Source organism: Centroberyx gerrardi, chromosome 20 (assembly GCF_048128805.1).
Source record: "Centroberyx gerrardi isolate f3 chromosome 20, fCenGer3.hap1.cur.20231027, whole genome shotgun sequence".
Lineage (NCBI taxonomy): Eukaryota > Metazoa > Chordata > Actinopteri > Beryciformes > Berycidae > Centroberyx > Centroberyx gerrardi.
In genome coordinates, this window is record NC_136016.1 from 10,764,712 (window position 1) to 10,836,800 (window position 72,089).

General features: G+C 44.9%; 1 protein-coding gene across 1 annotated transcript; it reads left to right on the top strand.

Annotated features, from left to right (window-relative positions):
• The first annotated feature begins 6,339 nt into the window (after positions 1-6,339).
• Positions 6,340-34,868, top strand: LOC139913745 (heparan sulfate glucosamine 3-O-sulfotransferase 3A1-like). Its single transcript, XM_071901871.2, has 2 exons — positions 6,340-7,228; positions 33,032-34,868. The coding sequence occupies exons 1-2, from the start codon at positions 6,630-6,632 to the stop codon at positions 33,651-33,653; spliced, it is 1,221 nt and encodes a 406-aa protein (XP_071757972.1). The 5' UTR covers positions 6,340-6,629; the 3' UTR covers positions 33,654-34,868.
• The last annotated feature ends 37,221 nt before the right edge of the window (positions 34,869-72,089 follow it).

The following is a 72,089-nucleotide window of genomic DNA, read 5'->3' on the forward strand; positions in this document are numbered from 1 at the left end:
GGGCCAGACGCTGACATTAACAAATAGTGTTCATTACATATTTTCCATCTGACCTGGCCAGATCTTCTCTGATGTAAATATTGTGAGTGCGGGCTGAGAGGTTAGCTCCTCACCTAAACATGAAAGATGGCAAAGGCAGCCTTATCGCCAGTGAGAGATGGCGAGTTTATTGTCCAATTGACGATGAAAAATCACCTCGGAACATCATTTCCTTCTCATCAGCCCTATTCAATAATGTAATTTGGAAAGAGAGAGGCAGGTCTGCGGTTACACAACCGCACTGTTTTGACATACTTGCCTCCCTCAAGTTATTTAATCAGATAATGCAAATTAATTCAATAAGGTTATTTCATCCACAACACTCGCGTTGGATGGAAGCCAAACTATAATTAGCCAGTGAAAAGATATTGAGTGAAGACACACACATACACACACACACACATACACACACACACACACACACACACACAGGTCAACTTTTAGGGCAACGGTGCTAAAGTAGTTGCCTCAGCGTTATTGTTTTAATCACATCACATCATTTTACACAAAAACTTTTGCATTGATTTTTTACCCTGGTCCTCACGTTGTTGCCTGTTGCTTGGAGTGTTAGTTATCAACATTGCCAAAAAAATTGCCTAGTGTATCCCCAGTCTGTCTCATGCCCTCCACATCGTCTGGTGGTGACACCGCATGTAACGTGATCCCTTCAGACATCACCCCAAACACACACACAGACACACTCTCGCTGCCAATCACACCGGTTCTCATGACCTCAGTGTGCGTTTCCACAGGGAGAGCCAAACTCAGGTGTTTTCAGAGTGTGTGGTTTCTAGCTCAGGGTCTCCTCTGGATGGACCCGAGAGCAAAAAAAAAAAATGCTAAATCTCACAGCCATGACTGTTTTGAGGCAATATCACATCACACCTCCTAGATGGTCCAGGAGAAGCGAGGAATGTCTGTGGGGTAAAATGTGACCTGATCACATCGCTAAGGAGATCAATCTCTCTCCATTCACTTCAGCCTGACTATACCATCCATTTGTCATTAGCAATGGAGCCCTCTCCAGAGGTAAGGCAATATCCGCCACATCCAGCACCGGAGCCTTGTCTATCGCTGCATCTCTGCTCATATACCCTTTAGGGAGTTCATTAAGGGGGAGGATGGTGGGCTGGAATTGGGGGGTTGGGGGTGGGGGTCTGCAAAAATAGCAGCCTCTCCCCATACATCATGCTGGACACCGTCAGGTTTCCCAACTCTGACAGCAGCTACCCCCGTCACCCTCAGCTTTGCTTTCACTAAGAATTATTCTTACTATGCACAATAATCACACAGACCGAGAGTCTTGTTTGTCTTGGAGCGGGTCCGGACTCTCACATGTCCATCAATATAGAGGCTGGGGCTGACTTGCACCTCGCTGTGGGCTGAAGACCACACAGAGCCAAACTGTTTTTAGGCAGAGTTTTGGGTGTCACGCTTGGGATTGATATCACTTTCAAAGAAAACAGGTAAGCGGGAACAGAGAGCAGGCACAACATGATATTGCTGGTGTGTGGTGTGTGCAACTGTGCAACTTCACCACATTCTGAGGCGTTGTCGTAATGGGTCTGATCACTATGATATCATCAAAGCAGTGATTAAAGTCCCTGTTGTGGTTGAGCAACATGTCTTAAAATCACAGCATCACATATTCAATGCTACATCTTGTATAATTTCCATATGTTCTATGATACTGTATTCCATCAGTTATTTGACATGAAACATGGTCATTTGCCAAAGTAAAGACTGTTGCTGTACTGCATGTTAAACACCAGGCCAAGGCTGTTCAACCTAACACAGGGACCAGAGAAACGTCATCCCGTTATTTCAGCCAGGCAGAAAAACACCTGATTCAACAAATGATTGCCTTAATCGATGCTGCTTGGGCCCTATCATCGCATTATGACAGAAAACAGCATGGATATATCCTGGCCAGATTGCAGCCCCTAACCCTCTATCCCGCACAATTTCAGGCTCAGTTAGCAACATGGCTAATTCAAACTCACAGTTGGGGGATCTGCGCTGTGTGATTACCTCGCCCTGCGGTAGCTAAAACAACCCACAGACTAGCTGTCTTCTTTGGATGTACGAGCAGATACTTATCTGCAGGAAATGGCGGATCAGCCCTCCACATATTGCTTTTTAATGAACACAGCACGCTGCTGTCCAACGGCCCTCTAATGGGCTCACATGTGACGCATCATCTGCGCTGGTCATTTGGACGCCAATATCAATCCCATATCTCCCACCACCATCTCCACATTTTGGCCCCGTCCCAGGCAGAGAGTGGGGTCAAAAGGTCAGCATGGGGTGCTTTTGTTCCTGGAGTTTCGGTCTTTCTATGTAACGATGCTATCATCTCTTTCTCTAGCCCAGTTATAGGGGGCCTGCTGGGGGCTGACTCTTTACAAAAAGGTCAGAGGTGCATCCAGTATCTCTTATATTTCAATAATAAGTAATGAAGCCGAAACGATGATTTCCCGATGCTTCAAGTCTAAAAATATTCAGTGATACAAAGTTGAATACGTATTCACGATGTAACAATCCAGATTTTCCCTGGAAAAAATGTCCCATGCGGGGCATATTAAGATTATGTTTCACACTTTGCTTAAACAATGAACTCAAAGTCACCGTGACATTATTTTCCTCCTGCCAAGTGCATTTGGAGATTGGTTTGGACGATCGTTCTCCTGTTCTGATACGATGTAGCCGGCCATATGTGTCGTAAACCTTGTTGTACCCAAACCAGCTTGTCTTCAAACCATGTCCTGCTTACTGGAAACAAAAGGGGCCATGGAGATGGAAACACAGCCACAACTCTCCCACACCAACACCCCTCTCCCTCTCCCTCTCCCCCTCTGCCTCTCTCAATCAGCTGCATCCTGCTGCCTCTCAGAGGAAGGAATGTGACACAAATTGTAACACACCACACACACGCTGCCGTGAGACACAATTCAAACACAACAGCACAAGCTACGCCATCACACATTATTGTTGACATACAAGGAGATTGTTCAATCTTCACTGCATTTATTTGCATTCATCAGATACCGTGCATCATCCATACATTAATTTTGCTGTTATTCTGAAGCATAACCAATGGCACCATTGTTATTGTAAGATAGTATAACAGGGGGTTTCAGGGTAAATAGCTTTCCTCATAAAATATTTATTTTGGTTCCTCGGGGCATAAGTGCTATCTGGGAAGCAGGTCACATGTACAATAAACTTCCCAGATTTTTATCAGTTTTCCTTTGATATGCATGGGTTTACAAATGTTGTGTATTAATAAACTACATCATCGCATCCTCCCATTCTAAAAAAAGAAAGAAAAAAATCCTGAAATCCTTTTCTGCCTATGGCAAACATCAGCAAACCCAAGTTTAAAGATAAAGCATTGATGAATGGAGCGGTTTGTGTGTTTTATTCAAATTGGTTGTATGTTGACATTTTGAGAGTATTTAGAGAAACAGCCCACTTCAGATGAGCATTAATCTGATTAAGAGGATGATTTATTTGAGTTTCCGTGCTCAATAGAAACCCTTCCTGTTCAGCGCGGGGCAAGCCAACGAAGCTGAGGAACCCGGCCTCGATGAATGGCCAACAGCTGTGTATATAGAACCAAATACATTTCCTCTCGCAGCAAAAAAAAAAAAATCCCTGTTTGAGTGAAACACTGACAGTATCCTGCAAAATGCAACCATGCAATGCTGCTTGAACACCAGGATATAGGTACAGTGTACAGTGTGTTATAGGCTTGCGTGATATAATGTCATAAACATGTTGCGTACTGAGAGATGCATTTCATCACTCCCTCATAACTGCTGTATGTATTATGCACAATATATTATGCAGAAAACATAAAAATTTCCCTTCCTGGATATACAATAGGGTTGAATGATATCATAGCCAACTGGGTGGCAGGTCTATTTTAGGTTCCTTTAAGTTCTTAACTTCTTACTAACAGGATTAATTGAGCTTTTAAGTGGGCAATGCCACTTCAATTTCAGTCAAAGTGAGATGGTTTTAAGGCATGAAGGTCTGAAGCCAAGGAGCTGAGCTTATGTGGAAATTTGTGATGTTGATCATAATTCAGGCGAGGAACTTGTCATAAATTATATCCGTGCTACGTCCACATGTAAATCTTTTTTTAATAGTAGCATCTGTTTCTAACCATGTTTGTCCCATGGGGCATTATACTGTTTCTATATCCTGCACAAATTCTGCAGCAACTTATGAAATCCATATACCATCAGAAGAGGCTGCTTGTCCAAAACTGAAGATGAATTTTGCCCCAAATAGCAAAAAAAAAAAAAAAATGCAGAATTTTATCGCCACGGATTTCAGGTCGAGAAACGTAAAGCCATAATATTGGCAGTAAAGATGTCTCCTCCACACTGACAGCTCCCAAACCTCAGTTCATAAACCTGTCTGGAGATTATGTGCATGGCTGAGACACAGAGTCTAACTACTTGGCCAGCTCAGCAATGGAAACAGTTTCCGCATGACCAAATTCTCACTGTTGATAGTACATTTGAGAGAGCTAACACACACGTCTAGGTATGTTTTATACATTTCTGTGAAAAAACAATCAGACACAGATAATTCAATCGTTTGTTATTTGGCTTCGCCTCGCTCCGTGTTTGCTTTCCCATGGCATGCCCCGAGAATTTATTCAATATGCAAAGTAAAATGTAAGACTATATTCAAGGGATAATAAACAGTTTGTGTTTGTACTCCTTTTAAACTTAAAACCCCAACTCCGCATCCAAGATTCCAAAAAGGCTGCGTCAATGTAACCATAGTGCAGTAATTTGGATAAACGGTGAAGATGAAAGCCGTATTTCGTTTTTACATGCCTTCTAGACTGCTTGCACATTTTTCTAAAAGCACCAAAGTCTGGGTGTGTAATTACACACTAAATGCTGTTTTTTTGTTTGAAGGAAGTATGTGTCCCTGCACAAACATTAAACCCTCCCAAAAATGGCTGCATTGCACAAGGCACGCCCCAGATTTAGATCACACGGTCCCTAATGCTACTCAGACGCCACTGAGCGAACCAGGTCTATTACACTAATCAAAAGTCAGCTGAGTGTGCTGTAAGATTGTCCGGAACATATTTGCATTTGTCATGACCAAAAATAGGAATCAAACGTGTGGCAGAAACAGTTTGAAAAGTCATCATTTTAACTTGTCATACTGGAAAGTTTAAAAAACGATCAGTATTCCTCCGTCATGAGTCAGATAGAGAGGATGTGAAGCCATTTGACCCCATGTGAGGGAATGCTGGGTGGCGTGGGGGGGGGGGGCATGAGCATCTCTCCTGTGTCAGGCAGATAGAGAAAAGACAAGGGGTGTGATTTGTTAAATGCGGGGCGCCCCCTTGTATTGTCTCCACAACACGGGGGACATCTGGCACAGGCAATACAGCCCAGTGTCTGAGGTCTCCATCCTCTTTCTCAAGCAGTGAGCTGTGCAGCATTGAAGCACTGCCCGGACATTCTCATGCTAATACCCAAAAGGCAAGAGCAGATGTGAAACATTTGGTTCTGTTCTTGTTCACTTGTAAAGAAATAATGTGCCCCGTTATCATTATTTCACTTTTTTTGTTTCTTCTATGTATCATAAAAAAGGGAGAGAGAGAGGGTTCACAGCGGAGGCCGTCTTCCTTGGTGGCCTGACCAAGCCGCAGTTTACGTATGCGGCTGCCGCGAGGAAGAGCTCAGCGGTGGAGAAATGGTCCCTTCTGTGTTTTGAAGATTTGAGGAATAATTTTGGCATATCAAAACATGTTGGGAAAATGGAAACATTCGTGGATGATACACTAAACAAGTACACAGTTTATTTCTAAAATTACCTCCTGTGTGTGTGTGTGTGTTTGTGTGGGTGTTTTAGCATGTGTGTTTTATCGTGTGTGTGTGTGTTTGTACGTGTCTCTCTCTCTCTGTGTGTCTGTGTGTGTGTGTGTGTGTGTAGAGGGAGGGTGGGGTCAAGGGCTGCATCCTCAATTTACTCCTTGCACTTGCACACACTGCAGGTTTATCATTACTTCAGATTGTACATGTGATTAGGATTCCCTCTAATTTCCCCAGTAGAGGCCAAGACAGGATGTATTTATGTTCCCGCCCACCCGCAATTTCATTGGCTCCTACCGCGTCTCTGTCGCCCTCTCTCTTCTTCTCATTGGCCACCGAGGTGCCCGTCACCTAATCTGACGTCCGACACAAGTTTACAACTCTACACACGTGCGGCTGGTACATCAGGGCTCGTGGCAGCATCTCACACAGTGCGAGGATAGACACTTTCACCTGAGTGTTCAAACTGGTTGTGCATTGATGTCCTTAGCTTAACTATACGCGTCTAAAGTCACCTAACATTTTACTAGCTTGACTGTTTTGGGAGAGGGGGGCTTTTCACTTCCATACCTTTAAGCAGCAGGTACCTCATTTGTTATTTTGAAGGAGACAGCGAGGTGTTATCCACAGCCCACCGTGGATATACAGACTCAGTCCTCGGTTTCTTCATGGCAAGTAGACTCAACAATGTGTGCCTAGCATGGCTGTGGCTCCCGAACCGACCACCCAGGGACCGGTATGGCTTTTAGCCGCTTCTGTAAATTGGACCCCCCGTCCCGAGGCATCTTTAGGAAACCGGCGGTCATGCTGTGCTCCCTCCTCACCTCTCTCTTCCTCCTGCACTGCCTCACCGACCGCTGCAGCACCACCATGCCCTCCCCGGTGAAAGCCTCCAGCCGAGTTGTGGGGTTTTTCGCCGCCGACCTGCACGACTTGAGGTCGCCGAGGAGGAAAAGACTAGTGTACCAATGGACCGCCGGGTCGGACGGGATGAGCTACGGTGCCGCCACGCGCTACTCGCGGGTCACCGGAGATGAGGACGCGGGTCAGGGTTTGGACGGACCCCGGGAGCTGGACAGCGGGCTGCCGGAGGAGTCTCTCCTCCTGCCGCCTCTGGATTTAGTTCCCGCGAGGAGAGTGTCGCCGAGGTTCGCAGGTAAACTCAGTCCGCTAGGGGAGGGGACCAAGAAGCTGCCGCAGGCGCTCATCATCGGAGTGAAGAAAGGAGGGACCCGGGCTCTGCTGGAGTTTCTCCGGGTTCATCCCGACATCAGAGCCGTGGGAGCGGAGCCGCACTTCTTCGACCGCAACTATGAGAATGGACTGGAGTGGTACAGGTGAATATTAAGTAAATTATGTATGGAGGGTAAGCCCGCCGAAACTCAGTTTACTCACCTTTTATTTGCGGAATAGAGTTCACTCACCTTTTTAGACCGACATAAATTTTACTATAAAATTCATAGTCACAATAGTATCGAAATGAAGTAAGTTCTATGAATATTTTCAAGGAAAATTATTAAATTAATGTTCCTCTGAAAATCTAATTGATTTGTTTTGATACTGATATCCAACTTTTTATTTCCACTACATCAATGATAATGATGATTAGGCTACTTCAAAATATTTATTTAAGATTATGTGGGTCTATAGGAGTAGCCTAATTGTGCCTGCTATTTGAATAGGCAATGTGGACAGCCTGTTGATTTATTACGCTCCATTAGGCCTACTTTCATTAGATGTTATCGGGTTGTTTATTTTGTTGCAGGATTTTAGTTTGTCTGCTATTAAGTTGAAACTACTTTAGCTGTTCCATGTTCAGCGCCTCTCTGGAAGCTTGGTTTCCACCTTGGTTAGGCTACTTGTGGAATAAGACAAAGATAAATCAAACGTTTCCGTGATCTGTAACCCAAATTAAATAGGCCAGCCTATAGAGCCATCATTTAAAATACGCTGCAATTAAATTTTCCTCGAGGTTGATTCCTCCCTAATACCACGCCTACTTGCGCCTGTACGCCTACAAAAAAGTTTCAGCAAAATTTTCTTGTCACATTTTTGATTAATTGTGTTTATTTCACTGTAAGTACAGTGATATTGGCCTATGAGAATCACTTGTCCATAATATGCGGTAGACATTCATTTTCAAAAGAACTTTTTGGTTTTATCAAGGGTTCCAAATTATTATATTTTTGCTCTTGTTAATCATTTGATTTATTTCATTTTCCAACTAAAGCCATTAATAACCGAACTTTCTAAAGTTACCCACTAATTTATTAAATCCTTATTAGAATTTGCAACATTTGACACATAACTACCCCACTGCAACTCATCACTAATTGCATAGACATTTAATTAAGAGTTATTAGAGCTTATAATCTAAATAATGAAACAAACAATGTTCACTATAATGAGTTAATAACTTACTAAAAAAAACGTACTAAAACTAAAAAAAAAAGTATTGAAACAAGTTTGATAGGATATTTTACCACATGATTGTGAGAGGTTTTAAGACATCTAAGTAATTTTAGCGTAATTATATCTATTAAATTAAAATTACACTGAAATCTTAATTTAGTATATAAAATTGTATTGGTAGTAGGCCTCCTTTCTTACTTTTTACTTCTTCAAAACATGTTTTATAGACATTTAAGATAGGAAAAAACAAGTTTACAGTCTTGCAAACTGAATTTAAACTGAATTTGCTCCCACACAATCCAGGTCAAACCTGCCTGACAAAAAAGATACTTTGGTGAAACTCTTATCCCACAAAAACATACATTTATTCTCCCTCAGTGTCTTCATCTCCTCAAGGAGGAGTTAACCTTTTATATCGTGCATTCTCCTTGCTCAAGTCGGATTTGTGATTGATTTCGTCTGTCAGAGTGTGTGTGAGCGAGTGTGTGTTTGTATGTGTGTGTGTGTGTGTGTGTGTGTTCACATTTCCACGGGCCTATGGGGAATAATGGCTCTCCCTCTCAGTGGTTCTCTGTCTAATGGGGCATTGCCGACATTGCAGCTCTGTTATTAAGAAGGATTAGGGCTATAATGAAAGGTTACCTGAGTGTCTCAGGAGGTATAATTCACCTTTTGATTGAGTTAACACTACACACAGCACCCTCTAAAAGCCTGGAGACAAAACTTTTACTCTCACCCACGACAACTCCCCCCCTCACCCCCCTCACCCCCCCCACCAAACACCCCGGCTCTCTCCCATCTCCCACTCACACACCTCCCTCTTTGTGCCTCTCTGAGAGTGAACATTCTCTTTTCGCCATCACTCTTTCACACCCTTCTGTTTACCTATTCATCCATTGTGGGGTTTTATATCCATGAGGGTCCCATCTATCCCGAGGAGTTGCCAAGATTCTCTGGAATTTGGACCGTGCCTCCGAGGACAGACCTTAGTGCCGGTTACCCTTAATGCTGTCCATTTAAAACAGAAGGACCCTTGAATTGAAAAGAGGAATAAATAACTGTTACAACAGCGCGGCCCGCTCTGCAGGAGTGCATCTGTTCTATGGTGGAACACTCTTGTCAGCTCCCTTCGACAACGCCTGAGAGGGTTCCTGTTGATAGCCTTTGTGTGTGTGTGGAAGCTTTTGATAGAGTCACATTCATTTAAACTTGTTTGCTCGGGGTCAAGGAAGTGTTTTTGTTGGTCTAAGTGCCCGTCAAAAGCAGGAAATAAGTCCTATTGCGTCGCTGAACGTCACTGTCCACTAGTCAAACTGCCAATGTACCGTCCATACAGCTGGTTTCAGGTTTAAAGGTTATGAGGTTTTTCGACACACATGACAATATGAAAGAATTGTGCCAATGGCTAAGCAACAAAAACCCCCAAAACTAAGAAGAATCTCCACACTATTACAATACATGTCGAATACCCAAATTATCTTACTTTCGTACATTTTCTGCCTAATGGCTGACTAATTTCAACCTGTTTTGGGAAAAAAAACAAAAACAAACTCTGTTGGTGGTTGTATGAAACAAGGCCAGATTTTCCGTGACTAATCACCGTGTCCAATTTGCTGGAATTATGTGATTCTTTTCATTAGCAACTGTGAATACTTAAAACGTAGAGGCCATCTCAGGGGACTTGGGCTCTTTGTTTATTGTAAAGGCTGATATGTGTCCTCAGCATGAATCACTCGGGCCGGTCCCTATGGGAATGTGTGGAACATACTTTAGCACCTCAGAGCGCTTAATGTGACGTGGCAGCATCTCCAGCCTGCGTACAGCTTTCCCAGAATTATACTTGTCTGGGTTGTTATGGGAATTTCCATCAACTGCCTAAAAGTCAGTTGCACACCCACAGCTATGATGCAAAAATATGTAATTTATTGAGAAGGTTAAAAGTTACCATGTCGAAACATTGATGGCTTTTAACTTTCTTAATAAATTATATTTTTGCACAGGATGCAGGGTGTGTGACCAACTTTTTTGCTTTTTTGCGGTTTTGTTTTTCATCAGCCTTCAATGTTGGTGTGTGTTCCTGTCTAATTTCTGGGCTTCCAACTACTGCCAATAGTTGTGTAGAGCTCTGCCTCATCCATCCTCATTTATTCAGATCTTGGTAACCACTTTATTTCATTTTTTTCAAGGTTCGCGTGTAGCTTTCTGGGTGTTCCCAGCCAGTGTATCCAGCATGTTGACCTTACTCTGACCAAAGTGAAATGTAATCAACTTGAGGTTTTGCTAATGCGCTTCAAACAAAAACACTCATATTTTTAGCTTTGCCGAATAAAATGTCTTACTCTGTTTTCATGCGCTTTTATCCAGAGGCATATTTTATATGTGCCAGTCAGTCATGCACTCCCGGTGATTTCAGGCCTATTGTTAAACAGGAAACCAACACCAGGTCCAATTGTTCAGTCCGTCAGTGTTACATTACACTACACATTTCTCTATGGTGTAGCCAGATAATCACACACAACCTGTCAGGCTTTTGTTGTGGAAATGAGCACTCAGAGTGAACAAGGAGGTCAAGCACAAACACTGTGAAGTAAGAGAGAGGTCCCTGCTAAGAGTAGTCAGTATTATGTTTGCGGCCTACTAGGGTTTCTCCTCGCCCAGCGTTCACCTGTCTAGACCAGGGGGGGAGTCCCTGTTTGATGTCGGCAGACTGGTTGGATTAGGCCTCACCAGATCCCCTAATGGGTTAATTACCCTTCATAAAAACATGCGTGACCTCTAAAAGCCTGGGGCACCGTGCTGCCTCTGCCACCACACACATGCATATATAGATATACATACACAAACATCCACATACAGGCGCACGCATACACACATTCTTTCTTCTTCTCTCGTATACATACACACACACACACACACGCTCATCCTGTCCCCTCAGCTCAGACAGGCCTAACACATAACAAGACTGTGTAAAAGAAACTAATACCCAGGATATAAATGGGTGCATGGCGGCTTATGTGTCAGCAAGTCCTTTGTGTAGAGTTGATCAAAGTTTGAATTTGTTCTTGTGCCTTTATTTGAGGCTATGCTTGTCTGGGCTTTACTGGGCACAGTATTTTGCAAAAGTGTGTCCACTTGCTACGGCTGCTTTTTTAACGTATTTCCTAAGGTATGTAATAGTTGAAACCATGAGAGAGCAAATGAAAAGAGTATGCTCAATAAGAAAAATTGAATAATTGTATTAAATTAGGGGTTTCCCTGTTCATGAAATTGGCTTTATTTGAAAGGAAGTTCTGTAATGGCAGTAAAAAGTGGTCTTAATAATAAAAGCAGTGACCCAGTGGGGACTCGTATAGAAAGCAGGACTGTTCTGCTGCCTGATCTATGCCTCTGGATCGCACAGTGGCCTGTGGCGAGAGACCTTCAGATGTGGATATGCAGAGAACAAATCAAACTATAAGTTTTTTTTCCTGTAACTCAAATGCCATACAAGATCCAGATGTAAAATGTGTGGAATAATATTACATGCCTCGTCCATGTTTAAATTCCATGAATGCCAATTTCCTCTCTTTTGTGATTAGCATTCTTTCCTACATTAGTCTAGCCAAATGGGTTTGTTGACATGACTCAATTTTTGAAAAATTGTTCAAAGAAAATATACTTGCATATATTTGTCATGTGCTGCTGGTGAAAAGCCGTTGAATTCCCAGCATTTGCAGTGAGACCCTCTTCCAAGTTGTTCCTATCTTGGCTGTGTTTACAGTAGGTGTCAATTAAATGGGTGGCAGAGTTTAAACTCTGGCCTTTTTTGTTGCCGTCTGACATGTCACTTGTCATTCTGACAGTGCAGCGGTTTGGAGGACCGGTGGAAAGGCTGACATCACTCTAAATGGGAGAGGTTGGGATTTTAATAGTGAAGAAAATACTGCAGACCTTTTTAGTTCTGTGCGTTTGAGCAATGAGGAATTATATAATTGGGTAAATACAAGAAGTAGCTACAGTCGTTTGAAAGCAACCAGTCTTCTGCACCTCTAAACCCTGAAGCCTTATAACTTTCATTCACAAACACATAGAAAATTGGTCTAAAACGTTGTTATCTGCATGAGCTCTATCACAGTCTATCATGACCTTTCACATTACCTAATGTAAACCACTGTGAAGCAGATAGACTTATCTCAAGAGACTGGTGCTCTAACCCCTTACTATCATGGGTGGCTACATGTTTACTGAGTGCCTGAAGCAGGTTGTCATGCAAAAGCCACACACCAGCTGGAACATGAGGCCATGATCTAACAATGAGACCCCTGTGTGTGTGTGTGTGTGTGTGTGTGTGCGTGTATGTGTGTGTGTGTGTGTGTGTGTGTGTGTGTGTGTCTTTGTGTGCGAGCTGTAAGCACCTCCAGTGTACTTTTGGCGCTTGCTGCTGCCCTTGGATCTCTAGCCTGGACAGTTAAGACATGTTCCTCTGAGTTTTAAATAGAGCGATTGAGTTGAAAATAGTTCAATCCTCACCACCCACTCCCTTCACACCGCTCCATATACAAACACCAAAAAGCCCCACTTGCCTTCTTGGATTTATATAGCCATATCAAGCAGAAACCAGAAGAACATCAGGGAATATTTTGCTGTCGTGTTGGACAGCAAAGACGGGCGCGCGTGCGTGTGTGTGTGTGTGTGTGTGTGTGCGTGCTTGTGTGTGTACAAATGCTCACTTGAGAATGTCACTATCTCCATGGTCTCTGTATAGAGGCTTCGAAAGGAACCATTTGTTTGTGCATTTCTCCGAAGCACAGCAGAAAATTTTAATGCAGACTTAACACACTTCCCCTAATTGGTCCCTTGTTTGATTTATCCAATTTTGATGCTGCATTGGAAACAATACTGAGCTGTAATGAAACACCATTAACAGAAGGTAGGCAGGGAGTGGCCTCATATTTCAGGCTTTGTGGATTTGGATCAGGGGCACAACCAGATCAGCCAACGTGTGGCAGGTTTGTGGAAGGTGGGTGGGGTGGCGAGGGGTGGAGGGGTGGGGGGTGGGGTTGAGGATCTGGAGAGCACACATACAGGGGAAGTAACGTGATCCCCAGAGACCTCCTGAGCATGAGCTCCGAGCTGCCTTTGGGTTGTGAAAGTGATTATCATGGGGTATAATTGTAAAACAGGGACACAAGAGGCTCCCTCACCTCCTGCTGAAGGAATGCAACCCGCCAATGCCTGTAGTACCCGACCCCCCCCCACCCCTCCTCGACTCCTTGACCCCCGCCGCCCCCACCAACATCTTTGCACACCCTCAGCAGCTGACCCTAGGAGGCCCCATACAGGGGAGCTAGATAGAAGCAGGGGGACTGTCCAAAGTTCTGCCTGTCAGCAGCTGCCCTCTGGCATCCTGGGAATCTGCCCCCCAATGGGTGGGTGAGGACAGGCAGCAGGTGCAGGGTGTTCTGCAGACACCACCTGGATCCCCACCAGACACTCACACCTGATGTTTTCACCTGACACACCTAAAATAAGAGCTGATTGTTGTCTTCCTGGAGATGGAGGGGGGGGGGGGGGGTAATTGGTAACTTTCGGACAAATAGCTCAGGCCCCAGGGATCAGGAACCCCAGGAGCTTTGATGAGCATGTGCAGAAAGAGAGGGTGATTGATCACGGTCAGGTCAGTAAGGGCCACTCACAGGGCTGCAGCAGAATGTGCCACCCTCAGAGTTCAAAATGCCAACAGATGGTACTGTAACATTGGGGTTGGGTTACACTTGTGTATAGGATTCTGTTGTTTATTCACTTTTGGGTTTCTGTGTACTCTACTCAGCAACCTGTTTGACCCCGTCTTATCTCAAGCCCATTCAGCTCAGCAGCTGTTGGTCTTTTTTTTTTTACGAGGTATTAGTCGTTACATTATGAAGCATTTATTCAGGGATTCATATTTCAAAGGGAACACTTTAGATCACTCACCTAATGTGGGTATCCTTCATATTAACTGTACAACAATACATTTCACCGTAGAGCTAAGATTTATGGGAATCACTTTGATAATGTCTTAAGTTGAGATGTTTGACCTTTTCAAGGTATTACCTTTTAGTCTGCAACACAATGTTCTATTTCGAGGCAATATACCTCCAGAAGACCTTTACTGATTTAGTGGTTTTCAGGCAATGGCCATGAATGTCAGTGATGTTTATTTTCCTTGAGCTCCATGGAAACTTGCCATGTAATGTTTTCTAACATCACAGCACTACTACCTTCAGGCACTTCACATTGTATCCAACCAGTTTGACCGAAATGAAAATGAAAAAAATGAACCATGTTTGCCATTTCCACCCTGTACTATATTTTCTCTCCTCTGTTTGAGTTGTTTTTTGTTCTTGGCAGACCAAGGTTGATGGAAGTTAAGTGTTATCCTTCCACAAACAAAGAGAAACTGTAACCCTATCATCTGGCACTGCAGAGTCGTGTGCACGAGACGGCTTTAGACAAGACCGCTTCAGCTCCCATAGTGGAAGCGGACTAAACAAACCACGAAACAACCCCTAAAATTCATGCATATCAAGACTTTCAGAGGTTTTGCCAGAAAGCTTTAGGATTTTAGAAATGTGAAGCCAAAACCATGTTATTTGGGCACAGAAAGGCATGGTAAATGATGCATGGATGGAGCGTGTACGTGTTATAGCCCTCAATGGTGCGGATTGGCAGAATAAACCCACGCCTCAGCATGATGGATCTCTCTTTCCCATCTCGCAGGCAACAGCTTTATCACAGGACAGGGAGCCCTCCACATTTTCCACCAGAGAGAAAAAGACAGACAGACAGACAGAGAGAAAGGGAGGCAGAACCAGAGCTTTGGAAAGCCTGGGAACCAATAAAAAGAAGGAAGCCCTCTCCTCCTGGGTCCTCTGTTTTCCGTTTCGACTGTAATGTTTTCTCTAAAATGGGTTTGCCACATATTCAATTCTTTTTCTGGCACACGCCTCCGTCCTGTATTTCAAGTCATTGTAAAATTAAAAAACGTTAAGTATTTACTACCGAAGGAAGTTGGAGGTTCATCTTTCCAGCTCTTCGCTTCCATTCACTCTGCAGGAAAGTCTTTAGCTCTTTTCAAGGGCCTTTTTTAGGTCCTGCTGGCCAAACATGAAATTGTTTCCCTTTGGTGTCCTTCTGCCTCTGTGCTCAAAGGCCTGGACTCTGACACACTTGCCATGTGTGTTATCTGCAGCTGCCTGTGTGGTGATAGGATGGCACCAAACATCCTTTTTCTCCCTCGCTCCACCGGGGCATGGCCAGTGCCAGCCGCTTTGGCAGAGTCTGCCCTCCAGGCATGGGCAGAGGCCGTGCCAGGACTAGTGGAGATGGGCAGACGGCACCTCAGACACAACCTCGATTTGACTGCCCAACCTCTGTCGCCATGCAGAACAGAGAATTATACTGTAGCTAAGTTTGAGCCATAAGTGTGTGTGTGGCTTTTGGAGTCCATCTGAAATGTGGGATTGGCATTTTTCTGGCATGGCTGGCAGAAAGGCCAACACATTATTTCCTTCAGATGTTCTTTTCGAGCTTTCAACACTCATGGTTCTTTTTTACTTCCAATGTATTCTGTATACTCCTGCTAGATGATGAACAAAGAGTTGCATGGTGGTGGTGAGTGAAATAAAACATGCTGAAGATTAGGGTTTGGCAGTGCTATTGCCTCGGACCAGAAATCCTGCACAGTTTTTAAGAAGGCTAATAATGGAGCCGGTGAACGAAGAGAGAAGGACAGAACGCCGTTTAATCTGGCTTGAGAACTATTTTATTCCAACAGAAGCACCGCAGATCCATTACATGTGCCGCATTGAAAGCTACCTGGTTCCTCAAGTGGAAATCCAGCTGTTCAAACAAATGCTTTGCATAAAATCTATTGTATTCCAAAAATTGAACCGTTGCATAGCACAAAAGAGCCATTCACAGTGTTCTATAAGAGGATTTTTTTTTGACAAATTATCAGTCAAAGTGCGACACACATATTCCACGGACTGTTACAAAGCGCACGTTTACCCTCTATTTCTCATTCATAAAGACAAACAAGAAGCATTGCAATCCCAGCTGCTCTGCCTTTTTTCATTCTCTCTATCATTTTATTCGTTTGGAGGAAAGATGGCATACAGCTTTTACTAACTCCCCCAAGTGCCACGCGGCATGATTAAAGAGAGGAATGTGTTAGAAAATGAGTTTGCCACCCCGTACCCGTTTATTGATAGATGGAGTGCAACAGCACAGCCTGCGTCTTTTTGCATAAAGATGGAAGAGGGTGATAAAGGGTGTGTGTAGCGCTCAGGCCGTGATTGATATGCCCACAGCGGAGTGCAGGGAAGCCACCCAGTAATTCAATTAATCTTAACCTGAACACTAGTAATTGCTAATGTAACTAGCTCCGACTGTACATTAGACAGGAGGGAGATTGCTGTCATAGGGGCATGTCCTGCTGATGGAAGTAGGAAGGAACATCCTCGGTGCTCTGGAGTTGCACAAAAGGTCTCCGTTCACCATTATCCCTTCTTCTCCTAAAGATGAGGATTTGCATGTTAATGAGAGGAGCAGAGAACCCATTTCCTCAGCTTGGACCAATGCGATTCTGCAGAGAAATGGAACATATTAGGGAAGTTATGGATGCAGGAAAAGCTGATATTAGGTTCTCACTGCGGGTCTTCCTGGTAGACTCATCCTCCCAACAGAATCGTGTAGCTATGTGTGAAACAAGTGGACACTTAGCAAGGCACAAAGCACCGGTGTGGCTTGCAGGTGTCGTCTTTATTGGGTTCATTGATGGGAACAGATGCTTGTTGAAAATTAGAGTCATTGCTTTGTTGTTCTTTTGTGTCCTGTGCCTATTGGGCTCTGTACTCTTGCGTCCTGTAAACAGATGCCTTTGGATTGTCAGAAATCCTTTGAACACACCCTGAGATATTGATCCTGTTGTTTTGTGGAAGGGTACAACAGTGGTTTGGAGGTGTTGACCCGAAGAGACAGGAAGACAGGGCTTTTTATGGGTTGGTTTTATGCATCCTCTGGAAACTGGACACCTTGAGAACAGCGAATAAATCAAGTTTGCAGTAAAATCTATTTTTCTTACCCTCCTGTGTCTCATTCTTTTGCCACACCCATTTCTTCTTATCAACTGGGTTCCTGTCCTGCCCTGAACAAGCACAGCATCAGTTCCTGTCACTGAGTTCAAGCTGGATCGCCGAGCTCTGGAACGGACGCCAAGTATTTCTGAAAATTGATTCTGTGACATCAATACCTTTTTGTTTCATTTCTGCGTTATTGCTGCGTTTTTATTTATGCAGCTGGCTAGCTGCGGGTCGGCTAAGGTCAGTTTGGACTAAGGGTGTAACAACAGTGTCGAGCCTGTGGGACTTGACATGAGCCCAAGTCATTTTAACCGTCAAACATGTGGTGGGGCCGGGGCTTATTATATCATTATGTTGTCAGGGCAATTGTTTATCCTGACATCCTCGTCTCACACGGAGACGGCGTCCTCTAAAGCTTTATCCATTATGATCAACAGGAGGGGGAAGCTGGCTGTTTAGAACCGAGCATCAGACCAGACGGATCTACAAGATACAGCACTCAAAAGTCTTCTCTAACAAGATGGCTGTGTGTTCTTCACCCACTGTAGCTCCCGCCGCCTCCTCGAAACACGCCCCCATCAATTATTAATCCAACCAATTAGCAGGGCTGCATTATTCACCAGGAAGCTGTGATCACATCCATTAACAGAGCTGCCGCGCCTCATTGTGGCTCTCCCATGCAGCCCCTCGCACAGCCCACAATCCCCTACCCAGTGTACATATTGGGCCGTCAAATGGAGCCCCCCTCTGCCTCCAGCATGGGAACCTGTATGACCGCGCTGAGGAATATAACGTAATATGTTAATTTGCTGAAAAATCCCCATTACATCAGGGGATTTTTAAACTTTTCCAGCCTGTGGCACATATTAAGTATGCCTAAGATAGTTTTGTCATGCAGGGACCCACCTAAATCAAGAAACACCACATTAGATCAGTATTGTCCAAAATTTGCTTTTCATTGTAGTTTTATCACTTGCTGATGGAATTCCAAGTTTATTAAGCCTTCCCAATTTGGCTCTGATGAGGAAGTAGCATTTGCTGTCCTCCCACCGTTTCCCAGAGTCCGACTGCTGTCACTGGGATTTATGGAGCCTCGAATCCTTGAACGAAGTCGCTTCCTGTTTTTCCTCGTGTTTACCGGACACACGGGCGGGCAGCCGCACGTTGGATAAAAAGTGATTTATTTTCATTTGCTTATCTGCTTAATTGATGTCCCCCAGGCCTCCCTGACAACCATAATTTCATTACACAAACAATTTAGAGAAGTTTTATTAACACAAATGAGAGTTCGGGGCCCCCACTGGTTTGCATGTTGTTCCTCTGTATTTGGAGTCACGCTGTTCTTCACATTGACTCTTGTCAGCCTGAGCGCCCATAAGTGTCATTAATAACCTTTCTATCACCAATACAAATTAAAGAGAAAATGATTTTAATTATTAGTCTGTCTATTTATCTCCCTGATAAGTATTTCCCTCTGACAGTGAATGTAATGCACACCTTTCCAGGGGGAATCTGAACATCTGAAGAGAGGAATGGTAAATCTCTCTTGAAAAGCTCACGGCTTGCCAAGCAGAAAGCATGAAAATGTCCCAGTATGCTGTTTCACATTGAAATCTGAGTGGAGTGAACAGTGGGTAACTAAATAAAAACCAGAGAATAACTTGGCCGAGGCTGAAGATTTCCCCCCCATTTCTTTGTTAGCAGGGGAAACATTTGCTTACAGTAAGAAAAAGTCAAATCCAATTATTTTGCGATAAGCTATGGAATCAGTTTTAATCATGTTTTTTTTAAATTAACATTTTCTGTCGTTTGTCATGAAGCTGATTTCACAAGTGTTGTTATTCCGGTTCGACAAGAGTAATTTCCTTCATCATTGAGTGTTTTGAAAATGTTATTGCATCTTATTACTTGGAGGAAAACAACTGCCCCGTGCTTGAATTATATACTAAGACAGTCAGAAAATGTCTGTTTCACACCTTAGTGAGCTGTAATTCATTGGAATGAACCAATTGGTTTCTGATTTAAAATACTTGCCCTCAGCCAGATTCTCATTATGGCCATTGAGACGCAATTGTATTGATTTTGTTTCGTTTAGGATTCACCAGAAGCATTGATTTGTGTGCCTGCTGAGACAACTGTGTGTAATTAGGCTCATATTGTCAGGGGGTCACCCCAGTATCGCCCCAGCTGTAGTGGTCCCCAGTGATGCTTCTGTGCTTTCCTTTCCCTGTGAGAGCTAATGGAGAACCCTATACACATACACATACATTGGAATGCACGTATATACGCTTGCACACACACACACATACACACACAAACTCAGTGGCTGTAGTGGGCAGGTCTGTTTCTGACATACCATTCATTACATCATATTATTTTCCACTCAGCCCAGCAGCACCAGTGAATAATCTCTTTCACTGCCCTGTTTTTGCTCTTATGTTTCTTTTCTCTTTCTTGTATCCAACTGGCTTTTAACAGGGTCGGCTCTGGCAAGGCGTAAATCCAGCAGGAGGGATTTCCCTCGCCCACAAAGCTTTCACTTCTGGCATGGAGTGCCACTGCTCGTTTCTAGCTCTCCCTGATGAACTCTTGGATGCACATTATAGCGAAATGGCCCTTTATAAGAGCTCTTTTGAGTCTCCAGGTGAATGTACATGCACATGCAGACGCACACGCACAGAAAAGAAAAACAAAATACCTGCACAACACACTGACCCATAACTGAAACACTACAGTATATGCACACAAACACATAACACACATGCACAGACGCACACACTAACACACACACACACTGTAAATGCATTTGGTACACTGGAGCAAACACCCTCATATAGTCATGCATTCAACTCAGTGGCCCAATCTGAGTTACTTGCTACAGATTTTACTTCTACCTCACCTCCATTTATTCTATAGGTTTACAATTGCATTACAGGACCGTAATGTAAATGCAAATGTGATTGAAAGTGGTTCATAATAGTTTCTATTCAATTGTCATGAATATGAATGGTGTTAATATGCGTTTCGTTCTGGTTTGCTTCTTTTCTCAGTAAACGTATTCTCTTGAATGATCGTGTACACCCAGCCCATCCTCATGATTGTCTTTACACTCTATTTATTTATTTTCTAATTGTGATTTGGATGGCCCATATTTATTCATGCCATGGCCTCTGTCTGTATGTAAGGCACATCCGTCATTCAAGCCTGGCAGAGTTTGACTCAATAACAGCGCAAATATTCAGCCATTATCTCTCTCCGGAGCACTCCCTCAATGTTAATGTGTTTTTAGGACGATTACATCAACGTGAAATATTGAAAAATAACCCTCTGATTGATAACATGAATCATCAAGCCTCTGTCCCCTCCCCCTTGAACACCTCATTTACCATCTCCGTGGCAACGTGCTGGGAAGCTGCCTACGTGTAATCACCTGCTCGCATGAGATCTGGTTATGGCGCTGGCTTAGTAATCAGGCCGGCCTGGGGAGAATTAGGACATTCGTTATTGGACTGATATGGGCAAACAGCTGCAAGGGCCGTGCCTCCGTAATGCCATACATAAATATACTGCAGACCTGCTCGTAAAAGAATGAAGTGCAACATCCCTCATGCAGATAACTGTTAATCTGTAGCCGTTCATGTAATAGAGCCTTTCAATCAGTCATTTGGCTCTGCTGCAAGGGTTAACCCGTTGAATGCTGGGGGTAAAAGATTAAAACAAGGCCTCAGTTGTTTTTCACAATGGCCAACTAATTTGGATGTCCCGGCAGCGGGCAGAGCTGCGTATCGGGCTTACGACCTTTGCCATAGATCATTTTCTCTCTCCCATCTTTCCTGTCACTCACCATATTATCAAAACACAGCAGATTGCTTGAATACAGTGAAAGAGCCAAAGCTGACCAACTGATGTTTTGAATTATTTCGCAGAGGCACATCATTTGCGTTGGTGGTTTGTGTCAGTTTTGCCTCTGTGCTCCAACTCACTTTCCAGTTTCAGCAGAGCGCCGTTTTTAGCAGGAAGGGGAAAAAAAGCCTGTGCTACACTATACGCATTGTCCTAACCCCGACAATGAGGTTCTGCCCTGTAATTACGTTCTATTTCTAAAACCATCCGTCTTTTCTCACAGAGAGCTGACAGGCTAAAACATTAGCACGTTGTCAGCGGCTCCTCAGACGCTGCAGCTCTCGGTTACACTTCACATTATCTTGCACCCTCAATAGTTCCCAGCTCCCCAGATGGGGTTACCTATACTCTGCAGCCTGGCGAGGAAGAGGAGGTGTTTTCCTGTGGCACGGTCAGTTTAGCTCGGCCACGACGGGGCCTCCTTGTTTCTCACTGGGGGTCTTTTGAATTCTGGGTCAGAGCTCAGCCCCGGGCAACCGCCGGCTCCGCTTTAGCCATTCTGTGGCGTTTTACCCACTGTGACACTCTACAGCGGGCTCGTTCAACACCTCATTTTTCACCTTTTCTTTCAGCGACAACCTGTTCCCCGTCCCGCCCCACCTCACCGGAACCGCTCGCAGGCAGCGTGAGCTCGTGCAACTGGTGCTGATAGCGCGGCGACCTCACACGCCTCGAAATCACCTGTTCGTTATGCGCGGCACTGCTGCCTCGACAGAAACGAGCTGCGCAAAGTTCCATTTTCCCCCGGGCTATTTATTTAATGGATAATGCAAGGGACGCAAAATGGAAATCGCGCGTTCGACCATGTCGTTAACCCCGACTCCTCCCTGCCTGCCTTCCCCACGCTGCATTTATTCTCATCCCTGGTGAGCATAAATCATTTTGGTAACTTGTTATTACCAAGCTCGTTATTTATTCTCCCCAATGTTTAAAGAGAAGCGGGAAAAAAAAAAATCCTATCAAATATTTAAAGCCTCTGGATGCGAGTAAAGGAGCAGAATCTTCATCTGCTTCTGTCTGTTTCTCTCTGGCACGACAATCTAGGAAAAAAACCCAGAGAGATTCTGCAAGCCTGTATGTAATGAGTTTATGTCGAAAGGAGCGATAAGAGGGAGCTTTTATACATGCTAATCTCTGCCCCTCTCCGCTTCTCCTGTGGCGGCAGGACGGCACGGAGGGTGAGGGGTTGCTGGTGTGCTCGCCGTGGCTTGGCACAAAGATGAGGAAAACGATGCGATGTTGCCAGGCGCTTTGTATTCTGAGCCTAGGAGGAGAGAGAGGGAGGGAGGGAGAGAGGGAGAAAACGAAATAGGAAGTGAGGAAGAAAAAGAGAGGCAGCGAAGGATGGAGGGACGCAGAAGAAGAGAGAGAGAGAAATGTAAGGAAGGGTTGAGAAGGAGAGGAAGAAAGTGAAATAGAGAGAGAGGAAGGGAGTGAGATGGAGAGAGTGGAATAGGAGGGAGGGCGAGAAGGAGGGGGAGGTAGACAGAGAGGAGAGAGCACGGAGACAGTGTAATCACTTTTACACCCCCACTACTGCTGTCTGCCTGATGCTTGACTCTTATCCCCAGCCTTCTCCTCCTTCCCCACTCCCAATATCTCACACTTTCTATCTTCCTTTCTTTTTTTCCCCCCCTCTCACTCAGTCTAAACAGAAACCTGAGCTCGTGGGTTATGGGCATATGCTGTATGCTATCTTAACTTTTGTTCAGCTAGGTAATGTTAGAATCTCTTGTTAGACTTCATGTGCTCCCATTCCAATACCATGTTTAAAGTTGACTGTCAAATATTTTCCTTTCATTACATTACAACTATCATATTTCATATGGAAATGATGTCTTACTGCCTCTTGCATTCCGTTGCCGGGTCCTGAAAGAAAGAGAACAATTCAAAAATTGTAATGCAATTTAGTATGAAACCGACACCAATTCCCTGCCGTGAGGTGCTCCACGCTGACCGAGAGCAAACTACAATGATCTCCTGAATTCCCAGGGAGAAGGTCTGGCAGCCCCTCTACTCCACCTCTGTTGGCTGAGATACTACCGGACTAATTTTGGCTTCTCGATGTTAGCCTTTGAACAGAACAATGGGTCCTTTTCAGAAGTTGTTCTATTTTAGAAAATCCCAGGCGGTTTGCAGTCAGAGCTCTCAGAAGTAAGCCAACAAGACTAACTTGGGCTTTCAACCTGTCAAGTACTTACTTTAGTTGTGTGTGTGTTTGTGGTACAGTACGATTTGGAGTACAATTACACCGCTGTAAATGATCGACATTGACATGCGTACCTTTGCTGTGGTTATAGTAGGGAAATATTGCTGAATATTAAATCAGCTACCCTGCTGCAGTGGCTTGAAGATTGTTGAGTCTGTAGATGTTTTAATTTGCTGATTTATGGCTTTGAGGATGCACATAACATCATTTCCAAAAGCTTTTTACAATGAATTGTGTGGCTACAAAGTGCAGTGAAAAACACGCTCTAATTTATAACCTTGCAGCAGCCACACATACAATCATGCCACCGCCACACCCAGCCGGTCCTCACTCCGTCTCTCATCTTCTCCTTGCATTGAATCTAGACATAAGACCAAACATTGTGTACGTTGTCATCTTCATAGCAGCTGATAAATGCCAATAGATGATCTTCTTTTCTAGAGATGAATCTCTGCGCTGTCTCGCTGTCCTCACCTCTTGTTAATGTAAATTGGAGGCGGCAGTGAAACCTTCTTACACGGCCCTCCCTAGGCAACCGTGACACTAATTCATTCATTTTTACAGGAGCTCCCCACTGGATGTTAGCCGACTGTGATGGCGAAACACAAGCCATAGCGAGCCCTGCTGCTATGTCCCTCCTATAATGGAAAACAGATGCAGGCGAAAACTGAAACTACTCAGGATTAAAAGTAGCTAAGCATTGTTGATTGTAGGTATGCCAGAGTTTGAAACAAGCTGCAATTCATCATTGCCCCAACCGTCTCCGGGTGTTTACACCAGGATAGGGTAATGGAGCAACGCGTGATAAGGATATGCTACATTGACAAAAATAATGATACTGGTTTAAACTTAATATGATAACAGATATGCGTGCTGCCGTACGATTAATACTGTATTGTTGTATCTACAGTAGATGCCTTTTTTGTAGCCGCAGCCATAATTTCGTTCCCCTTAAATGGAGCCTGCCGTTTTGAGCACACCACTGTAACCTGGTGAGCAAACAGTATCATTTAAGCACATCCGTAAGAGTTTAATGACCGTATGCTCCTTTTGCGTATATGAGACATCTTCTCGAGTCCGCTCACGTTTCCCCGCACTGATAACTGTAATGAAACCATCATCTCTGATTTTACAAGACTGTGTTTAATAAGCCCTCTACTGGAATACTTATTAGATCATAGAGGGAGTGCTGAAGGGAGGGCTGACGAACACGGCAGTGGCTGGGCTGGAGCCTCAGTCTCTCCGACAAAGCAACGGAGGGGTGTAGCATACAGACCGTCATGTATGGAGCTGTTTCTTTACTAAAGAGCCCAAAAGCAGTGAAAATCTTCAAGAGCGAAAACATGCACAGCCATAATCAAGAGGCTGAACTTATTTGGGCGTTTTCACACCAATAAGAGGAGAAAATGTCAAATGGGACAAATGTTTGCTAGTGAAATCAATAACCATCCCTGAGCTAGAGAAATGCTCAGGAATGCTGGTGCCAGTGTGCCTCACAATCTACAAAGAGAGAAGGGGGGGATGGGATTGTCTTTTTGCCAGCCCATCATTTTGTGGCTGCGTTCTTAGAAATTCACAGTAAGGATGTGAAACTGGGCTTGAGTTAGAGACGGGTAATCTCTTATCAGACTTTAGCCCTAATATTTATAAATCACAAGCTTTTATGTCTTTTTCTGAGCTGTAATACTTCAATTGCTTCTTCTCCCAACATCAGCAGCAGCGGCACACAGACGGGATCTGCGCCGGCAGAAATTTGGCTCAAATCGGATATCTTTTCAGTGACAGTTTATGTGGTATATTCAGCAAAGACTGAAATGTTTATATTGAATGTTTCAGCAGCTTGAAAATCACCATGGTAATGGTCCCAAAGACAAAAGCCCTAGCCTTTTGTCATGGGTAATTATCGCAGAGCAGTCCCCTCAAAGCCTTCCATTTGGCTCTGAACAAATTCACATTTAATTATGCTCTCATGCTTTTGACACAGAGCTTTTTTTTTTTTTTTTTCAAATCACGCTTAAATGTGGAATTTAAATACTCATTGAAATGGTTTCGTTTGAGGCAATTGGTTCTCTGTGAATTTTTTTTTTTTCCCAGATTATTTCAATACCAGAAACTACAGAGCCTGGATAAAGAAGGCTATTGAAAGGCCACTTGAATTTTTCTAATGAAGTCACCTATATAAGCTGACATTCAAGAAACACAATACCTTGAAAATGAGCTCGAGTATTAAAACCCAAGTTTTAGGTGTCTTATCTCCCGCAAGCCGTTGAGACCCTAAAAAACTGACTTGGCAGAAAGAAAAATAGCAGCGAGCTGTTGCCAAAGCCGATCCCATTGAAGTGGCATCTCCACAAGGCTCTGTCTGAAACTCCATGTAACTCTGAACAAGTGGGTCAGAGAAATATGAAAAAGTAATGTGTGTGCTGTGTCTGAGAACCTGCTCACAGAATGCACACCCGGATCCCACGTGCTGACATTAGACTCGTGCTCCCATTGGGGTTATGTTTGTCGTTTAGGTCTTAAGGAGTCATGGTTTGATAGGACTGGAGCATAAATCGATAAATGCAAAAAAAACAACAAAAAAAGAAAACAGTTGCATCCAATGCTTTCATTTGACTGGAAATGAGACGAGGATGGTCCAAGATCTCAGTTGGGGTGGACTATACATTAGGCTCACTTTCTATCTGTGTGTCTCTTTCTTCACTCCCTTTCTCTTTCTCTCCCTCCCTCTCTCCCTGTCTCCCTCATCACTCTCTCTCCCATTTCGCCCAATCCACTCTTCACTCCGCCACCCCGCTCCCCTCTCTGATAATATGCAGTCTGGAGCTGTAAGTGAGTGGACCGTTAGTCTGCGTCTAAAAGGTTTTGAGTTCTCAGATGGTTGGAGTGTAGCCCGTAGCCTCTTCGCCTCCCTCAGTCACTCTTCCGCCACAGTTAGGGAGGGTGAATAATTCACAAGCAAGTTGCCACAAAGATAAAGCTTATTTTTCCCCTTACGCAATAAACTGGGGACTCACACTCAGCACCAGGAAAAAAAAAAGGGCTCCGCTTAAAACACTGCTGATAAATTTATAAGAACATACTGCAAAGCTAACTCTATAAATTTTTTACTAAATCGCATAGCGGTTGTTATATGGAAAGAAAAGAGGGGAGAAAAAAAAAACAGCCAATGCTCACTGGCAAGGAAAGTGTCCAGCAGGGAGATTTATTTGCACAAGATTTGATGAAAAATAGAAATAAAAATCCTCACTCTGTTTTTACTTCAGTGTAAGATACAATATTATTCCAGCACCCCATTTATCAACAATTTTCACCCGGTAACACAATTTATAGGTCAGATAATTTGTTTTTTTTCTTTTCCAGCCAGAATTTATGAGTTCTGTAATATTTGAGTATATGAAAAAATAGAGATTTTCAGAGCACAGCCAGACAAGAGATCAAGAGATTTCCATGTTGCAGTGGCAAGAGGCCAGCGCTGTTTTTTCTACCCTTGTGTTTGAGGTTAGAAGTCCTTGTCTGAATGCTCTCAGCAGCTTGTATGTGACTGGATCTAACACAAATGAGACTAGACAACACAAATAGCTTGTGAGCCTTGTGCCGAGTGTTTTTGTACCAGGGGATAGACTGGTCCCCGTTTGCCATGTTGCATAACTCTCCGTCATTGTTTTTCTCAATACAACTGTTTGCTTTTTTAGCTTTTGTAATTTTCAGTTATTTCAATATCCATTGTGTTCAGCAAGATCATGTTACAAGTGTCAGCTGAATGTTGTGCTCAGTAAGGTTCACGAAACCCACTCAAATCCTTCTGTTTAATTTGAAAAATGCACAATCATCTGACAATGAAGTTGTTTTTGTTAAAGCTGACATTTTCAAAGTTTTACATCCGCAGTGACTTTGTTAATCTCTGTTATCTGTGTCCCCAGTGTACTGCGGCGTTCCTTTCCTGGCCCTACTTATTCTTTATCAAAACCTTGTCATTTCCCTGAGGGAAACGGTAGGCCCTGTCCTCCCATGTTTTTTCCAAGAAGAGATGACTCTTTCTTATCTAGTAATTGTGTCCCTCTCAAAATTGCTTCCTACCCCCTACAGTTCCCATGCACCACTCCAATTCCTCCCACTGTTCCCCTGAACATACCCGACATTATTTCTGGTTAAGTTTCCTCAAAGTGCCAGTTGCAAGAGAAGGAGGTTTTGTTTCATTAACATGTTTCCCACAGAATCAGGAGCTGTACACAACACAACATCCTGTTGATCTTGAAGTAGAACTCCGACCTTTTTTGACCTGGACCCTATTATCCCGTCTTTTTCCATCATACTGATTGATTCTGACCAAATTCGTGTCAGCTGCTTCACTGTAGAGCTACTTGTATCTTGCTTGCCTCTCTAATACAGCGCTTTAGGGCCAATGGACACCCAAAGCCTTTTTCAAAGTCAAAACTGTCTGGGAAACTTTAAATAATTTTCATCTTCATCTTTTTACCAACAGATCTGATTACAGAGTGAGCATCAATATTTTGAAAAAGACATGCTTTGGGTGCTTATGGGGTCAATTTATGGAGTATCATTGGCCTGTATGGAGTTTAAAGGACTGTATTAGAGAGCCACCCATCCTGGCAAGCAAGATGAAGGTAGCTCTATTGTTCAAGTTTGGTCAGAATCGATCGGTATGATAGGGACAGTAGCATAAAGACTTCCTCTTTAATGAGATGCGTTAATCTTTTGTTTAAATATTCTAGCAACAGAGAACACAAGACACTCAAGTGTATTACGGGCAGCCTATTATGGAGGCTGTGCGATTTAGACAGCGTTAACACTGTGTAGCCATATTGGAGGAGTACTTCACTGTCCAGGAAGAGGAGGGTTTAGAGCTGTAAAGTGCAGGTGGGCGAGGATTATAAATCCATCGGAGGAAAAAAGATCAGGTGGTCTGATCCCACAGGACTGAAGCTGTCAGGGTCGTAGAGAGGACGCTTATCCTGAACTGGAGCGCATGCTTCTGGGGAGCTCACACCTGTAATCCCTCAGTGATAAATGGCTGGATCTCTCACCAGCCAGAGCAGCTGATGATGCCTACCACACTGCACTTCTAACTGCTTTTTGCCAGCCCCACTGTATAAAAATAACAGTATGATCAATTGAAAGGGAGGTAAATTAGATTTTATAGCACACCTGTCCTTTTGTCATTCATTAGCGATTACAGTGGGAATCCCAGAGGAATTTGCAGAGGTTGTACATCTCACATCATATGTCTCCTCTTGCATGCCATTATGTACGGCAGTGCCGCCGGCGCCTGCAGCCGCAGGGCAGGTAAAGGGCTGCACAGCAGCAGGTTGACGGAGCAGTAAAACAGGCCCCTAGAGGAGCGGGCTTTCCCTTCACCACACAGCAGTCATTACTCTAAATCACCCCCCCCCCCCACCCCTTCCTCCTCCTCTCTCTCTCTGACCTCCGCTAGCATCCACTGACCTGGAAAATGTCTGGTGAGCCGAAGCCACCAAGAGCGGCGCTGGCCCTCGCTTCCCCTGCAAACAGCAAAAATATTGAGCCAATTACAAGATTATTATCTGGTGGTAGTGGCAGGGGAACACTGTGGGAGTGTATTTATGTCTGCCAGGGCTCCCTGCTGGAAGAGGAAAAATGAATCAAAGGCTTGTGGGGGAGAAGTGGACAGCACTCATGCCCACTTGCCTCCATGTCTTTACAGCTCCCGTCAATTGACAGACATTGGCCCCAATCCAAGCCCCTTTCGCAAAGGTCCGGGATAACACCAGGAAACGGCCCATTCTGAGTTGATCGCTTGTTAGTTTGTTTTACTTCTCCCTAATTCACAGTTCATACTGTCATATTGCGCATGCACTCGATTTACAGTGAATGAGACCTCATGGTGCATTTAGACGTGAACGTTTTTCGGCATTTATGTAACAGGCAGACGTGAGTCACTGCGTGTATATGAGGGGAGAGTTGAGTATATGAGGTGGATTTGCGAGTGAAATGCGTGCAGTGGGGAAACGAAAGCAGTGATGCATCAGGCCCCTTATTCCGAAGCGGTTATTTTATAGACGAGCGTACAAAGGACGCATTGAGTGATGTACTACACCGTTACCGCGTGCCTTGGAATTTGTGTTTTAACAGGGAATAGAGTTGCCCGAATGAGTCCTGGCATCCGACCCCGCCTAGTTAGTTCCATATGAGAGGACGCTTTCCAAGTACAGCATGTGCCATGTTCTGTCACATACACAATCCTTGCCTATTTGTTTGTTGTGTCATAAATTTCCCAGTCATCTTAAATCTTTTTCATTTTCTCTGCAGAACCTAAATTTAGGCCTAAGCAGTAAATTTGATTGTATGAAAGAGACCCAGGTTCATGTGCCGTGCTTCTTATTTGGATTTGGGTCTGTACATTGTTTCGTGAGTGAATCCTGCTGCCTGTGTTTCATGCATCGGTGCTTAGGGAGTCGTATTTTAACAGCCCGATGAAGACATCAAAGGAGGCTCTGGAACTGCAGTAAATCTCAGGCCCTTGGAAGGTTTGTCATCTGTTACATCACCTACGCTGCCAATAAAGTTTCATTAGAAAGAACTGCATGCTGCTGCTGTAGAATGGAAAGAAATACTCTTGCGTAGTCCACATAAACCCAAATGTCCCTTGGTCCATCCAATACTAATAGTGAAGACTATATAGTATGTGTCTCTGCTTAAATTCAGATGTTTAGACATTTTAGTTTCACAGAAGAACAAGGTTGGAGCTTACCGGTATCTGTTTCACATGACTAAACCCCACAGAGGAACACTGAAACCATTCTTCCAATAACTATAAAATTTACATCAACCTGAATATAAGATTGCTCAATGCCTTCCAAACATGGCTTCACGTTGCACACCATAACCCCACACACACGTACACCACTGACCCCGAAAATCCCCCCCCGCCCCCCGAGTGCCCCTGCAACGCCACACCGCTGTGAGTGCAGAGACCACACAACAAGCAAGATGCAGGCTATCAAATATGGATGCTTCCTTTAGAACAAGCTCATTTCTTTTTCATAAAGCAATAATGTTCTATTTTGCATCGTATAGTTGGGGGTAAAGGTTTGGTTCGCTAGTGGCTCAAGAGCCTGGTGGTTCCCAAACCAGCATGTCGTCAATAAACAGGAAGACACTCAGGAAGGCTACCTGCACGCCAGCGTCTAGGACCCCCCCATTTATCAATAATTTGTCTCCATGTTCTTTATTGACATGTCAGCTTCGTTACCCTGTTCACACGTGGCCTTGGTCTGACCAGGGTTTGTTTTAGAGCGCCATCATGCAGTCTGAGTCTGGGCTCTGAGTGCGTACTCCTCAGGCGATGGGGCAGAGCTAATGTGAGAGGAAGGGAACCTTGTCCCTCTTCCCCTCCATACAGCTGTAGGAGAGGTTACTGATACCGAGAGCATCGGAGGTCAGGCAGCGGTCGGCGTTGCGGGCGGATGTCAGGACATCAGCACACCTGTGTCGCCGCCCTTGCCCTTATCGACCGCTTCCCTAGTGTCGCCCTCCCTCGTGCTGACCGTGTGATCTGTGGCTGCCAGATTAGATCCACTCAGGATACTGAGCCACGTAGACTGGATGCATCTGTTGACATTGAGCTGAACGTTTAGAGGCAAGGGGAGGCACACCACTGATTGACACATGGCTTTTAATACTGTCTCATGCACCGCTATCAACCCGCAACTATTCTTAAGCACGGAAAACCATAAATGCGTGATTTCAGACTGATTTAGCTACATATCTAACCTAAAAATAGTCGGTTTGTTTTTCACAATGCATCTATTCTTTGTAAGAGTGGTAAAAAAAAAACATGGAGTGTTGACTGAGAAAGGCCATCAGTGAAACCAGCCATTACATTCAGCATGACAGCTGGTGTCTTTTAGAGATGCACTCCCTCTGTGTAAAGCTTGGCCCCAGCAAAGATCTCGGTGCCCTCTGTCTCATTTAGTTCTGTGTATGTTAAACGGAGCATGATTGTTTACCAGCCTGTTTGCAAGGCAGAAAAACGCTGCCCGTCACATCGGGAGAAGCGGCTCGGCGGCAGGAGAAAGCTGTATTTCCTTTGAACGTTCTGGTGTGTGCCACCGCGCAACATGCCCCTATAAACGACTGCAGATTGAAGTGTCGAGCCCTCTTCAGTCTCCACTTTGTGCAGAAGAGTTCAGAGGGCCTCCCTCCTTCTGGGTCTCAGTAGTTCTGTCACGGCCAGCAAACTGCATCTACCCTGGGAGCAGCCCGGGCCACTTTGTCAGCGCCAGTCCTGGCTTTAAGCAGCACCAGCCAAGCGGATGAATAATTGAGGCTTGCATTCTGTACTTTGGTGAATTTTAAAGCTGTATTCTGCAGAGGCTCTAAATGGCAGAGGGAGGGCGCGTTAATCATTCATGGGCTGCTTTTACCCGCTTTGCTTCAGGTCACTGTCCTGGAGGCGCCGGGGCCAAAGGAAAGAGGAGAGAGGAGAGGAGTGGGAGTGGAGGGGTGTCATGGCCGAATGGATTAGCTTGTTTCTCATCCCCTTTGTGAATCCATGGTGGAAAAGGACTCGAGCACACATGAGGAAATGTTGCCGAGTAAAGTCTGCAGCCAAATGTTATAGCTCGGGGTTTGCCCAGTTGAACTTTCTTGCTGTAAATATTTGAGGTGGGATTTATGGGTATTCCTTCATCACCAGGGTTTAATTTCATAGAGGCCAACACATTTAGAATACCAGTCTTTATGACTAGTTACTTCACCGTGTGCCCCGGCTGCTCAAGTGGAACTGTTTATAACACCTACAAACATAGTCATTTTCCAAATCATGTTTCAAATAAATACAATATGAAAGCATAAACACAGCTACAATTGTGTGAGGAGAAAAACACACGTTCCATTGTGGAAATTGTGGCGTTGAGATCATTTTTTGATGTTCTTCCACCATTCATTGCAGACGGTGAAAGACAAGCAGGTGATCAATTATGCTGAGAGGGCTGTTCGGCTCAAGTATCAATGTTTTATAACCAGCGATACCATAGTATGTATAGAGATTGACGCTCTTCTCTTCATGTCATATCAGAGTGAGGAATACCCGCTTTCAAATGGACCCAGGGGAAAGCCCCTCTTGATTTTGTAAGCCCTTAGACTACATTAAGGAAGCATCTGAATGCTCTCACTACAAGAATGTCAATACATCCAGAGAAGAGCCTGAGCGTGCTGCTGCTCTGAAACATTTGGTCACACCTCTTGGCAGTTAATTGAGCTTGGAGATACAGACACCCGATAAAGACTAAATAAATAAACTGCTATAAACAAACTGTTTCAAATGTTATTCTTGATTGATTGGATTATACATTTCTGATGACACAGCCAGAGTTCATCCAGCTGGAATGTTTATTGTAATAAGAGTGGCTGTACAACTGTGAGAGTTGACCAATGTGTTTCAGTCAGGAGAGCAGGTCAAACAAATTCTTCACTTCCTTTTTTTCTTCTCTTTCCACTTTCCCTCTTCTCAGGGAGCTGATGCCCAAGACCCTGGAGGGCCAGATCACCATGGAGAAAACCCCCAGCTACTTTGTGACCAGAGAGGCTCCGGCCAGGATCGCCGCCATGTCCCGGGACACCAAGCTGATCGTGGTGGTGCGGGACCCGGTCACCAGGGCGATCTCCGACTACACGCAGACGCTGTCCAAGAAGCCCGACATTCCCTCCTTCGAGAGCCTGACCTTCAAAAACAGGACTACGGGGCTCATCGACACCTCGTGGAGCGCCATCCAGATCGGCATCTACGCCAAGCACCTGGACAACTGGCTGCAGTACTTCCCCATGGAGCAGATCCTGTTCGTGAGCGGCGAGCGGCTGATCAGCGACCCGGCCGGAGAGCTGGGCCGCGTGCAGGACTTCCTGGGGCTCAAGAGGATCATCACAGACAAACACTTTTACTTCAACCAGACCAAGGGCTTCCCGTGCCTCAAGAAGGCCGAGGGCAGCAGCAAGCCCCACTGCCTGGGCAAAACCAAAGGGCGGACCCACCCGAACATTGACCCCGAGGTGGTGCAGAGGCTACGGGACTTCTACAGGCCCTTCAACATGAAGTTCTACCAGATGACAGGGCGTATTTTTGGCTGGGACGACTGAGTGCGATGGTTTTCTCGGTGACGCAGAAGACTGTCGACTGTGAAATACGGCCTGAGTCAGCCGCAGCGCCGAGCCTGAGCAATATGTGTCTGAGAGAGGAGAATGAGAGGCCTAATCCGCCCTCAGCGGCACGCCAGATATGCAATGTTTCACTGTTACATATTCCATCAGAAGAGTTGCCTCAAATCCAACAGCAGAGAAATACGTTCTTCTAAAAAAAACGATTGAGTTGTTGAAGGGATTGCATCGTATTTCCCTGCACTATCAGAAGGAAGTGTGTTTTTTTTTTCTGTTTGGAAGTCCAGTGCTGTGACAGAAATTACAGTATGCAATGCTTCTGTGTAAGAAGTTTGGGGAAATCACACTGTGTCCTGGGGCTTTGATAAAAGCCCTTACTGAGTGATTTAATGCCATATTTTAAACATACCTAGCTGCTTTCAAAGCTTAACATTTTTGTAGAAAAAGAATATGAAAAGATAAAAATATATGTATTTTTGAAATGTATTTATTCAAGAATTACACAAGCAGTATGTATGTATTTTGAATAACTCATCAGTGATATTTTGCTATCTTATTATTATGCTCTCCATGCCTCTAGAGTTTTGTTTGTTTTATACTGTACGCGAAAAATACTTTTTTCCCCCCTCATATTCATTTGTGGTTATCCATTCTAATATGTATTTACCATACATGGACAAGTTCCCACACTTGTTTCTACTTAGCTTGCAATTCCAGTGCTGTGAGTTTGTTATTTCAAGGGCCGTTTCCCCACCTTCAGTTAATGAAGTTAATTAAATTAGCAGGCAACGATAGCACTCGCTGTTATCCAAGCAACAGCGACTCCGGTGTAGGGAGAAGACCTCCAGAGGGCCTACCCAAACCATGACTCAAATTTCCTCTACATGCCTCCTTGTGAACTGAATACACTTGATGTCATTGGCCTTCCTTGCCTCGAGGCGATGCTTGTATGGAAGTCTCTTTAAAGCCAGGGAGCCTGAGAACAATGGCGAAGTTGTGTTCCCGATTTCTATCTCCTTGTATTGTGAGCCGCTTTCTCAAAGCAGATGTGCCTCGACTAGACACATATCCATCAGTGTTGTTTGATCTGAGCATCAGCGAAGAACTCGATATTGATTTTCTGCATTCTGTCATCAATCTTACCGTACTGTTCTGATTGTCGTCTACTTAATTTAAAGAAGTCATGTTGGAATTTCTAAGGCACACTTTGAATAAAAGATAAGTTATATGTAAATATTTTGTTGACGCCTTAATGGTCTTTTCATGTTTTTCCTCTCACTATTTTTTAGGGGGGTATTTTTATGCCATGCCATTCCACACAAATGAATTAATACAATGTAATAGGATACCGCATCCACAAAGTGAAGGAGAGAACATTAAAGTAATTAAAGTGCTGCTCACGCGTCCGACAGGCTCAGCTTACTACAGAGCCGTAAGAGCCGCTGCCTGGCTCCCCTCCTATCTCCGCTGCTACACCTTCTCACATTGTCTCTGCTTATCTCTGTCCAGCCTCCGGGGCAGAATGTCAAAGGAGGCATTGAGGATTTTAAAAGATGCTTTCAATCTGAAAGCCTTATTTTTGGACTCTTGGTGTCGCTGGCAGCTGGAGGAGTCGGTCTTAAGGGAGTGGTGCAGTAGCACTCCTGGGTCTCTTGGCTTTGCAGTGCAGTGAGGGGAGTGCTAGCTAATGCGTATGGGTTAATGCAGCGGTGCGTGTCAACCGCAGCTCGTGCTCAAGGGAAGTGAAGTTTTCTCTATCTGTCTTTTTCTCTGTCTCCCTCAAACACACTATTTCCATTTCTCCCCCATCTATGCTTGTTAATTTTCTCGCCTCCCCCACTGCCCCCTGTATGTTTTACTTTGCTGAAGGAATCTCTTAGCCTCTCCCTCCTGCTCTCTGGTGATTGAGTTGAATAAATGGCCTCAGTCTGTCATTCTGACAGCCACTTTGCAGATGAACCATCATGAGAGGAGGAAATCTGTTGACATCAAAGTCTACAAACTTGCGAAGCTTATCCGCGCCGATCGTCGGCTGTGATGAAATTACGTCGCGTCACTTTAACAACCCGTGGGGAGAGGTGGAGAGGGAGGGAAGGGGGGCGGGGGGCAAAGGGAAGGAGATGCTGATGTTCATTTGTTGACTTGTTCAATTTGTTTGTTATTCCTTCCTGAGTGGGTCAGCGGGGCCTCTTGAGCGAAGGTTCGTCAAAGTAATAAACAGAGACAGTTTTCGTCGTCCCGCTCAATCCTCTGAAGGGCAGCTAACTACGGAGGAGGAAATGAAACGGCAACATCTGCTGTGGGAGGGCGCGCAGACCACCCCTGTCAGAGAGCATTCAGCTCAATATCAATGGCATGGACACGGAGAGAACGTGAAGTCTGTCTATTGAGAAAGGGCTGACCGCATGCGGTTGTTTTCTGAGGGCGGGGAGAGCTGCTGCAGAAAGACAGGCATTTCTGGTAGTCTCTCAAGACTCTTTCATCCTCTCTTGCTCTCCTCTTATATTCGCCCCCTTTATTCGCCGCTTCCATCAACGTGGCTTCTCTCTCCCTCAGTCGCCATTCGCACACACACACATGCACATGTACATGACACACACACACACACAGTCACGCACACATCCTCATACGGCATCTCGACGCTTCCCTCCCCATCTGTCTGCGTGTGTGTGTTGCCAAGACAGCAGACGGTGTGCAGGAGCACCTGTGTGAAGTCACCTGTGCACAATTAGCTTGCCTGCACCCCTACACCCCCCCACCCCCCCACCCCCACCACCCCCCCCCCACCCCCACCCCCCCTCCTTGAACCCTGACTAAGCCACCAGACCCTCCACTCATCCAGACTGCCTCTCTCTACACACGCATACCGCTGAGCCTGTTTTTCCACACACAGACATTACAGACACACGGCAAAAGAGGGGCGGGCTGTACAATAACAACCACCAGCGCCTTAGAAAAACAAGGTTCTGCATGTATGCGTGTGTGTATATGGAGTGCACGTGAAGTGCATGCTTGGAGCATCATACAGGCCATGTAAAATGATGAAGTGAGAGGATCAGAGAGATCGCTTTGAAGAAGAGGGCAGTGGTGGTCTGAGTCAGAGTGCATTTCACATATGTGCACACACTCAGACATATGGAAAGATGCGTGCATTTGTACACTACCAGTCAAAAGTTAGGACATGCATTTTTCTTTATTTTGACTATTTTTCACATTTTAGAATAACAGTAAAGACATCAAAACTATGAAATAAAACAAATGGAATTATGCAGTGACCAAAATAGTGTTACATCAAAACTATCTTACATTTTATATTCTTCAAAGTCGCCAACATTTGCCTTGATGGAAAGGCAAAGGCTTTGGAAAGAAATTCATACATAGGCATCAACTTCACTATTTATTTGTCTATTTGTCTAAAAAACGAATTCAAGCATTTCAGCATAAGCCTTTAGATCAAAATGGCTTTAAGATAATGAAAAACATTAAACTCATCAAACTTTTGACTGCTAAAGTACATACACATGCGCACTTTTATCGATGCACACGATGCAAAGTTACATTCTCTGTCACACAATGACATGCATCGCGGTCTCATACACACACTCACTCGCACACATACTCATGCGAAGGTGCACTCACGCTGTCTCACATGCATACAAAATCACTCCGTCACACACGCACGCACACAAACTCACACACACGCAGACCCACCGGGATGAGGAACAGCGCGCGGCCACAGTCACCACCCACTTGTGCCCCGCGGCGGGACATGGAGGGGATCAGACCTCTGTTTTCTCAGGATCCCAGAAGAGAAGCCCTTAATCCCTGTCCTAGTCTGAGCAAACATCTCCGCCAGGCACGCTCCGCACACAGCCTTAATCAAAACAGCCAAGGGGATGACTGAGTCGCACTTTCAATTTCAAGTTTATTTTATCACGGACTGCTGGTCTTAAAAAAGAAAAAAAAAAAAAACGTTAAACTTCAAAGCAGAACTTCAAGACTTATCTGATGCACAATGGGTCGATATAGCCAAGATACGTGGGAGGTGAACCTAGGTCATCTGGTTTAAGGACAGACTGTCTGTCACTGGGCCACTCTGTCACCTAATAAAGAAGAGTCCCAGGTTTGATTTCTGTGTTCTCCCCGTTTTAGCGCGGGTTTCCTTTGGGTCCTCCGGTTTTCTCCTACATTTCAAAGACTTGCAAGTCATGTCGCCTCAATAGAGACTCTAGATTTCCCATAGGTATGAATGTGAGTGTGACTGACCGCCTGTATATCTGTGTTTGCCCTGTCCAGGGTGTTTTGCATGCCTTCTACCCAATGCATGCTGGGACAGGATCCAGCTCCCTCTGACCCTGAATAGAAATAAGCAGGTAAAGATGATGAATGAATTGCCTTTCACTATATTGCTTAAAGCAGGAGAGCACTACACATAGAACACAAGAGATAGACAGTGTCTGTAGACTGTTGTTATTCTCAGTAGAGGATTCATATTCCGAGAGTCCTAGTAACATGAATCTCTACATTCATTCTGCTCTCCTCTCTTCGGTCTTCTTGCAGGATCGGACCGGCAGCCACCACATGTAGATTTTCCTCATTGTGACAGAACAGAGGGATTGCGGCCTGCAAAAGATGTACAGAAAGAAATGTTTAACTATGCTACAGAAAAATTGTTGGTTTTGAGTTTAAAGACGTTCTCATGAAAATGACCAATTGTTTGTTCGTGATCAAAAGGCATTTCACAAACGGTTTGCATGCTAGTAATAAAACGAGAGGGGCTGCTCTTTGAACTGTCACTTCTGTGCGCCGAGTACAGCAGACAACGCACAAAATTAGCAATTAAGATTGTCTGGAAGCAGGACTCTTTCCAGACATGTGTGTTTTGACTTCGAAGTTTTCACGCATCCTTCCTAAAGAGAACCTTCTTCAAAGACCTGCCGTTCTTCAAAGGGTGATAATTGATCCTGACACATGATTAAAGACGCATTCATGTTAAGCTCAAATTTTCCTTCCCTTGGATGAAAAGCAGGGTGACAGAACTCTAAACAAGACGGCCAGATAGTCTGGGGGGAGAGCTGAGGGAGGAGAGGTTCTGTCAGCCTGCCACTCAGCGCTGAAAACCTTCAGTCACGCAACCAGAGGTTCAAATGTTTGGCTATTCCTTCAGATTTCCTTGTTCGCTCTTGATCAGGAGCGGTTTGGTGTCATTTCATTTGATTTTTAGGATCATTTTGCAATAAACACTCCTCCACACTGTGCGTACGTTAGCATCAAAAATATGGCAGCAGGGTTTGATAGCTGATTCAAAATCCAAGTACAAACCTATAACAGTTTTGTTTGTTATTTCTAGGTAATAAAGAGAGGAAGAAGAGCACGGCCTTGAGTTTGGAAAGGGAGAGGCAGGAGGGGACAGAGGCGGAGACAGAGGCCACTACTTGTTTTGGCGGAAAATTAGCCTGTGAGGCCTGAAACAAATGGCTCTAAATAAATCATCACACATGTATTCCCATTCACTGTACAGTTTCTGTTTGCCTTATGAATAAATGAGAACCTGCCCTTGTTTACCTCCCCCTCATTACAGACGCTGGCCCATCGCACCACAAGGTCCTCACACACACACACACACACACACACACACAGGCTGCATTGTTACTGCAAACTCACCAACCGCTTTACACCTGAGCCCTTTCTTCACCCGTTCTCCTACGAACACCCACGCTGACACTCCCATACAAAGACATACAGATAAACACACGTGCGCACTTCATACGAACGACAAAGAGGAATGGATTTGTGCACACTCTCAAGCATACTCCACTGTCAAACCGCATTCACACGTACAACCTCGCTGCGCCAAAAGGTTTCTCTGTGAGATTACTCACAACACAACAAAACTCCAAACACACAGAAAAAAGTACGGCGAGGCGAAAGGAGCTTGTTAATAATTGACGGCGTCGGAGTGCCATGGTGGCGCGCGAAGGGACAGCGTGCAAACACGACAGAAAGAAAAAGTCAAGGCCTCGACAAGTAATTATTTATCACCCAAGGCTATGGCTGCGACGTGTTACTGGAAGGAGCCGTGCTGAACTAGCCTAGAGGAAAGCCATGTGAGGTGTTGCAGGCGGATTCAATAAGACCCATCAGACTGTATATTTTGGCGGTGGCGGGTCATGGCGTTCTCACGATGGATGCCGGGACAGAGACGAAGCAGTGGGAAACCTGAGCCACCGAGAGAGTGGAGGTGCGACCGAGGCAAACGCTGACTGCTTCTTTTGTCCCTTTTGGTCAAGTTGGGTTGAGGAATTAGATTTAGTCTGCTCCTTTTTCAACCTGTTTGGGAGGCGGGGGAGGGGGGGGTTAACACTGAGCATGACTACCACCCCATGACATATAGCGGTGCGCGTGTTTATCCAACGTCACTCCCCATTCCGTCACTCCGCCCGGCGACCTGGGGGGTTTCTCCGCTCGCTCGCTCACCCTTTAGTTAAGATTTGTCTTGTTTTCGTCTCGCTGTGACAAATGAGAGTGCCACGGGGGTCACTGTGTGAAGTGCGTCCCGCCTCTGACTGCTACAAACGGAGGCCCTCGCGCTCATAAATATGACAGGTATGGCAGTTTGTTATTTTTCTCCAAAGGAGTGTGTTGCTACAGAGGTTTTCGGGGTGTAATCAGGTGATGGATTTGTTTCTGGGAATGCCACAGTAATCAGCGGGGCTGCAGGGAGGATCATTTACACGGCCTGTCGCGATTTTGACGCACTGACTGCGCTAAGGTTTATTTGAGTGTAATGTATTGCTACCCATAATGCCGCCTGCCCTTTAAAAACAGTCGTAAACTTCACGGACACTTTTCAAGACAGTGCACTTTGCTCAGCGTTTTAGCGGCGCTTTGTAGCCACAGTGGTGTGTGTAAATGTGTGTGTGTGATTATGTGTGTGTTTGTGTGTGTGTGAATAAGTGAGAAAGAGAGGCTGAGGCAGTGAGGGAGAGTCTGGGTCTCAGTAGGTGCTACGGAGTATGAGAGTGTGTGTGTGTGCATGTGCGTGTGTGCGTGCGTGTGTGTGTGCGCATGTGTTTTCTGTGTGTGAATATGCAAGAAAGAGAGAGAGTAACGGAAAGTGTGTATGTGTGTGTGTGTATGTGTGTGTGCATGGATGCATGTGTATTCTGCGGTGCATATCCTCTCGTGCATGTGTGAACAAACTATATGTGTTTGTTCGTGCTTGCATCCGTGTGTGTGTGTGTGTGTGTGTGCAGTTGAAGTCAGGTAAGTGATCCAGGTGGATGGCTGCAGAGGGGCTCGGGTGTCTGGTTTCAGACAGCAGCTGGTGAGCGAAGCCTGGCCCGGGTCACCCGGCGGGACCCTGCCCCCCCCCTCGTCACCCACTCCCCCGGCTCCGCTCCGCTCCCCGGCTCTGCTCCTGTCATCGTCATCCGATCTCACCTCCGCGTACACGGGCAACGCCGGCTCCGCCACATGACAATGGAGCTCTTTTAATTAGCGGGGATAGGGGCCAGCTCGCTCAAGTGATGACGGCTGAAATGTACGTGCTCCAGTCATGAGGCTCGGGCATTCAGGCATGCGGCGTCCGAGGCACGGTGATAATTGATCACGCTGTAGAGGCGTGCAGACAATACGAAGGTCCTGTAGGTGAGCGCTGTTACTTTAAGCCCAGATCACCACAGAGCCAGAGCCTCATGCAGCAGACATCTCTCCAAATGCTTTAAGGGAAAATCCACCCTATACTCTTATACTCTTAGATAGCATCAATTTACTACAAATTATTTTGTTATGAAGTGTTGTGATTTACTTTTTTTGGTGTACCCACTTTCCCTCAACCTGCCTCATCTACTTCTTTCAGTTAGTGCTTTACTAGATTACCCAGAATTCCTTTCGATAATCCTCAGAGAATATGTGTGAACTTGTTGTACTCAGCTTTGGGTTTTATGTATACCACCAAACAACAAAATTGACCCAGAAATGTAAGGTACATTGCCAATAGCTGTTTTTTTTTTAACAGTGTTGAAGTGTTTTAGGGTGGATTTTCCCTTTAAGTGATAAGGTCAAGAAACCAGCAGAGACTAAGACAGGTTGCTGAAAGATAGGGAAAGGTGTTCTGCTTTAGAGCTAAACATTTAGATCATACAACACATTTACACTTGCATGTACACCTGCACACACACACACACACACACCCTCACACTAATACATACATATACACTTGTTCTCCCTAAACCTACCAATGCATGTAACCCTAACCATACCCAAACCTTAATGCTAACCTTAACTCTAAAATGGCTCCTTTCAACATGTACAGGCCATAATTTTCCAAAAATCAGCTCTTATGTCCAGAACTCTGGTCCTCACGTGTGCTGATACTAGCATGCGCACACACACATACACTTAGACACCCACACCCCACACCCGCACACACAGACCCCCTTGGGATCCACTGTGGTCTGTGTTTACTTAACCACCCTCTCTTGCCTACATTACAGCGTAGCTTGTCATGAAGACCAACATGCTGAGGTTTCTTTCAACAGCGGAAGTCTGGCTAACCTGTTTCTCCATGTCGCTCTCGCTCTCTCAGCGCAAAGCGCTGCGGCTGCACATATAGCCCGAAGCCTCATGGCCCGTCCCGTAGACTCCCATTGCTAATCACTGTGCTGCCAGGGTCTATGACAAGAAGACAAATGGTGGTGCCGAGACACAGCCACAGCGGGACCTCCTCACCCAGAAACAAATTGGGTTCCCTCATGAGGTTTTAGAGGTGAGGCCAGCCACACCCTCCTGTCTCTCCCACTCTCGCCCTGGCTCACCCTCCTTCTCTTTCTCGCTCTCTCCTCTCTTACTTTCTCTTATACTAGCTAGAGTGAGTCTGTTAGAAGCAAAGTCCATTGGTTGTATTCTGGGTTCCTCAGAGTTTTTGTTTGGTTCCCCCTTCTGACTCCTTGAGCCATCATATTACGGTTTTATTTGACCATCTGTAAAACACAGCATTTACAGGCATTGTATAGTGCTGTCATATACAATCACTTATACTGTAGGAAAATATTTGCCAATTCTGACAAGCAGGGTCAATTTATTCGGCCTCATTTCCTTTGCAAACAAATTTTCCACATTAATGTAACAACATGAAGACAAGATGACACATAAACATGACACTACACAGAATCTGGTATTTTTGAACAGTTACAGGGTCAAGACTTGGAAAAAATGGCTGTGTACACATTCCTCTGGTACTGTCTCTTCAAGCTGATTCAATCAGGACTCTGTCTGTCCGTACCAGAGTGAGAGGTTCAGGAGGATATGTGGGACAAATTAAAAAGGCTTTATGCCCTGGGTTTTAAAGCATGGCCTCTTCAGCTCACCAAGGAAATTGAGTTTGTGACCGAAAAAATGCACTTTCCTCTTAACCCCCTGACCAGCCGTCACAGACACACAAACTTTCTCTTTGAAGGCTAAACGGGCAGAAACGAGGGAGGATTGGCTGTTCTGGGGAGTTATGGAAGCCCTGATCCTATTACCCACCCCCCTGAAAAATGTGTCTGCAGGCCCCAGGAGCTTTTAACCTTTCGCTGCTCCATGCTTTGATTCATGGGGGTGGCGGCGCTCCCGTGCGAGTGTTGCTTTTTGTCAGTGCTGCGCTGGCCACTGGAAAATCTGGAGCCGGTGCATTTTAGCCAGGAGGTGAGTCTGACAGTCTCGCTGCGTGTGGAGGGATTCCCTCTATCCACAAAAAGAAAGGAAAAATGAATCTGGGAGTCCCGTGGACGAAAATGGAGAAGAAAAAAAAAATGGAAGTCTGCTCTGTTATTTTGGCCGGAGTATGTCAACAACAGAAATAGGAAGCATAGGTTTGCGCTGATGCGTGTCGCGGTTTGGAAAAGAATAGCTCAACTAAACAAAGGAGACGGGACGCTCAGAAGGAATAAATCAATCAATGCTGTAGAGTGCGAGTTATAAGAGTCGTCTTAAGCTGACATGTGGCAAGACGGAGATGCATCTTGGGAGGCCTTATGTACATTAAAGGTTGTGTCTGGTTTCAGGATTTTAGGCCACTTTCCCTTGTAAATAAGCATGCAAGCAAATCACAGTCAATTATGGGAGTGTCAACACATTTCGAGAGCCGCACATTTATAAACCTGCTGGTGTGTGGCAGGTTTGGATACCGCAGGGGAGTTTCAGACAAAAACAACTGGTCCCACATCGGAAGTAGGTGGTAGTCGTACAATACAGACAAACACACACACAATCACACACACACATACACATACACACACAATGGTATGCATGCAGGCCCGGACAAACTCACAAACATGTTTATTTCATAAGATTTCTGAGCAGTTCATTTTGCTCACGATGTCACAGGACCTGGGAGGATATTTAAGTGTTTCCAAACAAAGATGTCTCGTCGGTCGGTAAAATGGCTCACAAGTGGTTACTGGAAATGAGGAGTGTTTGTCACCCGGACCTTTGTCTACATTTACTTTACTGTAGTTTCCATTTCATCAGACATGTAAACTGCGCCGCTTTCTGATAAACACTCCAAATTGGCCCATGGCAACACGAGTGTGTGCAGTGAAAGCTATAAGCGACAGATGCCCTGGGAAAGAAAAAAAAAAAAAAGAAAGAAAAAAAAGACTTTGAGAGGCAGATGCATAAGGAGCTTAATGATGCGCATAGGTTTTAAAACAGACACTGAAAAATTAACATCTGCTTGCATTTTGGGAAATTTTCAAGTGTTACCTTGGCGACTCTGCACACATGGATTGGATGGTGGGTGCAGCATCATCAGCTGAAATGTGTTTGACATTGGCAGGCAGCTTAATTTCAGACATGTAGTATTTTTATATACATTGTATTTACATCCCTGCCTGACATATACAAGTACACAAAACACACAATAAACAACTTGTGCGCAATACTTATTTGAGGTGCTTTCATAAAACACAATCAGTTTCACAACACTCCTTTCCACATGGATTTAACCCACAGTGCCAGAACATTGGGAAGAGCCTTTTGATTTATCCAATATTTCATGAGAATCACACAGCGTTGCCCCTGCGATATCTACATGTGTGGCGGGGCATAACTCACTATTCACCTCAGCTAACATGTTGGCTCAAATACCACAGAGGAGCTCTGAAAACAGGCATTAAAGTAGCCTAAATCCCCCAAGCAGCTATGTGCTTAGCATGGTCTCTGAAAGGTATCCAACCGTTTATGTGAAACCTAAGCACTTCTTGATCAAAGGCTTTCAGAAGACTGGGAGGTGAAGGAGGAGCCTTGTAGAATTCTCACTTGATTACATTTTTTTTTTTTCGCCAGCCAAGTGCAAGAGTGTGTGTTTTGTGTCTCCAAAGACAGGAATCTTTCACCAGGGAAAGGGGATTAACACATCAAATCCAACCCCTCGATCAATAGGGAGGTAATGGAGCGATAGAAAATATCTGCTCCCCGCCTGCCCGCACGGTAGATTTAGGCAGCTTTCCCGCGCGCTCAACCCAATTTACACTGCAATGCAATCTCACAAAACACTGGCTCTGGCCTGCCTAAGCCTTACACTACATTATTTAGGAATAGGATAGTCAAGCTACATGCACACTACTGTACTCATTCCACTTCCACACTATGATTACAGCATTGATGATGTCCATGATGATGATGACGAAGAGGATGAAGATCAGATATAGTGGAGGTTAAACTTTCTTACACTCTATTTTGAAAATTAAGGGATTAATTCCAAAACACTATATATCCATTTTGGGAAAAAAAGTTGCTACTTGAAATTCATCAGGCAATATTTGAAAAACATAAATGATTCTGTCCTCAAAAAATGAACTATTTTAGTAAGTAAGTAAGTAAGTAAGTAAATGTGTCAAGATGACTCCTAACTTCAATAGGAAAACCCATAATATGCTTAACTTTCATACCAAGCAGTCAATATGGGAGAGTGGGTGTCATCTTTTTTTTAATAGTACATACCTCATTTTGGAATGAAACATATTTATTTTCAAACTAATATATTATGTGTGTTTTTTGTTTTGTTTTGTTTTTTGTGGTATATTAAAAGCAAAATGGCCACATTTAGAATAATTATTGATTATATTGTTAGTAATAGAGGTATACAAAATGTTAATGGCCAACATACTGTATATTTACTAATTCCATTACACTTTCACTGCTTTAGGCTACAGGTTACCCATAACTGCAGGAATAAAGGTGTGTTTTGAAGAAATGCGCAAAGACACTATAACAGTAGGGTGCAAATAAATGTATTCAAATAAAATGATTCAGTTGTTGATTGTGTGAAAGATGACAGGAGTTCAGAATTGAACTTCAGATGAGAGGGCAGTCAAGCAGGGCTTTGGCTCATCTGCTTCTGTTTGGCAGGTCTGTTGGAGCGTCGTCTCTGCTGCTGCAGCCATGTTGTCTGCAGATTTCTTGTTCTTCCCCCGGAATATGCGGGATAGCCAAGAAAAGAAGCCACGCTTCTTCTTCTTTGGTTTTGTCGACAGGCTGTCTTTGGCACTGGAACTCTGAGGTCCTGTAGTTCGACCAGCTGGACGGGTGGAAGTGTCTTTTCCAGGGTCAGACCGGACAGATCCTTGGTGTCCTTTACAGTTTCAACCACAAGGCTTGGTGGAGCTTTGACCTCAACCTGGATGGCTGGAGCCTGGGACTCCTGAAGCAGGTTGGTGTATTCAGCAAGAGAGACGGGGAGAGCCTCCTCTGAGGTGGAGATATTGTCAGGTCCAGCAGAGAGGACAGTGACTTTTGTTCCCTCACAACATTCAGGTTGATGCAGGACGGTGACAGAGCTTTCAGCAGCGGCCTCAATCTGTGCACAAGAGTTAACCGTTTCCATCTTGATGATAAAAGGACATTGTTCGGATGGAACAGCATCAGTTTAGAATCAGCTTTGACGATTGGCTCCCATTCATCAAGATGATCTTGAGTAGGAGCATGGTGTGCAGCACAGGCAGCCATAAATTCACCAGGTTCCTCCTCCTCCAGGAGGACTGAGAGGAACTGCATCAGGTTCTTAAGAAAACAAAAAACAATACAAAAATCTTTATCATTACTAGTAAGAAATATGAGACTGATACACTACTGAAAATGTGATTTTTGTGTGGGTGTTTATATTGGTGGTGTTCACTTGCCAGAATTTCATAGTTCAGCCATTTTTTTCATTTCCCACTATTTCACTGACTGAGACCTGAAGACCTGAAGAGCCTCTGACTGTGGATGGAACACGGTGAGTGTGTGTTTGCAGAAACTTGACTGACCCTGACCTCTCCCTGTGGGGTCACGACCCCTTTCACTGACCCGTCAACAAACTAATTTGTCGACAGTGACCCTTAGGTCTAAGCCACTCGCTATCACGTCTCTGCTCCGTCCTCCACAGATAGAGCTTTCCTCAAGATCAATAACAGAGAACTTTGTAAATACTTAAAACAGAGGAAAAGAGCAAACCCCTCTGTGCTGCCCCATAAATATTAATGCACACCGCTACCTCTATTTTACCCACTTTTGGTTCCAAAGGCTAATGTAGTGTTTAACATTGTGCTGCACTCAGCACTTTAAACGCTCAGTACCATTTCTTTACCACTGCATTTAATGAGTCTCAGTCTTCATGTAACTTGTGTGTTCATATTGTCGGTATTGTCTGTGTTGTCAACACAGTTCATCATTTACATATGAAAATGGACGATACAAAGCATTGCTCACACTTGTGAACAGTCTATGTATAAGCATTTCTGACAAAAATAGTGATGTAATGGCTTTGTTTTTAATGTATATTTCTGCATTTTTAAAGCTACTACCAGAAGGAACTTGATGAAATTGGCAACTCTCCCCCCTCCCCTTCATATTGAGTGGAGATCAAATGTGTGATTGGCATAGAGGTGGAGACTGAATGTATGATTGGCATGCGATGTTAATGACTAGACCTATTGAGTGTGGATCCACCTCCTCCAGCTCCGGCATGAGGCCAGCTGTGGAAACACTTGCTCTGCAACTTTTCCATGTCTCCAATGACCTACGTATTAGCAGCGGCCTTTTCATGAATCTGCACACAAGGAAGAAAGAAAAAGAAATCAAAGGGTTTCCGGTTAAGGTAGTGTGAGCAGCCCATTGATGATTTATTGTTCCTTTGCCTTGCCCTTTCTTCATCAGCTTTTCCAACACACACTTTCCCTCACTCTCTTTTGCCCTTGTTCTCCCTCTCTTTCTCTCTTTCCCTCTCTCTGCCTCTGTCTTTCTCTTACTCTATTCCCTCACTAATAGAAATACTGCCAATACAACCATAAATCATGCCTATTGATTTAGCTCTTCTCGCTTTTCCCTCATCTCAGACAGCAGACCTGCTAAACGCAGACAGGCGTTATCCGTCATAGTTGGAAAGCTCCGTGACAGGTCGCGCGTGTAGGGAAGAGGAGATTACCTGCAGGAAGACATTGCTGTTGGACCACTCATTCACTGCGCCCCACTCTGAGGGGTCAAAGGTCATGGGATCTATTACCAGCTTCATTAAGCCGGTGACTTCCAGACTCCGGTTTGGTCTGTTTTTGGTTGAGATAGTCATGATGACGATAATTGGAGCAGTGGTGCGATCTAGCACAGAAATACGCCTATAGCATTTTTGTACACATGCAAATGCACAGACACAAACACACACACACACACACACACACACACACACACACGTAACTTCCAGAGTAGTAGGTGGCTTGTGTGGTGCCCAGTGCCTGCTTGGCATGTGCCGGAGCTTTCCACGGCAGATGGAGAGAGCCTGCGTTAACGCTGATGCGACTGCGATTCTCTGAGGCCTCGTTCCTCTCATCCTCTCTTTTCAAGCACTACGAACAAAAGCACCATTTCAAAATTGTCAAAGCGGCAGTGGGGACTGTGCGGAAACGCGATAAGACAAAAAGACCGCCGATGAAACACCAGGGCACAAAGGAGATTGTGGAAGGTAGGAAGACAGGACCCCTGACAGATTGTGGCCTCTGATGTGTGGTAGAGTGGCTGCATCAGAAAGAAACAGGGAGTGTACCATGCAATTACATACAGAGTTTAGTTCTGAAATGCTATATGTTGATGTTGAAAAAATGAATCCCCTGAAGGATAGCATTAAATACTTTCAAAATACAGACATTTTACCTTGTCAACCAATTTATCTTCGGTGCTTTAAAAAGCAATTTGAATTGATTTTGTGCTATCAGGAATTATGTGCATCACTTTTCCAAATGGTGGACTCTTTCAAAGCTACTGCAGAGGCAAAGTAAAAAGAACCGTTGGTTTACTTTAAAGTTGTCAAAGTGAACATATGGACAAGGGGGGGGGTCAAGGGAAGGCAAGATGAACATTAAGAGGCATTAAAAGGTGCAGCTTTTTGAATGTGAAGGCTGGATGGAGGAAAGTCAGAGCAGGCTGAGAGGCAGGGCCCTGGCACGCGCACACAATCCATTTGTTCATGGCATAGGCGTTAATGGTTGAGCTGCTCGGAGCCAAAGAACATAAGGGAGCGCTTTAATCAAAACTTGCATGCATTACCTCCGCGGATCGAGAGGCGAGCGCTCGGAGAGGCCGGGCGGGAGGTGAGGAAAAGCCGGTTTGGTTTCTCGAGCCGGAGGGATGATGGGGGTGTAACTATAAAAACAACCGGGGTCCCTGTGCGTGGACCACATGTCAGGGGAAATGAGGAACGTGTGGAGTATCAGACTGGTGGCAGGCGACGGAGGTTTGAACACGGAGGTAGGATTAGGGCTGTCAATAGACCGCAGTGTGGCTGATCCTGCCAGGGCCGCGCCGGGGGTTAAAGACCAGGAAATCAGTCTCACGGCACACACACACACACACACACTGGCTTAATGCTGTGTGGGTCCAGGCCCTGACAGACCTTCCTCTGGTGGATGATGAGGTGTCTTAGCTAATTAATGCCACACAGAACTTTGGAGGTCATTTCCAGGACTTTAATTAGGCCAAGCACTAACTAAATCACACTTACACAATTGAGTTCTCAGTTGAGTATCTTCAATTAGGCTCAGCCGAGGGCCAGGAAACCTGATTACCGTGTTTACTTGAGGACTGCTCCAAAAATTGAAAGGTCAGGGGGGAATACTGGAATATTGGTTACCTACTGTAGACACGGGCAAAATGAAAAGTTATACAGGCATTTTACAGTACATGTGACAAGTGCAGCAGTTGTCTGGGAGACTCACGCTAGCGGCAGACACACCCAAATCAGATTAACAAGCCAAATTTAAGTAATTTGACCAACCCTGCGGAGGGGTTGATCCCATTACAGCGTCGTCTCCTCCCCCTCAAAACCTACAGGAACCGGCTCATTATGGCCCCTGATTAATTGACCATCAAACCTGCCCACCGCCACATCTGTGACATGTTATCTTGTTTGCTGATTCATAGCTCCTTCCTGTTTGCAGAGGTTTGTTCAAATAAGCCGGGCTCCGTGGCTAATTACATCACAGGGCGGAGGTGAGGGGGTTTGTCTTTGCCTGGGGCCACGACGGAAGCGGCATCCGACGCAGGTGATCCTTAAGATGGTCCACGTCTCCCGGCTCTCACATGGTCTCGCTGAATCGCGCCGCCGTATTTGTTTTAAACATCCATATTTAAACATTCAATTTCCTCCCCCAGGCGTTCAGAGGAGCACGAAGAACGCAAGAGAGCACTGACAGTGAATGACAGCTAATGGAATTCCGGAATGGGTGAAAAGAAAATTTCGACCAATTAGCGCGGAGGTTGTCTCCCAGCTGACTAGCGGTGTTGATGGGCCGTGTCAGCGCAGCTAAGAGCAGAGTCTGGGAATGAAAGCCGCAGCCAAACAACACATTGCATTGAGCCTTGTGGGTGATCAAGTTGGCCAAAGTCCTTGTGGTACCTACTCTCTCTCTCTCTCTCTCTCTCTCTCTCTCTCTCTCTCTCTCTCTCTGTGTCTGTCTGTCCCTCCACCCAACACACACACCAGTTCATCAAGTCCCATCAAAGCCTTGTGCGGTCAGAGGGAACACGTTTTCCTTTCTGCTTTCACTGTTTCGTGAGCGACCATATAACATATTTCCCACATATAAGCCCTCCCCCCCCCTCTCTCTCTCCCTTTTTTCCCATTTCTCTTCTTCCATCTATCCATCTCTTTCATTGATGGCGTACCGCTCCAAGTATCTGGCGAATGTTTAAAGGGAGGCTGTTCAGTTAAATAGCCACACTCTGGGTAAAGCCGTTCCTCTCTGGGAGAAGCCATCCATTACTTACATAGGAAAGGGGCTTGGAAGGAGACAGAGCGGAGAGGGGGAGCAGCAGACAACACCACATTAGTCTGTTCGCCCAGGGATATTCCATCTTGACGGGAAGCAGTGTTTCATAACATGCCATCGCCGAACGTTTCAGGGGAGCTCGGAGGAAAACGCATGGCGAGAATGGCGAGTGTGTGGCGGGGAGGTGGGCGGTCCGTGATGAGACGGACAAAGGTTAAAAGGAAATAAACACTGTGAACCTTCAAAGGACTTCTAGAAGGCTGTCGACTGCCAGAGCTGGTAGCCGTCTAATGCAGGGATTGTGAAGGAACGGGGTGAAAGGCACCCACCTGAAATAAAGCAGCTCTTCTCTGCTCCGAGGTTTCCTGTTGCATGATGGACAGGTCCAGGTTTGTGCCTCCTGTGTAAATAATCCAACTTCTGCCCGGCCTGTCTGCCCGCGACAGGACTGAGGTACGTCATCGTTACATCAGAGATTGGTTGTAACAAGTCAAATTATGCTGAACTATCGCAGCAACGCCCTATTCCCTGAAATAGTATGTGAATGCACCCAGTGATTTCTTACACTGATATCAAAGAGAATTCCCCAAATGTGTGCTGTGAGGATGTGGAGGGGATCAGAATAGCAGATGTCAGGAGAAAATAAATGTTTGGACTGGAGCAGAGAGGATGAACAGACGGCTGATATAAATAGATAAGTCTATTAGACCAAAAACAGTTATTGCATGTAAAAAACAAAAGTGCAAATTGATACCTTGAGGATAGAAAGAGACAGAAATGTGGCTTCCCAGAGCTCAAACTGCACAGTGATGACAGGTGGGGTATTTGAATTGGACACAGCAAGGCCATGGCAAAGAAAACAAAACAACAAATTACGTAGTCTAGTTACATTTCTCTTGTAAACCTTGTTTTGTGTTCCTTCCAGTCTGAGGTTAACAGCCGTGTGCTTGACCTGCACTTGTTTTCCAGCCGACTCTTGGAATTCCAATAAAAGTCATCACATTTTTGTCTGTACTCAGTATCCTGTGTTTGGACACGGCGAGGGGAGAGGACCCGCTGAGATCTCTTTCACTAACAGATGGGAACTTGTGGGTCCATTAGGCTGAGAAGCACGCTTCAGCAGGTTCAGTCAAGAACACTGCAGAATCTATTGATTCTCCGGTGAAAAGAAAATTACAATCCAGACATCTAGTTTACAATTCTTTGGAGCTTCCCGGAAAACCCATCCTGTTTATGTGATAGCTCCTTACTGAGAACTTTTTTTACAGTCCCAAATATGTGTGGCTGGAGCGAGAGAAGATGGATGATGGATGTGTAACATATCCACCACCTGCCCGCCGGCAAAAACAAGACAATGTTGATCTGTTTCATATTAAATGTCTATTCATTAAAACAGACAAAATGAAGGCATGAATATTGCACTCTGTGGCATTTGAGTCAGGATGCCTCTTACAGGGTGCGATTGTTGTTTCCCATTTGATCCTCATTTCCTCCAGAACACCCCGACGGTATGGAAGCAACCCCACACCCTGGCTCTCCCTGTTGTCCAGGCTGCAGGCCGGTAATGGGAGGTAATGGGGCAGAAACCGAGAGTCTGTCTGGTAACTAGAAGTAACAAGGGGGCCTGGTGCACATGCACTCATCACATAGCAATGCGGCTACATTTCACCAAAATCTGTAATGATGAGACCAAAAACTTAGCAGTAAGTACTTAAAGATGTGAAATAAATCTACATGAAGAGAATAGTGCATTGTTTTTTTTGGAAGATTTACGCTCAGTATCCACTTTATTAGGTACACCCCATTTATGTAAACAGCTTGCTTCTCCAGGCAGTGAATCACATATAAATAAAGCAGAAGTATCAAGCATGCACAGAGGTTCAGTTATTGTTTGACTAAATGTTAGAATGGACAAGATGCATGATTTAAGGGGACTTTGAATGTGATACGATCATCTCACAATCAGCCACCCTCCTAAGATTTCACACACTGCAGTGTCAAGTAGGCTATTTACCAAGAATGGTGTGATGAAGTAAAAACATCCAGTCGGCAGCAGTCCTAAGGGCGAAAATGCCTTGAGAGACATCAGATGAGAATGGCAATACTCATTCATGCTAACTGGTCGCATGTTTGCAAATAACAGCTCAGTGCAACAGTGATGTGCAGACGGACATCTCAGAACACACAACCTTGAAGCGGATGAGCAACAGCAGCAGAAAACCAGGCCAGGTTCCATTCCTGTCAGCTAAGAATATGGAGATGAGGCTACAGCAGGCATGTGATCACCAAAACTGGACAACTGAAGAGTGGAAAAAATGTTGCCTGATCTGTCGAATCCTAGTTTCTGTTGCAATATGCTGAAGTCAGGGTCAGAATTTGGCATAAATATTTCCAGCACCTTGGTGAATTCATGCCTTGAAGAATTCAGGCTGTCCTGAGGGTGAAAGGACGTCCTACCCAGTGCTAGCTACATGTACTTAAGTGGATACCGATTGTATATGGAGACTCATATAAGGAATGAGAGGATTTTGTGAATGTTTTGGTTATATCATGTTGCCAAAATCTGCCAAAATGCATAGGTTGGCCCAAAACGGGATGCATTTTGTCAGATATGCTCACACGATAGCCTGGAAAGTCAGTTTTGGGTTTGTAAAGTGAACCAGTGTCCCGGAGAAAAAGTCAGAAAACTACCGCCGTAGTGGGAAGTGTTGGAAAGTGGCAAGGAAAGCACAGACTGGGTAGCAAATCTAAGCGAGGACAGCAGCTTGTTTGAGAATCCTATCTGGTGTTGGAGCTCCTGCATGAGCTGCTGCTGTGAGAGAGATAATAGTTTTGTCCCTCCTCCAGGCTCCCTGTCTGCTTTTGGTAAGGCAGACTGGCCCATTTACGAGACAGGAGGAAAGGGAGGGGTTCGTGGGGGGTGGGGGGGTGGAAAGATTGGGTTGGGGGGGGGGGATGAGAATCTGGCTTCAGGCACTGAGCAGTGTCATGCTGCGATGATTCATGTGCTGGCAGTTGGGAGGCAGTATTTCATGCCTTGTTTTGTGGCGGTGGCAGTAGTAGTGGCGGCTGTATGAATGAGCCTGTGTATGTGTATATACTGTATGTACGTGTGTATATATGTTGCTCGTGTGCATGTACGTGTGTGTGTGTGTGTGAGTGTGTGTGTGTGGTTGCTGACTGAGTGGTCTAGGTGTTGTATTGCTCTGTGCGGTTACTATAGGATGTGGTGATTATGAAGCAGCATGTCTGTCTCGTCACGCCCCACCTCTCGGCCCGTCAGTCTCGGGTCTCTGTGGTTGTACTTCAATAGATGAAATAATAAATTGGGCCTGGAGAAAAATGATGTACTGTGATTCAGTGTGGGAAAAGTACACCAAACTGACTTACTGGAACAATGCTGGGATATCTAGACAGACAGAAGTTTGCTGAAGAAGGGCTATGATAAACAGGGGAACTTTGTGGGCAACGGCGTCGAAAGAGTTGATTCAGTATTAATCACATAGAAACACTGCCAGGAAATATTTGAATGGATTTAATACCTTGTGTGTTTCACTTTGCTGTCTCTTTCTGGGAGTGTTGTGTATCGACATCAAATTGCCTTGTGTATCACCACTCAACGCACCAATCATCTCTAAGCGTCATCTCTATATTGCAATTTAATAGCATAGAATCAATTTGTCGTTAAAGAGTCTCACCATGCAGCTATTACTGATGCAGAGCAACTTGTGTAAGTAATACTTAATAATAGTTTCCCCGATAGTTTCACTCATGTTCAGCAGCACTGACGCAAGTTTGTAATGCGTATGGGTGTGTGTAGTGTTGCGGAGTGGCCAGCACACAGCATACCTGTGGTGATTCTTTTCACTCTAAAGTACAGGGTGGTGCAGCCGCTCCAAAACAGAGAGGTTAGAGCGGGCTGGGGTCCAAGCTGAGGCGAACTCTCGCTCTGGCACCAAGCTCTGGGTTTCTAGTACAGCATGTGGAAGTGCTTTTGGGTTAGAGGGGTACTCGTCGTAGCGGGGGGAATGGGAGGAACGGTGGCAGTAGCGGCCTCCGCACAAGGATAAAGGAGCTGGGACAAAGCACATTACTCTTCATTTTTGTCACATCCAGCATGCCAGCGACCATACGGTGGAAAAACAACAAGCCACAGAATTATGATGAATGCAGTCAAAAGGGGAAAGCGGCTGCTAACATGTAACAAGCTGCATGCACACGATCCTTATATTTTGTTTCATTGGAGGGAGCAGCACTGTCAGAGCGTACCATATTAGATTAAATTGCGTCTTTGTGTGCTGTGGGATCACACCCCTCCCTTACTGCTGTTACACAAATTAATCAAATTTCCTCTATGCTCTGCCTTGCGCTTCTCTTATCGTTTTTATGTCCGGTGAGACAGAATCAGTTTTGATAGAATGTCATACTTAATTTTACACTTTTTTTTGCAGTATGATATTCATTCAATGAGCCACAGCTTGCTGAAAGAGAGAGCTGCTCAAAACGATGACCTTTTAAGGCAGCGCTGATTCCTTTGCCACCCCTCTTGTCTTGACCTCCCTGCAGTGACACGGCCAACACCCTTGGCTATGACAGGCTTTCAGCAGCGCTCAGGGTTATCATCAAGTCCATCCAGCAGTCTCAAGGCTAATATCAATGTCTCATGGGTGTGCAGATAACCATCATTTTCCTCCCTCTAAACCCTCCTGTTGGTCCCCAGAGTGGAGGCTCAGCTGCTCCTAAAGCCTGTTTTTACCTCACCCTTTACTGTTGTCACAACATTTTCATTACATTGCAGCTTAAGCCCTTAATGACCCCCTTCTAAGACTAAACATGAGGTCAAACAGGGTGTTCCCTGGACAAAAAGCAGGGGAGGGGAGGAGGGCTCTGCTTCACAGCCATGCCCTCTACAGCATAGTGGAATTAGCTCTATGCCAATATCAAGCTCCAGAGAAAAAAAAATATGGTGTCCCTCTTTTTAAAATAAGGTAGAATAGTATCTCAGCTGGCCATATTTGAATTTCATTGTTGGATTTTTTGGAATGAAAGGATCCGCTCCCCCTGTTTCTCCAAGCATGAACTTCTTCTCCCGGCCTGCATGGTCTCCAAAGCGGCTCCACTTTACAGCGTTGTAAAACAATGGATAAAATGAGCACTAAAAAAGGAAAAGCCAATGCTTGATGACTTTGGAGGCACTCCAGGTAGCACTCACGGTAACTGCTGCTGGGCCTGAGGAGAGGGACCAGTTTCCCACCAGGAAAAAAGAAGCAGCAGAAACCTTGACAGAGACAGTGCACACAGCCAACCTCTGCCCTCCTCACCGCTCACAGCCGGTGCGGAGACAAAGAAAAAGGCACTAAGACCGCAGTAACTTTGGTGACGTAAGTACTGAAAGTTATGATGAAAAATTGAAATGAGAAAAGCTCATTTATTGAGTGATAGCCATGTAGATAAAACGGCTAAAAACCCTACAGGCTACAGGTCAAAATGCCAAGGCCATAATAAATGAGATGGGGATGATGACCAGAACATTAATCCTGGATCAGCGTTCCCACAATTAGGGGCTTGATAAATCCCCACATGACTACAACCCATAGACATGACTGCTCATGTTGCTCCTGCTGTCTTGTTGTCTGTGGCGGGAAGGCATTTGGTTGCTGCTGTCTGACTCAGTCTCCAATACTGTCAATTTATTTCTTTGGTCTGGGCTGTTTGGCTGCTGGCTGTGCTGTCGCCAGCTCTGTGGTGCTGAGTTCAGCAGCAGGACTAGCTAGCTAAGCTCAGACTTGGGTGTGATTCTGTATGTGTTTGCTTGGTTTTCCACCAGAGCCCTAATGAAATGATTGATGGCTGCGAAGGCCGAGCGTAGGGCCAGGACTTGTATCGCAGCCCACAGGCTTCTGAGTCTGATTAACTTGTTTACGCAGACAGAGAATGGGAATGGGTGTAGGCGGATGGAGACATTGAGAGTTTGGATGAAAGAGAAAGGAGAGAGAGATGGGCAAAAAAATGAATATAATAGTGCAAATTCCAGCCATCGCTAACAGAATGCATTTTGGAAACCAAAAGCAGGACAATGGTGTTTGGCAGTTTGGATGATCGATGAAGAGACTATCGTGCAGCCTGTTCACTATGATTCTCAGTCTCTAATGCTGCAACATGGTTTACATGACAAATCTGCAACATAAAGCGAAGAGTGAAGGGGACAGAGTACTCTTTTGCTGTGGTCAGCTGTATGTAAAACCTCAAGCGCCACTGATGATATTCCATTTTAGTTGGAGGTGTTTGTGTGTGATCTGTGGCAGAGGGAGAGGCTGACTCTTGAAAACCATTGTGTTGTGGTCCAGGGTTTATACATGAGATAAACCAAAGCCTGCACCATACACCGCAAAATGGGCTGTTAAGCTGCCAATCACACTTTTCTAATCAGTGTAACTTAGCTCTTCTTCTTTGCTCTTCTAGAGGGTAAATAGCCTCAATGAGTAATTTCATAAAAAATGGCTCCCCATTTGCAAACCAAAGTGGTAAACTTACCGTATGAAAATGAGACTGGCACCTGTGGCAAGACCATTCTGAGTGTTGCAGTAGCACAGTATGATAAGTATGTGGTCACCCGTTAAGGAAGACAAAGAGCAAGCGCCCCTGTCTTTTGTGCAACCATATCCCTCAATGTTATAGTACACTGCGATGACATTAGTAGAATTGTTTTTTTGTCTAACTTAAACATTAGATGCAGTGTTTTAACTGTTGCTATTTATAGTGCCATAGAATGTGATCTTAATAGAGATATAGAGGTTTCAAAACAACAGAGCTCACATATTCCCTTTACTGCACTCCAAATGTTACTCCTTGGAGATGTTTTATCTCGCTGCCCTTGAGCATTTCCTAATGTAGATAAGAATGCTTCATTGGCATAAGGAAGATAAGAAATACCTCTGGGCACCTGTTCCTGAGAAAAAAAACTCCCCTGTGTGTAGGTTTCTGCATATCGTACCTGTTAACGTTGCACTCCTCCCCCCTATCCACAACCACAATTAGCCCACTTATCAGTATAAAAGTCCTTCTTGGCCTACTGGCCAAGGCAGCAGATGTTACGTTGGCCTGTTCACGCAGACATGCTTGATCCAAGATGATTGGCCGTAATTATAGGCTGTAAGCTGATAGCGGGGGAATAGGCGGCCTATTGAGATGTCAGCGCTGCCAGTGTGTATGTATGCATTCATCCAGCGTCGCGGGTACAGCCTCAACAGCATGAGGGTTGATAGGGTAAAGGGCGGTTTTAATAGGAACACCTGGAGAACAGTGAGGTGGATGAAACAGTAACAGGCTTGTCAGTCTGTGAGAGGGCACTGGATGGGGATGATGTCTGTCAGAGAGGGGCCAGTAGATCTGAGATGTTTGCAGATCTCAGAGTTTCTCAGACACCATTTAGAAAAATATGAGATTAACTTTTTGAATACACACACACACACATTCGTTGGTGTCTGACTTCGATTTAATTGCTTGTATAAAAGCCTCGACTGTGATATTTTTACTTGAGTGCAGTGGTTCTCAAACTATGGGTTGGGCCTACTTCTGATGCGTCCCCACGACAAGAAGAGTAATTTGTTTTAATGAGCCTGGGTCCCAGAAGAAAGAAGTTTGAGGACCCGCTCAAGGGGGCCAACTACTTATCATCAGTTCTGCCTTGTTGCGCTCTCTCTTTTGAATCCAAAAAACAATGTGTGTGAGCGCGCGTTGATGCACTCCTAGTAATTTGTAGCAAACGAGTACAGCAACTTTGAACATTTTGAGCGCTTAAGGGCCCGGACACGTGTCAGTGTAAAGAGGACAGGAGAGAGAGAGAGAGAAACAGAGGAGTAAGAGAAGGGGAAGAGAGGCATGGAGGAGAGAAGGGCAAAATCAGAGAGGGCTGTATGTTGGGAGGCACCTAATTGTCTACTGCAGCATGTAATGACAAGCTTACTTCACATCAATCTTTCATTATTAAGAGCTATTTCTGTCCTGGTGCAGTAGGCACAGATTCATCCTCAGGACAGTGCTGAATGAGGAGAGAGACACTGGTCTGTCCACCAACCAACAAACCGTGGATCGCCTTAAACTGGTTTTGCTAAAATGAAGTGAGAATGTCTGAGGAGTCTTAGCTGTAAGGTAGCCTGCATCTAGTCGACCTTCAGAGAAATGGGATAAACAGATTTTACTATCATCAAATCGGGCAGTGGAGCCTGTTAATATCCCATCATCAACATCAAATGCTACGCTGGAGGGTGTCCATGTCACTTGAATCAGTATTCATTTCATAAAACTCATATATTCAACATGATCAAAAATCATCGCATGTGATCTTTTTTGATCTTTTTTGTAGATAGATAGATAGATTACTGCAGATTACAGATTAAAAGTATACTAATTAAAATACTGACTCATAAAATATTGAGGTCTTTTGTGATCATCCAACATGCTCAAAATGTTTCAATGAGACTAGACTCATATATACAATATTATTAAGTCTAACAACTATAGATGTATATTTATATTTGGTGAAACCTTTCTTTAATTTGTCACCAAAATCTATCTTGTTAATGTTTTTTGGAAATCCAATAGCCATCTGAGGTCCACATTATCAAGTCAACTTCTGATGTATTTCAGCAGTGTGCCTGATAGTGTTTTGCCTTTGAGAACACTGCCCCCTATCTGTCAAAATGATATAGCAACATATCCAGTCAAGTACATTAGCCATAAAGAACTCTGCTAATACTGAACAAATGTGATAAATGAGAAGAGAGGAGGCGAGCTTAAGTGAAACTTTTAATTAGAAACCATTGCTGCAATTTGTATGTATTGCATATTGCGCTGCTCCATTCATCAGCTATTACCGTGAATCAGTGAAACATTGAAACTGCCATGAATGGTTGAGAATGAGTGAGCTGGGCATTGTGCCAAGACAGGTTGGGTGTGGAGACGAGGAGAGGAGAGGATAGAGAGGAAGAGCAGGGGGGGTAAATATAAAGAATGAGAGAGAGAGAGAGAGAGAGAGAGAGAGAGAGACAGACAGACACAGACAGACAGAGAGACGTCTGTGCGGATTTGACTCATCTCCATCCTCTTAATAACCCCACTGGATAAATATGCTTTGAGTACAGATGATTACCTCTTTATCACTGTTCTCTATATTTATCCCCCTCTGTACCAGCCTCTCTTCCTCTCTTCCTCTCTGCGGCCCCGTCTCTCATCCTCTCCCTGTATTCAGAAAAATAAGCCTCTATCTCACTGATGCTATTCACTTCTCAAAAATCCTGAGGAGATTAGCACTCCGACCTCTTACGGCTTCATTTAAAACTTCAACGGTCCCTCCACTTATTAAAGTACAGTAGGTCAGGTGACACAACAGCTGGCTTGAAAGAGAGCAGGAAACTCGTGTCGACTGTTATGCCGAAGAGGCCTTGGTAGAGTAATTCTCCAACAACAACACAGATGGTTGCTGATGTAACGGGACGATATTTCTCTTGAGTGGCAGAAGTTTGGGGTATCTGAGATGCCTTCGCTTACCTCCAGGGATTTCTTTATGGCGGTGGCCTACATAGCGTTTACCCATGATACCTCCCTTTGTCGTGTAACCCTTGACTTTCAGAAAAGTCCATGTTGTTCTTTTGAAGCACACACTGCACTACTGTAAAGTGCTCCTCTGGCCGAACAGTGCTATGGTGGCCTGAAATCCCCATTGTGTGTGGGGATCGTTGGGCAGAGACTGTTTTCCCAGCTGTCTCAGGCACGCCAGGCATGGGAGAACGACGGAGGAGTGACGGATCCGTATCCCTGAGGATTAGCATGCAGAAGACATCCTGGTGTTGAGCAGGAGCGGATTTAAAAGCACTTTGCTGATAATAACGCAACTCTGAAGTGGGCAGACTGGGGAGGAGGACTCGCAGGACGAGACCCTTTGGGAAGAAAGAGCAGAGAAAAAAGTGGAGCGCACCGCCGGAGAAAGGAAAACACAACCTCATCCCTACACTCTTTGAACTATGAACCACCTGCTCTCTCTTAAAACAACTTGTCTGGCTTTTTATTATTTTGCTGCTCACCACTATAACATATGGTCACATGGAGCACCGTTTCATGTGTTGCTCTGAGGAATCTGTGGATGTTGTTTTGTTGAAGCTCTGCTTTATAAAGATTTCACGATGTTGATGTTATGACATACAAAATGTTCCATCACATATTCTGTGCATGCGAGATATACTTGGACAATTAAATTTTATTAGATTTGCCATCTGGGAGGCCAGTATGGGGAAATCTTGCATCAATAGCTATTACTAATGGAATGATACATAAAGGAGTTTTGCCGTTTACCATGAACACAGAACACAAATAAACTGGAAATGTGATCTCCATGTTTGTGTGTCAGGTACAATTTGCAGAGCAGAGAAGTGGAATTGTAGAAAATAACCTGCAAACTCCAACACTCAAACACTAAAGAGATTCCTAAAGTTATCAGCTTGCATTAACAACAGATTTATCTATTTTATTTAGAATTGCAGCCATGTTAATGCTAGTTTGTATGTGCTGTGCTCAAATGACGTCATGGATAGCACTTTGAATCTGCGTCAACCATGGCATACTCAAATAAGAGCTGCATTCAATTTTCAAACACAAGTGTCTTCGACTTATTGTCCAAAATGTATCCTTTTATGTCTCATGTCAACCTCAGTTTCATTTTACTATTTCTATCCAAGTAACTGTTTCTATAAATATCCAACTCTTTCTATATTTCACACAAAGTTGAGCAATGCCTCACAAAGTTTCTTTTCAAAGCACTCTGTTGTGGGTGTCTAGACATCTCTATCAGCGATGATATGGAGCCTGTCAGTGAGAGATATGTTCATCCATTGCATTCATCCCAGTAGGCATCAAAAGGCTGCGACGGCGGCCTCCGTCACGCCACAGGTGGAGGATATGCTGTGAAATGGCACCATTGTCATCTCTCCGTACCATCTGCCTCACTTTCCCCTGCCCCCTCCGGTGCCACTTGTTGTCGTAATAGAGCAACCACAATGGGCTGTCACCTTGTAATGAACCCTGAGGGTGCAAAGCACTGATTTAAACTCCCATTACCGTCACAATGCAGAGGGAATGTAGGCATGATGACTGAGGTGCGCCATTTTGTTGGCTCCAAGCACAGATGGTGCTTTTTCACTGAGTAAATGTTACTGGGTAAATGTTATTTGCTGCGACTGTTGGACAATAAAGGTGCAAGTGTTCACTGAAACAGATTGGTATTCTTGCTTTTCTCATTTGGCTCCTTCTGGTCAGTAAATTTCTCCAGTGATCTGTTTTGATGAGCTGTTTCTGGAAATAGAAATGAAGGTGTAATATTCTGCATCACTGAGACGGAAAATAAAGGCATTAAAATCATTAAATAACATCTCCAAAATAGTGCGGGTGTATCATCGAAATGCACATGACTGAGGAACAAAGGACGAAACCCTTTGTAGTGATGAAAAAAAGAACACAACTTGTGTTCTGGCCGATTGTCCTGACTCTTGTTGCCCAAGCTGCCCCGTGTCTGCATTCTCCCCATGTGGGCTGTGGCTGAAAAGGCACAGAGCAGCGGGAGCCTGGAGCGACTGTGTCCGCTGATGTCACATGGTTTCTATTCAACTCTCCCTGCTGCCATTTTGGCAGGTCACAGGGTTAAGGGCACCGCGGTGGCAAGGCATGCTGGGATACATGGGCAGTGAGTCACTCTCCCCCCGGTGCTCGCAACCCTTGAGGGTTGACGGTACTTGTTGCTAGGGTACGCTGGCAGCTGCTGGCGTGCTGCGTGGTAACCGACCTATGGGGCATTAGTTCTGGTCCGATCCTTCTAGAACATTAACCAGCACCTGCATTTTAATTCTTCATCTGTATTCAAATGGAGGACGATTAGAGTCTAAAAAGTGTATATGATTAATATTCAACATGTCTTTTAGTAGAACAAAACTTTTTCAAACTGGCTTAAAATTCCACGTTTAAAACTTGGGGATTTCAGCCTTTCTACGTGATGGACATGGATATGTCTGGATTTTCAAACAAAAACAGCCAAGGATTACAGATGCTGAGCCTGTCACATCACTCTCACCCTCCAGGATGAAGCAACGTTTGGATCAAACACAATCTCCTGTCTCTGTCTCACTCCCGCTTAGCTTTCCCGAGAATCAGGAAAATGACTTGTGGGAATGGTGTGGGAATGGTGGGAAAGGTGTTGCATTACACAGAGGGAGAAGTCTGTTTGAAGCAGAGTGTCAACGCAGATTTGTCCATAATGTTGATGGTTTACATTAACATACTTGACTGGTATATCTAATCTTCATGGCTGCCAGTTTCTTGTTTCCTCTACCTTCCTCTACCCTGGTTTTATGAGGCTGTCTCGCTTCCTCGGGTGAAATTAGCCACGTCTTCCACTTGTAAACCCTGTTAACCTGCCAACATTTCATCATTAACTCCAACAATGTTCCCTCTCTGTTCGGAGCCCCGTCTTAATCCTCCATGACTAGACATGGCAGTTCACAACACAGTGCTATTAAACCAATCAGACACATCTCGGGCTCTTTGCCCCGCCTGAGAGAAATGCTGACTCCATTGGAATGAAATCAAATGGCAACTATAAGAGTTGTTATTGTCAAAAATATATCTGTCCCATCGCTCTCAAGATTTGAGCCTGAAGATCAACCCAAATGATCAACTTGGGAAATCTAAGTCATAAGGCTGCTTTTACGTCCATTGGCTTGACCTATATAGAGATAAGGTGATAATCTCAGGGAAAAAGTGTGTGCTGAATTCATATTGGGAATGCCTCTATGAAAAAGAATGATGCATCCTCTACTACACTACCCAGCTCATCAGGCATGCGGTCCCAGCTGGCATGGAGGCAATATGAAACACATAAACCCCTCTGATATTAATGACTCTGTCGAGCTGAAAGCCTCTGATGCTATTCAGAGATAGGCGCTAAATGTCCCTGAGTACTGAGAACACAACATTATATGCATTCATATAAATATCCTCTCATCTCTGCACAAGACTGGCCGTCCTTGAGTTCCCATGAAAATAATAAGAGGTGGGCCTCCTGTAACTCAATACCCAGATATTGCCTGCAGTGGTGGCGCCGAGAGATGAAATGAAATCAGAACAAGGTGATGACAATGATGCCACTTGTGGTCGAGTTGGAGACTTAAGGATCCTTTGCCCTCATATTTCACCCCCCCACCCCCCCACCCCCAACCTCCACCAACCCCCTTTGGCCTCCTTTGACACTCCCTGCCAAGCATTGTTGTCTCCTAATTTCTTACTTGCCACTTGCCCTACAGTAGTTTTCTTTTGTGTAACCCTATAAGAAAGCTTGACAAATGAAACGGTTTCTGCTGGGTGACACGAGCTCCCGTTCCGTACGACAAAGTTGGGGTGGAAGATAGAGGCTTGCGGGCGCTTGGAGTAGGGAGGAGGGGAGGCTGGGCGTCCCCAACTGCCAGGCCCCTAATCAGTTCTCAAGACAGGCCAAGAGCCTGTCATCTCTGGGGGGTCTCAGTCGTCCTTTGACGCCCAGATCTGTCACACACCTGCCACTGTCTTTTATAGGGGCCGAGAGCCAGCTCGTACACTGGATCTGTGCCGATGAGACCAGCTATCAGCCCCTCCTGCAGCACTTCAATAACAACGTCAGTGTCAGGTTCCCCTTCAATAGCACACTACACATGGACGGGGGGCAATCAAAGGCCACTCCTCAACAAGGGGAAGATCGGCCTGAGTTTAACCCTCGCCTGTCCTTCTCTCAAGGGCCTTTAACCGACTGGAAACTCGCAGTGCACCAGTGTCCGATTTCTCTGCTAGTTTACCCTATGAACTGTGAGGATGGATGGAGAGGTAGCTTAGCCTCTTATCGAGAACCCCAGGGACGGGTAGCTCTGGAGCGGGATGGGCCCAAGAGATCCTCGATTCCATTACATGCCTGTTAGGAGCCGGCCTTTGTTGTCTCGCCGCCCCTGTTCAGTCGTTCCCTGTCTGGGAATTCCCCTCACACAGCAAACACAGTACAGGAACTGTGTGCCACATTATTACGTATTTGAGAAGGAGTGCTAATTAATATGGGGAATACTGAGCGGACATAAATCCAAAAGCTGGTTTGAGAGGCATATGTTTTTCATAATCTGAAATTAATTTTCCTGTCATAATTTTTCACCAGGTTAGATGGAAATCTAGTTTCTCACTTGCTATATCTGCACTGAAGCAGACTAAGAAAGTTTAGCAATTCAGAATAGGCATTGGTGAGACTTGAGGCATTGGTGTGTAGAATAGAACTGCTCAAATGAGGTCAGATTGGGGAGAACGTCAAGGCAATCATTATCGCCTCCCATTGCCCAGAGCGCAGTGCCATGGTCAATCATCAGCGCTCTGCACTGCCAATACTTCTTGTTAGCCCCCAAGCACAACATTCTACATTAGTTTCAAGCCAACAACTCCCACATTGTTAGGAGTTGTGTAGCTCCATTTCTTTGAGAATAGCATTCATGTACCTGTTTTCTCAGCAAAATGGGAGATGAGTGGAGGAATTACAGTGGAATTATTGTGGGATGTTAGACTCTCTGCCCGCTGAAAACCTCATGCCCAACATTTCAAGCATAAGCCAACATTAAATTACGGCAGACAGACATAAACAAAATGGTAAACCCAGCCTGGTTATTTGAATTGGACTGCCCTGCCCTTTGAGCAACCAAGACCTTTAAGTAACGCTGACAAATCCCACCTCTGGCCCACCGCAGATGGCCTAGCATTCCACCCAAGCATTGAATAAAGGAGTAGGTGTTGATCCCTAATATCCCACGTCTAGAACTATTGCCATCCTGAGGTGACAGTGACAGCCAACTCAAACAACGCAGCTACATTCAGCATTAGCCTGACTGTAATAGCCACTATTGAAAAAACCCCAAATTATCCCACATGTTCCATTCAAATAAAGCCTTGTCCTATGCAGCTACAAGTTATTCCTAGTTTTTGGCTTTGATAATCAGATTACTTTCTGATTACTGTACCAACAGTTGATTTTACCCCTCTGAGTTGGTTTTTGGATTCAGATAAACAAAGCACTTCTGCCCCTCGCCTTCAGTCACATTGTATAAATCAGTAAAAGCAGCGTAATTGAAAATAAATTGATGCTGTCCCGACGTTGTGTTCAATGACTTCTGTACAATCAGATAATTCATCTGTGCTCTCTGTGCCCCTAATTCTGTATGCTTTGGGTCCGTTGACCAAGCCACAGTCAGACTCAATTCATGTTATTCTACCATTTACCCTGCTGAAAGGAGAATGCCTTCACAATTACAAAAATATTTATTTTCTCCAATTCCTCTGATTTGGCTTCACGCTCTTCATTGCCAGAATTTATCCACCACACAACACAGTGCATGCAGGGTGTGTGTGTGTGTGTGTGTGTGTGTGCAGACTGTGAGACTGTTACTGGGTGAGTTTAGGAATAAAAACTTTCACAAGCTGTCAAAAACTTTTCACTCTAAAATACAAATGAGAAATTAAAAGGAAAACTGACGGTGGTTCAATGATGAAGCCAAACTCATATACACACTCAGTCCTATGAAACCCACAGCCTTCTTCAAAGTGTGCTTGTACCGCCATACTGTAAGTGCTGCAGGAAGCTGAGACATAATTCATAACTCATTTACAGCCTGTCTCATAACATCAGTATGACTCAGAATTTATTGCCGGGCATTATTCTTATTAGGCTTGTGAAAGAAGGCATTAGCTCGCGTCATGCATTACTAATCTTATAGTAAAATCCACTTTACCTAACAAGGGGCGGGATGGTGAGAGAAAAGTTACATTCAATCAGAGCTCTACAAGGTGATGGCAGGATGCCCAATTTTATAACTAGCATGAAGTGCTCTGAATTGATAAATGTGACTTATGGTTGGAGGCCGAGCTGGCTGGCTTAAACTCGGGGGGGGAATTGGGAGGTAAAGAGCAAGGCAGGGGTTGAAATTTCATAGGGATAAGCATCCTTACGTTCTAATCTGTTGTTTGTGTTGAAGAAAATGCCTGAGCAGAGAGTATGGACAGCTGATTGCGTGTGAGGGAAGACAAGCAGCGACTCATCACTGCACATCAAATTAAAGTCAAGCCTCTTCCATCCATGAGATAATGATGCAAGACAAAATAAAATAAACAAAGTGAATGAGCCCCGATCCCCCACTCGGCCGCCCCACACGGATCCTGATTCTGCACGGCAGCTTTAGGAAATCCGGCTGTCCCGGGGTGTGTCAAATCCCACATGGAGGACCCTGGAGGAGTGAAGAGCCCAGGCCTGGTTTCTTTGATTTTCTCTTTATAAGACACGCTTCTCACATGACCAGATAACTTTGCAGCCTCTGTCAGACAGCTGGGCCAAGCCTGGGCCATCTAGGGCAGGGAACAGGTGGGAGTCGGACAGCCCATTGGAAGAGGTTGGGAACCAATGGTTTTCTGTGGGGCTCCGCGATTGAGAGGTCTCATTGGCTGTTGTTAAAGGAAACGTTCACAACCTGAGAGGCTGTGGCCCCGGGGCCGAGGGGCCATGCCTTTGGTTTACACTTGGGGTTGGGAGAAGATCTGTGCGGATGGGAGGAACTCCAGCCATTTGTGATGCTTATAGCCACATGTTTTGTAAGCTATGTGGAACATTTAGACCAGGACCCTCGAGGGAACCGTTAGCAACTGAATATTAGATCTGAACAAAAGCAATTAATTAGCGTGTGTTGTGTCTATACAGCTGTCTAACCTCCCGGCCAGGGTGTTATATTCAGGATGATTGCAGCTATCTAATGCGTCAGTTCCTCCATAAGGGAATGTTGTCCCCTTATGGGCACTATTTTGTATGAGATGTTTTATAAGGTCCCCAAGGGTGCAAACACCATTAAGGAATATGGATTTTATCCCACTGATACCATCGTCAAATCCGCCAAGAATCAAATTAACGGCTGTTGTTGTGTTAAAGTTTCAGCTCAATTTGCTAGTGAAATGAAATTGTAGTTAAATTCCAAAAAGCCTGCTTTAACCGCAAAGGATAAAAATGTTTTCCTCCTGAAAATGTAAAATTAAGGCAGAAACATTTGTGCGATGTGATGTGTTTTCCCACTGACAGTTTCTTATGGTTTCGTGGAGGAACATTAGTCCATCATCTCCAGCAGGCACCAACCCTGGATCTCCTCATTGATCCCACACAAAACAAATGGCAGTCTCAGACGGCGCGACACAATGCTTCATCCTGCCCAATCCATTAACCCCTATCACAAAGCACCCACACTGAAGATGGAATGCGCTGATGTCCCACTGATAGACAGAAAGAGAGAGAGAGAGAGAGAGAGAGAGAGAGAGAGAGAGAGAGAGAGAGAGAGACAGAGAGAGAGGAAGTGACAGAGAGAGGGAGGAAGAGCAAAGACAGAGACAGAGTGTGGGGGGGAAGATGAAAAAGGAGCTGCGGAGGGAGAGAGAAAGAATCAAGGATGCAGAGAGAGAGATAGAGGTGAAAAGAGAGGCAGAGAGAGGGAGAGAGAGACACAGTTAAAGCGTTGCCATAGAGGCATAATGGCAAAAATGTTCTGCTGCAATGTTCACATTATACTGACTCCATTATACTGACTCCTCCAAAACTTATCAGAAATAATGAACCATTAAAGCCAAACTTTGAGTATCAAACTCCTCCATCTAATTCAATCTTTTAGCGTCAAAAACAAAAACAACTCGGGATTATTTTATTCACTAATCAGTTTCCTCCAGGGGCTTAGGCAGCCACTTACAGTAAGACTCGACAAACAAAAACAAAGACACCCACAAGCAAAATTAAACACACATTCCTAAGAGTATTTCTGGTCTGTCTGGGATAAAGTCAAGATGGGAAATATAGTTTGCTAAGGGAAAACAGTAGCAGCACCAGCAGCAGCCGCGGCGGCGGGTTGGGGAGAAGTCAGTGGGTCTTCATTAAAGCCAAACCGCAGAGTGTGGAGGGAGGCCTAGTTTCCCCCTCTCCCTCTCTGGGCTGAGTTGGCTGTGTCTGCCCCCCTTTGTAATTAGAACAGACCTCCTCCTCCCACTGTAATTAACAGCAATAGGATGTCTGCTGTAATTCAGCCTCCTGCTTTGTCATGCTGATATGTTCCTGGGACAGGGCGGACACTGGGTGGGCTTCATCTCACGCTGTTGTAGTCCCGAAGGGTGTGAAAGTCTGGATGCCTTTAACACTTTTGCGGAATTTCACACTTGGACATAACTCCTAATTTTTTTATTTCCTTGGGAAACAAGAAATGGGGTATTCATAAAATCACGATTTAACGATTATTCGGGTTTCATCCATCGTTGTAATGAACTCGGAACTTGGACATATGCAGAAATTTGCCATTTTTTGGCGATATTAACCAAGTCAAGAAAAGCTTGTGCTAAACTATGACCCTGACATTGACTGAAGGCCTCTGCTCTGACAAAGCCGTTTCTGTGTCTGGGCCAGCCATTGTCAAAGTCCTGGTCAGGTGTCAGAGAAGAGAAGGTCAAAGGTCAACTGAGGTCATGATCCTAGGGCGGCCTCATTAGCCCGCCACAGGTCTGACGTTGGGCCAAATAACTTCCAGCTGTGCAGAGGTGGATGCAGCCCCAGGTCATGTGTGTGCGGGGAAGGGGTTAGAAGAACCAGGGAAGCATGATAGGAGCGAAGAAGAGTTGCAACATGCCACCGTAGCCAAGACATCAGTACAAACATTGCGTGAGCTGAGAGATGTTCATTACACTTAATAGTACCATCCCTTCTGAGTGATCAGAGGGGGTATGTCTATTTATTTCCAGCCGAGGGGTGCGAATGAATGTTCCTCAAGAGTTCTGCGCTGACAGGTCAAGACATAGATGGCTGCCATCAGGCGCTCTCCAGATGCATCCTCTTGTTTTGATGTGGTGAGGACGAGTTTGTGATTTGCTAACGCTGTTGAGAGGACTGACAGCGGGATCCAGGCGGCGCGTTTGATGCCGCGGGGTGTGGCATGGGCCAGACATGCCCAGAGGGACGGCTTCATAATACCAGGGTGTGTTTCATGTCTCCTGGTAGATCCCCATCCTCTGGCTGTCCTTCCTCAACGCACCCAACATCACTAAATCTACGCCTCAAGCACCCAGCCGCTCTCCTGCTTCAACACACTCAGTCTTGTCTCTCTCCTAACAAGGCTGTGATTGGATGATATTTTTAACCTGTTTGTCCAAAGGTCCTTGGCATATTGAGGAAAGAAAAAAAAAATAAAAAGAGAGATGAGTGGGAAGAAAGATGAGCCGTCATCAAAACACATTTGTGTCAGGCAGTGTCCGATGTGTTGCAGTAATCTATGGGAGCACTTATGTCTGTGACATGAAGGGGCATTCATCACATTCTCCCTCAGTCTGTGGCAGAAGAACGCTGGCAGAAGAATTTCAATGCGACACTTGGGTAATACATCATGGTGGACATTCCTCCATGGTGTGGCGGGACACGTTCAACACATTCCCCCCCTACATTCTGAGGATCCTCAGTGTTGGCATCAGGACGGACCAACACTGCCCTCTCTCCTTTTCCAAGACAAGTTAAAAAAGTTGGGAATGGGATCTTGGCAACACTGGAAAAACAACCTCTAAAACTTTAAAATGACGGTGTCTGTTACGCTCCATTGGTTGACCCCAAGATAGTGCAGGCACAGGTCAAAGATTGTAAACATCTGTGTTGAAATGCCTACGTCTAGACAACATAGAATAGTAAAGCAGTGGCTGCGGGCCAGGTAAGCATTAGCCGGAGCTCCAACACACAATCTATTTTTGTTATAGCCAAAGACTGGAAAAGCACTTATCTCTGTAAATGGCACAATATCATTTTCCACCGTCCTGGGAGCTTTTATTGCAGCACAGAGACTCAGGGGTGCTAATTAAAATGGAGTTGTGTCCCTTTAACTACTTTTTTTTTTTTCTCTAAACCTGAGTCTCCGCTCTCTCTGTCTTCTGGTAGTGACTGTGTTTTCTCCATTAGTCAACATAAAGCTGTCAATAGCTTTCCACTGAGGGAGCCCAACAGCCTCGACGGCTGGGCTCCTCACTCTTCTCTGGTAGCAAGATGTGATATATAGTCCGTGGAGATGTTTGTGTAACCATGCTATGAGAGTGCAAATAAGGTGTCAAAGATGGAACCTTGAGTGATACCACAAGCTGCTATAATGAAGCTATTCATTCTGAATGCAGCTTGTCTGCTTTCTTTTTAATGTGAGGAAACAACCAATAGCACGTAATTGGTCTGGTAATCATCAAGGGATAAGTCCTAACTGCATCTGTTAAACTTGGAATAATATCCATTAAACACAAGGTTTACTCTGCCCATATACAATAGGCATATTTGTGCATTAGATAAGTACAAAACATCTTTTGTGCTTCTTTTTCTGCTAAGAGGCCTAACTTTTGAAAAGCTTGAATGAAAATGTATTTTTAAGAGAAAGTATAAACCAGAAAGATTTACTTGATTTTATATAACTTTCAGTAGAAGTGAAGCCTTTAAAGAAACCTTTTATCAAAGAAAAGTTCTATGATCCCTCATAGAGGAGAGATGGGTTTTATCAGGCAGTCTGTGTAATGGAGGCTCTGTTCCTTAACTTTGAACAGCTTTCAGATTCCTCAGGCCTGACACGGAATGAGCAGAGCTTGGTATAGTTGTGACATTTTGCTTGTCACTGGGAGAGCTTGGAAAGAGACACTCCAGTAAACGCAACCATGACTTCACTGGATAGTCTCAAAATGCACTCGGTTTGAACTCGCTGACCAGGCAGAGAAAAGCCTGCACACTGACAACCAAAGTAGCAGCACCGCAGCACCTCTTTGTGTGAAAGAACAGCTTTTACAATGCCATTGATTTAAATGCTATGGTTTTGCAGTTCAGAGCTTCCAGGCAGAAGCCGTACTGTTGCTTGAGATAAAAGGATGCGCCATTAATCTGTTCTATCCCTCTCTCAATAGAAGCAGATGAGTTATGAAACCTCTAGGTCATGAAAAATACCAAACAATATAGTAGCAGCAGCGGCACCATAAATGAGCAATTACCCCACAGCCTTGTTTAGACAAGACC

Coding starts and splice junctions, on each gene's coding strand:
- LOC139913745 (XM_071901871.2), top strand. CDS start 6,630: ATGGCTTTTAGCCGCTTCTGTAAATTGGACCCCCCGTCCCGAGGCATC. Junction 7,229..33,031: donor AATGGACTGGAGTGGTACAG/GTGAATATTAAG, acceptor CCCTCTTCTCAG/GGAGCTGATGCCCAAGACCC.